This window comes from Poecilia formosa, unplaced genomic scaffold, assembly GCF_000485575.1.
Source record: "Poecilia formosa unplaced genomic scaffold, Poecilia_formosa-5.1.2 Scaffold129, whole genome shotgun sequence".
In the NCBI taxonomy this organism is placed as follows: Eukaryota; Metazoa; Chordata; class Actinopteri; order Cyprinodontiformes; family Poeciliidae; genus Poecilia; species Poecilia formosa.
The window spans coordinates 1,577,590-1,649,678 of NW_006800068.1; the positions used below are offsets into that span (position 1 = coordinate 1,577,590).

The 72,089-nt window shown below is 37.8% G+C and overlaps 2 protein-coding genes and 1 long non-coding RNA gene across 4 annotated transcripts in view; 2 read left to right on the forward strand and 1 right to left on the reverse strand.

Annotated features, from left to right (window-relative positions):
* The first annotated feature begins 15,861 nt into the window (after window positions 1-15,861).
* Window positions 15,862-52,171, forward strand: lpar1 (lysophosphatidic acid receptor 1). The gene is made up of 3 exons (XM_007561637.2): window positions 15,862-16,267; window positions 34,161-34,916; window positions 47,372-52,171. The coding sequence occupies exons 2-3, from the start codon at window positions 34,178-34,180 to the stop codon at window positions 47,686-47,688; spliced, it is 1,056 nt and encodes a 351-aa protein (XP_007561699.1). The 5' UTR covers window positions 15,862-16,267; window positions 34,161-34,177; the 3' UTR covers window positions 47,689-52,171.
* A 3,926-nt stretch (window positions 52,172-56,097) lies between these two features.
* The window catches only part of musk (muscle, skeletal, receptor tyrosine kinase), a 22,597-nt gene continuing 6,605 nt past the window's right edge, over window positions 56,098-72,089 (reverse strand). For both annotated transcript variants that reach the window (XM_016676172.1, XM_016676173.1), the window contains 11 exons: window positions 71,545-71,704; window positions 71,094-71,100; window positions 68,737-69,024; window positions 68,431-68,624; window positions 67,985-68,008; window positions 67,808-67,896; window positions 63,573-63,747; window positions 62,698-62,884; window positions 62,406-62,600; window positions 60,642-60,790; window positions 56,098-57,930 (listed from right to left, as the gene is read on the reverse strand). In XM_016676172.1, the coding sequence (XP_016531658.1) occupies window positions 57,230-57,930; window positions 60,642-60,790; window positions 62,406-62,600; window positions 62,698-62,884; window positions 63,573-63,747; window positions 67,808-67,896; window positions 67,985-68,008; window positions 68,431-68,624; window positions 68,737-69,024; window positions 71,094-71,100; window positions 71,545-71,704 (2,169 nt within the window). In that variant the 3' untranslated portion in view covers window positions 56,098-57,229. The remainder of the gene's footprint in view (window positions 57,931-60,641; window positions 60,791-62,405; window positions 62,601-62,697; window positions 62,885-63,572; window positions 63,748-67,807; window positions 67,897-67,984; window positions 68,009-68,430; window positions 68,625-68,736; window positions 69,025-71,093; window positions 71,101-71,544; window positions 71,705-72,089) is intronic.
* Window positions 71,305-72,089, forward strand: part of LOC107837275 (uncharacterized) — a 19,431-nt gene continuing 18,646 nt past the window's right edge. The window contains exon 1 of the long non-coding RNA XR_001663295.1: window positions 71,305-71,315. This is a non-coding gene — a long non-coding RNA (uncharacterized LOC107837275). The remainder of the gene's footprint in view (window positions 71,316-72,089) is intronic.

Here is a 72,089-nt window from a genome sequence, read left to right on the forward strand (position 1 = left end):
AGCACGCTCAGATTAATTGCATTGTGAAACATTCCTCCACAAACACTCTAATAAAGTCTCCAACAATAAAACAAGGCTGTATACAGCTCAGCTGAAGGCTATGTTAATGACATTAACAGAGTGTTTGCTAGAAGAAGCTGATTTATACAGACAATGCCCGTGTGTTTGCACATGCTTGAGTGCATGAGAGAATGAAAAGTAGATTACCGTGACATCACTGTTTTCCACAGGAAATCATGTTTCCAAAACCCTGGTTTTTCACTCATGGTCTACCTCATACGCGACCTTTTTCTCTGACTATACTCTCTTCCCTGTGAATATTGTTGCACAGTAGATCATGTATCTCAGATTTCTTAGGCTCGGTCAGCAGAGAAGAGGACGGAAAGTTTTCTTTTTTTTTATGTGCATAAATAACACGACCCCCGTCAGACTTATTCCTATCCCCAGTAAAGATGTGTAAATACTTCATACTGATAAAGCTTTTTTTTTTTTTTTTTTGAAGTGTTAGAATTGAACATCAAATACAAAAAAAAATTATTAATTAAAAAAAAACAACTTTTAAGTCCTTAAAAGAATTTGGACTCTAATAAAATACTTTCTGTGAAATAAATGTTGCGTAAAACATTTCAAGTTTATTATGTAATACTTGATGTGCTTATCATACAAAGTACTTCTCAGTCCAACTTTCCTCATTATGGAAAGTTATTGTTGTCATGACGTTTTGAAGGCGGGGTCTCGGGAAAGAGCAGGAGTTTCTTAAAGCAACAATTTCAATGCATCAAATTGCAACATCAAATTTCTAAGTAATGTTTGACATATATTTCTCATTTTTATAACAACTAAAGGTAACCTAGTTACTTAATTGTGCTATAAAATGACACTACGTGCCTGGAAAATACATAACGCTGCCCCTTTAACATCTGCCAGATGGCTGAAAATAGGTTTCTAATAGGTCTTTCAGTACAACATGGTCCTCTGGTTCATCGGACATAAAACCAATATCTTTCTGTGGTCAGGCAAATCCTCAAGTTCCTAACCCTAAAAGATTCCTCCCCTTGTCTGTCTTTTCTTGAAACATGTAAAATCGTACAGGTAACGCCTATTACTGTTATATGGGTGAAAGAAACTTTGTTTTTGCACATAAACTCTTTTGCTACACTCATCAGGACTCCTGCTTGGACAAGGAAAAGCACACCAATAATATAGTTCACAACATATTACGTTCATATCCAACAGCAATTTGAAAACAAATGAGTTTTATGTTTTGTATTTTTTTTACATTTTCACCAGGGGCATCAATGAGTGTGGAAGGGACATTAATAGAGGAATTTAGCATTTATTTTTCTCTTTTTTTGTTATTTTCGCAGAAGTGATGGGAGAAAATGTAGAGGATATGCATTTCATATTCCTGACATTGTTTTTGTAACTCTTACACAAACAGCAGAGACATGAAAACATCAAAGTGATCTGTGACTGATGGTCCAATAACGTCTAGTTGAAACAAACCCTGGATATCGGTCATTTGTGTATGAAGCTCATGTGTGAAATGGAACCTGCAATCACCTGACCATGTAATGAATGCTTAGTTCATCCTAGTAACACTTGAATAATATCTGGTTACTTTGTGCAGCTGATTCAGGGGTTTTCTTCTCTGTGAAAGATGAGCTCTGGGTGAGACATGGCAGATGGTGGTGGAAAGTAAAACAGAGGGGAAGGGAGGGTGGAGCAAATTCAGCTAAACGAGTGGCGTCCTGTCCTGTAGTTCCTGACACAGCAACTGATTGAACAGTTAAGTGTCTCCAGAGTGGCAACTGAGGAGAATCCCAAAGGAAAACCAGATGTATCCTCTAAAATAGTGGGGTGGAAAAAAACAACCAAATAACAAACAGTGGGAACAAGGAAAATAATGTTACAGTGGGATTGCTACATGATTACTGATGTTATTTTAATCAAATCCATTTTATTTTATTGCACTTTCTTAGTTTTGTCCATACTTTTTTGATTTATGGACTTTTTTTTCCTTTGTGATAAAAAAAAGATAAAAGATTACAAGATGTAGACAGTTTCCTTTAGACTGTATTGCATTTTAACTACACAATATCAATAAATCTCAACAAAACTTGCATATTCATATTTTAACCCTTTATCTTTGTATTGCATTTGATAATCTAAAGATTTTACACAAAAATCTTTTGCATACTGTATAAAATGTTATAAGTTGGTGAAAAAAAACCCATTAAATGCTTTACAATCTTTCCATATTTGTCTGCAACTCATTGTTATAGCACTTCCTCCATTAATGACAGATTTTTTTTAATATATGCATTTGCATCTTCTCAATACAATATTAGTAGCAGAGATTATTTAGAAAGGACAGTTTTTATATGCCAGGGGTTGCCTGCTGTGTGCAGCTCCCTCACTGTGAGCAGAGTTAGGCTGTAAAACAGTATTCCTGTAATTATCCTTGGGTTTGCTGTGTGTGCGTGTGGTCTTCTTGCTGTTAGATAAAATAGCTAAATCAAAAGCAACACAGCACTCTGCCTGAAATAATGTACTGCTTCGTGAGAGTAACTTGCAAATTTTTCTTGCTGACCATGATTTGCAGTGAGGGAGGACAGTTGATCGATAAATAAGTTTTTATATAAAGTAGTCTTTTGGAGTGTTTTTTCTAGAATAAGGGGTTATTCTCAGTCTCAGTCATTTCCGGTGTGATGATGACTTCATAAGTTATCGTGGCTGTTACATTTGTTCTGATAAAATCTTCTACCTTCATTCTTTTGTCTCTCTTTCTATTAGCTGGTGAGCACATCTTCATTAAATTTTATTCAGACCGTCTATGTCAGGTTCACTTTTATTCTATGTTTATGGAATCCATATTGGTACAACACCGTAGTTCTTATCTTAAAAGGCAGTCAGTCACACTCCCATGTTCCCAAATCTTGAGAAAGCTCGTACAAGGCCGGATGAATAAATTTAGATGGAAAGTCAGGTTTCTGTCTGTCTGGACTCTCAGAAACCAAATGCGCATACGGGAAACTAAGCTAGGAAGGATGCATGAGTTTTTCTCTGTAAATATTTACAGTTCTGCTATATAACACGATTGTTGTAGCCAAAAAGAGTTGTTTGGGTCAAACAGACTTCCAAGCCAAACCCCAAACTCGGCTAACCTAATCAGATTTCCTTTCTAATTAAATCTACGTTTGCTATGAGTTGCTCTGGGACAAAGGTTTGCCTTGCTTGGATGCTTCAGTAAGATGTGCAACAATATGATCTGGTTCCTGGGGAATCTAAAGTGGTTTAGCACAATCCAAAGGATAAATTACAACAACATTTCATTTGTGTCCCTTAAGTGGGACGGAACACATATTTAGAACCATATTTTGGGCTTTCTGGAGGTTGTATAAAGGTTTTTCGGTGTGATTGACTGTCTCAGAGGTATGGGTTTTGTTGGCTTAGCCTCTTAAGACCGAGTTGTGAGATACTGAAAAGGAGCAGTGCTGCTGCAATGAAAATAAAGAAGGGCGACGAGACAAAAGGTACAGTCTCAAAGGTATTCCTTATTGAAATGACTGTTGGAACAGGAACAACACTGTAACCCCATGTTTACCTCTTTAGTCTGTGTGTGTAAATGGAAATAAATCGGTCAGTTGCTACAATATTGATGGAAAACTTTACATGTACCATTGAAAGCTAATTTTAACAGAGAACTATGAAGACATACTCCTACTTCCTTCCTCTTTTCTAATAAAGACCTCACACGTGCAAACACACATGCAAAAGAATGAGTGACATTCTCATCTTCACTTTGTCAGTGGGTGTTCTGACTTGGTTGACCTCTTATTGAAGCAAAGAGCAAAATGTCACTACTTTGATGTATCGGCAAAGCCCCTCCTCTGCTTGCGCATGTCTGTGTGTAAAAATTTATGTCTGCCAAACTATTGAACTACTTGTAGATATTCTTACCAATTTTGGGATACCACAGAAAAACATGACTACATGACTCCTGAGTCAACCCCCAGACTGACTAGTCTAGACTTGGTCTCTATAGAATCAATCTGTTTGAACAATAGAGATCAAGGATGCTACAAACAGACTGTACTCATATGTCCATGCTTCAAAAGAAGATAGAAGAAGATTCTTCTGCATTCTAATAAGTTGTTGGCCCAAGCAAGAACCTACAAGCCAGAAACTCCCAAATCCTTAAAAAAAGCAAGAAGGCCTTCTGTTCAGGCACGTGAGATTAGTTGTGATACCATTTTAGGTACTGCTGGCAGTCAACCCGGGTTAGTGCAATTGACTGGACCGCCCTGGAGCATTTTTATCCCGTCTGAAACACTGCAGGGAAGGAAAATCTCTCAGCGGCTGTTTGATCAAGCAATCTTATACAAGTAATACGTTTCTTGAATCCTCAAATATGTTCTATTTTGTTTACTTTTCTATGCATCAGTTTGACTTTTGCATATTATTTTACCCAATATATTGCATTTAGGTGGGATTTTAATTAAAACATTGCTGAATGCTACACATCTAAAGCAACGCAACACTTACTTGCAGGGCTTGGTTAATAGGTTTAAACTGTATGTTTAGCTGGGTAAGATTATTTATGTAGTTCACTGATCAACTCAAGTGACATCAGATATCAAATATTTATTTTTCAGCCGGGCCAATTCATTCTGCCATCTTACATAGAACTTGTCAAATTTGACTTTTGGAGAATAAGAACAACAATATCTTGTTGTATATAGTGATGCTGAAACAAATATGAAACACTGGGGAAAGTGGAATAAGTGAAAACCTGTAATAAAGTGACTGAATTAGAAGAGAGCTGAAATGTTGCTTTGTTGAAACAGACAAGGGTTTCTTTTACCTCTTTGGGGAGGGATCATTTCCTCTTCCTCATCTCCCTCCTCCTCCCTTCTTCTCACACTCCCATAATTTCTCTTTTATATCTGTCGGCTCCTTAAACCTTGTTTTTTGTGCCATCTGCCATCTATTGACTTCAAGTCTTCCTGTGTCTGTCAGCATTTTGATAGGCTGACTCCATTTAGTTTGCTGGCATGCATGCAGACAATCTAAACTTAAGTCAATGGGCTCTCTGTCAGATTTGTGTGGGTCGGTTAGATGTTCTGAGGTCGGTTCAACTTCAAAGCTGAAACTGGAGTCTTTCCACCGTCTGCGACTTCTCTCTTCATCTCATTAACTGTACGGCAGGGGACACATATATTTACCTGTCCACAGCCACTACAAAGAAGCAGGGGAGGACTTGGTGAAAAATATATTGAAATGCAAACAAATACTGTAGGAAGATGCAAAGAGGTGGAGGATAAACCAAAATTTAAATCCAAGAGAGGGTCAGACTAGAATTAAATAGAGAAGATGAAAGAGTAGTGTAACATGAGAAAAAAAGCCAGCCTTTCATTAAATTTCCCATAGAATAAACAGGGTGTTGCCAGTCAAGCCCTAAGTAATTTTATTTTTGCAGCAAGAATCTCACTACTTCTATGTTGCTATGCAGCCAAATGAAACATATCTTGTGGGACATAAAGGCAAAATCATTTCTCCTGATGGGAGACGAAGCAAAATGATGGATAGTATTTGAATCATTCATCCTGAGCATCTGTGGCAGAACTAACCTTAATGTTTACACATATTCTTAATCCAATTTGACCGGGTTTGAACAATTTTGCAAAAAAAAAAAAAAAAATGTCCAAAAACGTTATTCTTTAATGTGAAGATCTAGCAGGGACATACCCTCAAAGGATTAGCAGCCACACTTTTTAGATTGTTTTTTTTTTTCTTGTAAAAAGAAAAATTGAACGGCTCTACCATTTTCCTTCCTTATCGTAACCCTGCAGTCCTTTGTGACGGCGTGTCGCAGTGAAATACATGTTTTCGCTGCAATTTTACAACGTGTGAAAAAGTTCAAGACGTGTGACTACTTTTTTCCAGCTGTTTCTGCGCAGTGTACGCGGAGTCGAGTGTCTGCAAAGTACATTTTTAAGGGCCAATTTTCGACACACATTATCAGAGAACTGCAGAAGTCAGCAGACAAACACAATGGGAGGCAGATACACATCCACCCGTCTGCTAGTAAAACAGCTGCTCTTTGTCCAAGCTTGTGTGTGTTTTCGTGAGCGCTTTTTTTTTTTTTTTCTGAAGGAAAGGTTTATAAAATAGTACTTGGTCTGTACTTGAAATATAGAGTGCTTTTAGTCTTTCAGTATGTCTCTTAAAGCACACAGATCTGTTTTTATTTTTGAATTTATTTACTCTGACACAAACCAAAGAGAAGAGAGTGAAATGAAAGGCTGAAAACTGGAGGATTAGAGCCTCATCCAACCGCAGTGCCTAAACCTTTTCTCTTCATCGCAAAAAATGTTTAGAGGAAAAATAAATAAATAAGAAATACATTTAAACAGAACAAAATGTGGAGCTCCTTGTTAAGTCTTTTTTATTATCCTTTTAAGTGACAAATACATATTTCAAATTTTAAGCTGCGTCTTCACTATCAGAGCTGGTAGGAAATGTTCACATCAAATGACAAAAACAAAATAGAGCCACTTTGCCAATTAAAGCAAAAGAAAGACAAAGTGAAAAAGAAACACAGACAGAACAGTAAGTACCATGTGGAGTGTGAGAATTGCCACAACTATACCACAGAGCGGTACGCTCGTTGCTCACATGCTACCAAACCACAAGGCTTTTTGCCACAGATTGCCACAGAACTGCTCCGTGTGTCTTGGTGTGCAGTCTATCCAGTTTTACTGAAACAGTGACCACATGTAAACCCTTTGATTTTATTGCTAAAACCCTGTTTTGGCTAAGTTAGGGGCTAATTTTCTTTCCCAGGCAGGTGAAGTCTGGGCCACAAGGCCTCCCAGTCGTGTGTCAATCATTAGTGATGCTGCTAAAAGCCTGTGTGTTTGGAAGTTTCACCAGAAATAGAAGTATAATTGTGTGCTTTTGCAAGTGAGCCGATGTGACGTTTTGAAGTATTTTATTTTTAAGTAAATAGCTTAAAAGTATAACGTAAGTTCAAATTTCTTGTAAAGATTTGTGCAAAAGTATAAAAATAATTTATACTTTTCCTGATTTAGTGATGCGAAGATGCAAAAATCCTTCGTCTTTTCCCATAGAGCAGGCTTCTCCTCAGTTTTTTGGCACATTAGCTTTATATGGCATAAAATATTCTGTGAAGTCTTTCCTTGGTTTTGAAAAAGTATTTCATAACCTTCTATTTTGGCGAGATTTCCCTTCTAAATGTGTCCGTCTGAAAAGAATTTATGACCCAAACTGATGTTTTCCTGGGTTTTCTGGGCTCTCCAGCATGTGCTAGTTGGACATCACTAAGATGACACTTGAAAAGGCTCATCCAATCAGTTTTTTAGATTTTGCGACTCCACATATCCTCACAAAAAGAAATTATCAGCAGACGGGAAGAGCTTACACAATATTTCCAAGAAGTGACTAATCCCATGTTCTGACAAAGCATGGTGACCTTCATAAGGGATCTGAAGAATGTTGTGTGAAAGTCTGCGTTAGACTGAAACAGCTGAGTTGCATTAAACCAAATGTTCAGCAGAGAACAATTTATCTCCTTTTGGGAGTGCAGGTGGAAGCTGCACTCCCAATACAGAAAAGTTAGGAATACCATCAATATTTATTTATTTATTAATTTATTTATTTATTGAAGCTTGGGAAAAAGGAAACATTTAGTAAGAAAATAAAAAAAATCTGTTGCATATCGAGTTATTCACTCAGAGCAACATTCATGCAAAAACCACAAATTAGATGTTATAACATAGAAATCTAAAGCAGTGTAAAAAATGTCCAGTTTGGTGGAACGGGAGAAAATTGGGAAAGTCTGGAACTACTTCCATTTTTTTTTTTTAATTACTGAAAAATTAAGGGAAACATACAGTGTAAGGTGAGCTAGCAGGATAGGGTGGGGTAGAAAAGAGTGGAAGCACATTTTAGGGAGAGACAGGAAGGAAAAAGGAGGGTTTGCTTAAAAAAAAAGTAGAGCCAGCAGGACAGAAGGCAACAGACAGGGAAGAAGACAGGAAGGAAAAGAAGGAAAAGACCTTTAAAAGATGGGAACACTGCTGAGAGACAGAGAAAAGGTGGGGGGAGGGATGCAGAAGAAGGTGGGTGGGGGAAGGGGTCTGCATCTGCTCTCTGAAGACGGCAGTTGTAGGTAATTGATTCCTGATGTGAACCTGAGCTCAGCTCTCCAAATAAAAGGCCTTTCTATCAGCTGTAATGGCTTTTCCATGCCACACTGCTCTAGTGGGGGCTACGTAAGAACCTGTGCCTGGCAATAAGGAGAAAGACAGAAAAAAACAAAACAGCCGCTCTCATTGGCATGATTAGCATCTTGCTCTGATGACGTTATCGAACACGGTGGTAACTAAGTAAACGGTCGAAGCGTTACTTCAGATACGGCTGTGCAACAACATACAGCTGCTACGACGCAGCACTGATGAATTCTGCAGGTTTTGTTGCTATGTTTGGTGTTTTGTAGCAAAGTATTGTTTGGGAAAGTTTATTATGTCATCAGAAAAGATGGATGGGAGGAATGTCAAGTTTGTTTGTTTGCGGATGGCCTGTGGGAATGATCCAAAGGAAAAACAAGTCACAAAAACTAACAAACCTGCAGTTTTTTTCTGTCCTGATTTATCAGTATCTCTATAGGAATATGCCTGTACTGTGATGCCTCTGCATTACACCAATAATTATATATTTTCATGTTGACAAAATTTGTAATCATGTTATATTTTGATAGCATTCTTGTTTTATGCTTCGCATGTAAAATCTGTTAGGATAAATAAAATAAAATATTTGAATTGAAGTCTAGCTTACCGTTTTGATTCCGGCAAGGGCTGGGAAGGCTATATTCTGAAATAGTTAAAAAGGAAATGGCTAAGCGTGTGTGAACATTACACACACACTAAAGTGAAGTGACCCCGAAGCCACAATGAAAGTTTGAGCCACAAACACCAGACCCCACTGACCTTACTGACTCAATAACAAACAGCTGTCATGCCAGCAGCCTGTGTGTGTGTCTCAGTGTGTGCAGCAGTGTGCATTCACACGTGGTTAAGTGCTTGGGTTCTTCGCTGTGAACGCAAATTGATTAATGAATAAGATGCACATATACGCACATTTATGTTTTTGGATTGAAGAAAGTCGAAAAAAAAATGATGTGAAAAAGATGCTATCAGAATAAATGATACAGTTGTTATAACCATTTTTTGTGATGAAAAATGTCCGAAAGAAATCATTTTAAAACATTCAACGTTTGGTGTGACATTTAATTTAGTGTTATACAATGACATTTATGCAAGTGGAGATCCTGAATCTTCCAAATAATAATGCTGATACAAAACTGATAGACTGTGCCTGTCATGATCCGTGTTTCTGTGTATTTATTTTAAGGTTTTTCTGTGTTCAGTGTCTGTCCTGAGTCTTTGTTGTTTCTGCTTCCCAGGTGTATCTCATTCCTTGATTACCCTCCCTGTGTATTTAGTCCCACCTGTTGTCTTTGCCTCTTGTCGGATCCTCGTCGTGTGTCATTTGTCGTCTGTCTGTCTGCCATCACAGTCGTACTGTAAAGTCCTGTGCTGGTATAGCTCTCGTTATCAGTCTTCAGTTTTTTTTTTTTTCAGTTGCTACCGGTATTTAGCTGTGTGCTATTCTCTCTGCCTTGCTGCCTGATCTGGACTGTTTTGAGCATCTTCATTAAATTCATCATTTTCTTCTACAACCTGGGTCTCTGCGTCTCTCCTCACCACATCTGACAGTCCCGTTTATTTTATGTTTTTAGAATATAATGTGCTCATGTAAAATAAAAATGTAAAGTCTAAAGAGAAAGATAAGCTTTGAGTCAGTAGTGAAATCTATAAGATGAAAAACAGAGAACATTAGAAAGACAGCACATATTTTAAAGCACAGCTAGCACTTGGACATTTTTCTAACTCTTTGGCGTTGCCATGGCACTCTTGGCAAACTGTAACTGGTTTCAGGCTCATCTTTACTTGGTTTTAGGGAAATACTTGATATTTTTACAGGGCTTCATTTTAGCAGGGGTGTGAACACATTGGGGAGCCGTGGTAGGTTTATGATAACAATGCAATAAAATTAACTGAGTTGGAAAAACCAAAAGGGCTTTCATGTAAATTTTTTTATCCGTTTTGTGGTTCATAGATTCCAGTCCACAACAGCTTTAGTTGGCCTTTTTTTCTTTCACAGTGACACAAAGGAGATGAAAATAATAAAGGAAAACCGTTACACCATCTAAATTTTCAGTACAACACGAGAAGTAGGTTCACTGACGGCCATTTGAGCTGCCACCTAAATCTTGAATAAAATAAAATAAAATAAAATAAAATAAAATAAAATAGTTCCTAAGGCAAACACAGAAAGATGGAAAAGATTAGCCAACAGATAAATCACGCCACAACAAATCAGCTATGGCAAAAGGAAATTATTAATGTCATGTTTGCATTGCTTCCAAGTCCTTTGAGAGCAGAGCTTCTACCCACAAGTCCTCTCCGTCAAGAACTGTAAATTATTTATTCTGTTGCTTAGAATAAAAAATATGAAGAACAATAAAAGACTCCCGATATGCGTGTTGCTCAATAAACCTTCATTTGGAATCAAGCATGAGGTCATAAACCACATTAGACATAATGATGATGACATTGGCTCTTTGTTCTTCTGGACTTATTACCCACCGCTTTCCATAACCAAACACATGCATGATAGCTCAAATTCACAATTTTTTTTCAGTTCTGGCGCAGCGTTTTGTTTACATTGTGATGTCATCCACCCCGCTGCTCCTGAGTTGTTTATGTACCCCCACACCCCTCCTCCTTTTTCCCTCCATTTCACCCAAACTAACCCCCTCTGCTCTTTGAGACAGAAACTCAACTCTCTTTCCAAACCTCTGAGCCTCTGTCTTTTTTCATCTCTCGCTGGTCTAGACTTATTTATACTCTGTATGCTTTTGCTTTGAGTTATCTCACAGTCAGTACGGTGTCAGTGTGTCATGTTAATTAATACCTGCCTTTTAAAGCACACAGTTACGACCTTACTTATCTCTGAGAACTGCAGTGGGGTTATGATGATCAGAACTGTAGCTAAATGCAAGGAAGAGACCTTTATCTAATATAAACCCACTGAAAATGTCAACTGCTCATGTGTGTAGCTAAATGTCACAAAGAGAGAGGAAGACAGAGAATGAGTACCTTTTTAAGACATTATGTTTATGTGAGCAACACACAGTGAGCTAAAAAAATTTATTAATAATCACAAATGTCTCTCTATTTTACTATACTGGGACTTTATTTAAAAAGCCAATGCAAAGGGGTGCAAAAAACAATTCCTTTGACAGAAGAAAAATCTGAAAACTGTGGTGTGGCTTAATATTTAGCCCAGCTAGGCTAATACTTTTGAAACAATGTTTTTCTGTGATAAAATTAAGTCTGTTCCATCTCAAAATATTGTCTGTTCTCCTGCTATAAGGTAAACCTTGAACCTGTCCCAAGTCATTTTTGGCTTTTCTTCCAGGATTGTCCCATATTTAGTTCCATCCATCTTCCTGTTAACTTTGATTAAATTAAAAAAATAAATTAAAAGTTGTGCCATTGTGTCATCCTCTCTATGTTTGGGTGATGAAATAAATTTGAGATTTTCAGGATTAGCAATGAAATCAACTGGCTGCACTGGATTTTGTTTTGTTTTTTAGGGACATCTTTAAAACATTTTTAAAGCCAGTGGATTATTAAAAATATGGTTCAAAAGTAGGAGCTGAACAAACATTTCCTTAAAAGCACCTGCACCTCTACACTAGACCGGGAAATTGTTTAAGAAGAGCTTTTTGACTGAAAATTTGCAAGACTAGGACAAAAGGAAAGCTTGAAATACCCCCACCACCCCCAAATAAAAAATAAAAAAAAAACATAGGGTAAATGTCCATACACAAAAGTAGCATTTTGTAATACAAAATGATGCAACAAGACATAACTCAGTAAAAAAATAAATAAAAAAGCCGCCGAGCTCCAGTCAAGAAGAGACAGCAAAGTTCCTGCAGTGCTGAGGCAACGGGACTACATTTCCAACAGTCTTTATTCCTGGTCTAGTGTTTACTAGGTGATTTAGTGAACCTTACATAATGGCTTGTTTTTCCACCATCTGCTCAAACTGAGGGTTTATGCCCAATGGCCCTTACTATTTATCACGAGCTGCAATAGGAAGCTAAAGACAAGAAAACTGTATCTTCTCGATAAAAAAACATGTTTTAGCTATTTTGTTTTTTTAGACCTACAGTATTGGCAGTATTTCACAAAGTGCAGTTGGTGGTTTTGAGTAACAAATAGCACAGAGTCATTCATAAACATCGTCTATCTCAATTGACGTCCACTGGAGCTCCTAGTGGAGTAAAAGAGGCTATGTGGGGATATTTTTTTCATGTTGAGATTTATATCAGCAAGTCAAACTGAATCAAATAAGGATCTGGACTCTACCTTGATTTTTTTTGACTCTACCTTGATTTTTTTTGTAGAAAACTATCACAGACAAATCATCTCAAACAAACTACAGTGTATGTATTATTGGGCTTGTATAAAAACTCCAGTTTCCTTTTTTTTTTTGGCGTAACAGGGATCATTTTCTTCAAGGAAATGAATCTCCTTCTTCAAGGCGTACAACTGTTCTCTTAGATTCTTGAAATTAGGGTGGTTTTATTTACTACCAACACCTCTATAAATGTTACCAGATGCTGCAAATGTCAGTGGGTGTGCCGCCTTAGAAACAATGCATGTAGTTGGGGCTACTGATTCATGTGTCTGCAGAAGAATGCCCGGCTTCCTCGATAACTATTTTAACCACAGTCTAATGTAAACGGTCTTCATTACTGACGCTGTCCTCGCACAAAACTCGGTGTCCATCAAATTTTACACAGTGTGGCGTCTTTTAGGTCTAGACTAGCAGTCGTTGTAGGAGTGGCTAATTTTAAAGATCTCAAAATGGTGGAAGGAAGTAACATAAGCCTTCCATGTCCTCAGCTGTAGAGCTTATGTTCCAGAAACCAAGACGGCATGTTAGTTCACTCCCAGCGCAGGCATGACAGAAGGCCAGCAGCAGTTTCTCGTTCAGATCGTTTTTCCTCAGGACACGCAGAAAATGTATCACTTGCTGGACTTCAACAAAGGCCTTGGTGTTGTAGGACCGGTAGAGGCTGGCCGAGACGAGAGTGCCCGGGAATCTGAGGTTATGACAGTTTCCAAATGCTCTCCGGTTTCAAGGAAGGGTTGTGGTGTTGTCTCTTCTTTCTGAAGTCTGTGGTAAATTATTTTGTTGTATGAATTTAAAAGATTCAGGTTGTTTTCTGGTCGCCAGACGAAAGGTTTTTCCTCCTTAAGCCCTTGGACCATCTAATCTCAGAGATGAAGCTAAACCCTGTGGTATCTGTTGATGGCTGTGTTTGTGTGTGTTGAACATCAACGATAGCCAAAGTAAATACAAGATTTCAAATGATGATTTTATTGATAAAAACTACCAAAACTCCAATGTAAAAAAAAAAAAAAAGTTATGTATTAGGAAACCCAGCCAAGTGAATTGAGTGACAGACTTTTTAGAAATCCCCACCCCAATCAGTTAGCGACAGTAATCGGTGGATTTCATCAGGTGATTAACTTTGAGAAATTTCCTCATTCTAAGCAAACACTGCAGTATGAATTTCAAGCTTCCTGTGTGAGATTAGTATTCTGCAAAAAAGATTCATCTGATTTCAAGACAATGTTTATATTTATAACGAGTACAAACTATAGGATGTGTAATGCAACTGTTATTTGTGTAGTCTAACGTTATTTTGTTTTATTTGTATCTTTCAGGAACCAAATTTAAAATGTTCTAAATGTTGATGTCCTAATGTTTAATTTTTTCTCACAATGTATTTCTATAAATTTTGCAGAACACATTTACCATGCATACGCAAACTCGACATTCCTCATTTAAAAGAAGTCATTAATAATCAACTTCTGCTTCACAGTACTTCTGGGAGGTAGCTGGGTCATAATAATTTCAGATAAAAAAAAAAAAAAAGTAACATTTGTACAGGAGCACAGCTTAGCATACATAGGCCTGCAGCAGTGTGAGCATGGGCTTCCACTAGCACAGTAGGTGGGATTATTCTGTGGCCAACACATAGATGTTTGCCTTTCATTGTGGGACACCATGGTTTAAATTTGGTCTGTTAGGCTCGTGTGAAATAGAGGAGCTTCTGTAACAACACAAGCCCAAATGCAGCACAGTGGTTATGGAAGTATTTCTACAAATCACTCAAAGCAAACAAATCCCCCCGCCGCCTCCCCTCCTGAAAGCCCCATCATCACTGACTTCTTTGTGGTTGCTGTCATTCCTCTGCAAACCTTGGCTGCACTTCACTACTCTTAAAGTGACTTTGCAGGGGATGCCATCCAATTTTTGGTGTTCACGTTTGATGAAATGTATTGTGATGTATCTTTTCATAAACCGCATTTTGCCATTTTCACTATGCAAACTTCTCTAGGTTTTGAGCCAAAACCACGAAGGAATACAAGAGAAGATGAAGGCCACAAACTGAAGTCACACTGAGCTTTGGGCCGAGTTCAGAGAGATTTAGATTCTAACAATAGCATTTCTGTCAAATGGAGTGATCTCTGTACTTTTATACCTCACTCAGAAGGCTTACAAAATGAATACTATGGTATTCAATAAAGTCCTGAGAAAAACAAAGTACACCCTACTTATTACATCAAACTTAAGACTGAAAGAAGCAGCCAGGTGCTGTTAAATAAATGCACTTTCATTACCTACCATCAGAAGATGTGACTAGGTTCGTGCGAACACAATGCTATGCAGGAAAGACATCAGCAATGACTTTTGAGAAGCAATGATAAACTTACCAGTATATAGACAGTAGCCGTGTTTGTAGGTGGAGTTAGAAAAAAACTAATTAAGAGACATTCTCACATATAATATTAAATACCAAATATGTGTTTCCCATTTCTCTGTTAAGGTGCAGTCTTGTTGCCTGAAACTGTATAAAATGTAAATATTATGAAAGCAATTTAAATGCAATGTCTTCCAATACAGAGAGCTTCTCACAAGGTTTGACTGCTGATTGCCATGTTGTCAAGAAAAAAAAATGCAACAAATCAACACTTCATACTAAATATTTAGCGCAGTGGAGGATGTATGGTCATCCTCTGATAGTAATACTCATGCAAAAACGTTGGTTGGTTTAGTCCTAACACCTCACTAAGTGTTCACAGATGGTGTGAATTGTGCAGACATAGCTGTTCTTTTGCCAAACACTCTGAGATCTCCACATGTGAAAGTTTTACTTTCAGAGACAGCAGCACCAAGTCCAGGCTGAAGGACACTTTATAAAACAATAATAACAATGTTAATTTGTCAGTTTGTCCCTGTGTAAGTCTCATGGTTGCTTTTCATCTCTTCCTCACTCCACCCCTCTTAGCCCTCTTCCTGTCTTTTTTTCTTTTTTTCTTTACAAGTTGCTGACAAAATGTGTTTCCAATTAGGCAGGGAGAAGAGAACGACTCAGATATTCTCTTGGTAGCCGGGCTTTTACATATTTGACAACGTCTATGCACTTGTTGCTTATGTCTTCACTTGTGTTAACTTGAAACAGATTTACAACAAACTCTCTCTTTTGTCGACCTGAAAAGGGCAAACGAAAAGATGTTTTACACAAAATAAAGGTGCGCAACGATCCTCAGCTGTGGCATCTTTTAATACCCTGTGCAAGTGCGTGTATGTGACGTCACACCCCTTCTCGTGCTCTGTGTATCAGTGTGTATGTCATGTGCGTGTGCTGGTGTGCGTGTGTTTGTGTGTGGCAGTCGTTCAGTGAGGAAAGGAGAGAGACGCGCCAGCACAGAGAGGCACGGAGCCGGAGCGGAGAGCATCAAGTCGACTGCATTTGGGGAAAATCCTAAGCCAGCGTAGGAATCAAGAAAAGTAACAACAAAAAAATACTAACACCTCTAATGTACCGATAGGACGCGTTAGACTGGGGACTGTGTTGGTATTTGGACATAAAATGAAAGGTTTACCTGTCTCTTTATTGGATTTGGAGTCCTATTTGCGGCGGCTTTGACAGAGGAGTTGCGCATGCAGAGTGGGCTTTCGAATCGAACTTGACTTGGACATCCAGGATCCCTAAAACGACCTTAGAAAACCCACTGGACATCATCAAACTGTAAGCATTAATGTTCAGTATCTTCACTTCTGATGAATTTACAGTTGATGCATAAAGTGCGGAAAACTGTTTTTATTTTTTTCTCTTTCTGCATTTGAAACTATTCCATCTTCTTTCGCACACCCCGCATGAATAATGTAGGCATCTGTAGATAATCAAAGCATACCTGCCACGTAGACGCAGCAAGGCTGTGTGCGGTTCAGATAAGGGTTTTTAATGCCGCCGGCAGGTACTTGATGGGCGAACCGTTATTTTAGCATGGGATATGGTGTGCCACAGCGAGTGAGGCACTTTTGAGGACTTGTTGCGCCAGAACATGGTTCTTCCTCAAGCCTCTGGGAGTAGAACAGCACTTGAATGAGGGAGAAAGCTGAGGGAGGAAAAGAAAAACGAGTTCTGGGACTTTAAAAAAAAAAGTTTACATCTGTCTGTGTTTTTTTTTTTTTTTTTTTGTGCAGACAGGAATTTCTTTTAAACATATTTTCTCAGTTTCCTCCTCTGCTAAATGCACGAGCCATCCCGGAGTTGTAAAAATATTTTGCTCCCCCCTCAACATTCAGCATTAGTTAGCCAAGAGGAAACCCTTAGTGGTGGGCTGAAAAAAATCACAGAAACACAATAGCCATGCCAGAAACATCGCTAAACTCTTTCTTGTGGTGCTGGGACCCTCTTTAATGCTGTCAACTGTTTGTGGGAGTTAGAAAACCCCCAACCGAGCCGTGAAATTTAACCATTTTATGAACTGTTTTTCATTACAGTCAGTTGGAATTGCATCACAGCTAAAACTGACAGACATTTCTTTGAAGTCGAGATAAAGAACTCAAGATGTATGAGCCGGCAAGGAAAGCTGCCCAGGATGTAGATAACTAGAGCTTCTTTCTAGATCAGTCATAGTGTAGTAATGAAACCCTTTATTTAGGAAAGAAAGAAAGGCTGTGCTGGATCCCGTTTCCCCTGCCTCAATAAAGGTGATGGATACATTATGGACAGCAACAACAATCATGCAGGCTGTGGTGTTTGAACAATGCTTTGTTGGTACCAAGAGGCTCAGAGTGCCAACAAAGTATCTATTACACCACCACGCCCTCTACCACTGATGCAACTCAAGGTGGAATACAATTATTTATTTTTTTTTAAATTAAATTTTTTCTGTTGTTCTGATGAGCCTGTGCCACTGTAGCCTTAGTTTCCTGTTCTTATCTGTCAGGAGTGGCACTCGGTGTGGTCTCCGGCTGCTGTCGGTCATCTGCTTCCGAGTACGACATGTAGTGCATTCTGAGGTGGTGGTCTGCATACCTCGGTTGTGACAAGTGGTTATTTGAAACTTTTTTTTTCTTTCTTTTTAAACCAATCTCCCCAATTCTCTTTGATCTCTGATTTTAATGAGGTATTTTAGTAAACACAACTGTTAGCAAATTTACCATTTTTGGACCATTCTGTAAAACCGAGAGATGGTTGCGTGTGGAAAGTCCCAGTAAATAAATAATTTCTAAACTTCTCAGATCACCAACAACCAACCCTCATTCAAAGTAAATTTATTCCCTTTTTTTCATAATTCTGATGCTCGTTTTTTTATTTTCTTTTCCCTTCTTTTTACTTTAGCAAATCATCTATACTATGTGTAGATGTACCAAGTTGGATTCACGTGTCTGACTAATTGGGTATTTTTTCTAAGAAGCCATTGAACAAACCCAATAAATACACTGTTGAGTGAATATCATTGACCTTCTTCTTACATTAGAGTGGAAAAAGGTTTAAAAAAAAAAAACATGGTTACTCGGAAGCCAGTATGGGTTTAGATGTGATCAGTAAATGTGGTGCTTTAAATATGAGTTTAAAGCACTACATCATACACGTCATATATTATGATGATAACATCAGTAGCATGAAAACACACTAGAAACTTATGCTTGATTGTGAAGTTTGATTGCATATTGGTGAGGAAAATAAAATAAAAAAAAATAAAAAACAGTTGTCAAACTATGAGAATTCAGGTCAATATAAATGTGCATTTTCCACACAAGAGACTGAACATTTTTGTGTAACACAGAAAAACAAAGGCTAGATGAATGAAAAACAGTTCTGTAGAAAAAAAATCTGCAGGCAATTGTTTTCCCAGCAGGAGTTTGTCTTGCTTTTGTGGAGTTGTCATATATCATTTTAAATTAGCACGCACGGAATGCACAGATGTTTGCAGAACTATCCATGACTAAATGTCCGAATTAATAAAGCTATGGGAGCATCTGCAAAACTCTGTAAGTCCACATAGAGGGATGCAAGAAATGTGTTTGTATGTGATATCCCATTGTTTGATATTTCAAGATGTGATGTGAATTACAACCATGTCTCACCTTTGGTTAACAATTTGCCTGGTCATGCATTCCAGAAACAACCAATTGCCATATGTTCTTGCTGGAAACCTGAGGATTCTCAACCTTGATGCAACAGAAACATGTCTTCCTTATTGTGAAGAGTTAGTTTCCAATAGCGTCAGTAACTTCTGATCTCTCAGTTACCAGCATCTTGTTAATTTTTCAACAAATGAATATTTTTGCTCATAAAAAAACAAACAACAAATGGTGTGGTTTATCTCCCAACATGTTGCTTTCTGTAGGTAAATCATGTTAAATATGATAACAGCAGAAAAATATCTGTAATGCTCTGTTTCAGCTGTAAGTATTAGCATGCAACAAATTTCATAACATAGTGAATTCCCAGTATTGTCAGCTTAAGCTGACTGTTTACCATAGTCGTTATTTTTGATGTAACCTAATGAGTGTTATCTCTTCATGACCTCAAGCAGGACTTGTTCAAATAGCTGAGTGTGTTTATTAGTTTGTTCACAAGAGAACGCGAGGACACTGTTTTCCGCCACCCACTGCTAAGGACTGCAGGGGGTCTTTGATGCCACAGGCATCTGTGAGGGTCATTTGCACTTTGGCAGATAAAGTAGGTCAGTCACTTTCAAGCCAGTTTAATTGGAGGTTACATGATTTATTTCTAAAATTATCCACATTTGTTCACATTGGTTTTGAAGTTAAAGTGAGTGAGGTACAAGGACATTTTGAGTTAAAATACTTGCAGTTTGAGGTGGGATCATTTCTTCAGCTTTTTGTACATTAAAAAGCATTTCACCTTTTTGACAGTTTTGACCTATTGGGACATTCCTAAGATATAATTAATGCTACTGGCCAATTGATGACCAGGTCTGTTACTAAACAGACATTTACAGTACCTTGCTGAATCCACAGGCACAAATTACACTGTATTTTACTGAATTTTTCTGTGATTGGCCAGTACAAAGTACTTTTGAAGTGAAAATAAATAATGCATGTTTGTTAGTTTTTTGTTTGTTTGTTTGTTTGCCATTTGGACATCTAGGGACCAAATTGTTTCCCATATCTTTTTTTTTCTAAAAATTCATGTCATGCCTTTTAGATTTTTATTTGTGAAAAAAGGACCTCAATCCATTTCCTTTATTTTCAGAATTAGTTTTCCTTTTTATTGTATCTGTCTCATAAAATAACAGGTACATAAATTGAATTTGTGATTAGCACACGACAAAAAAGTAACAAGTGTTAATTACTGGTGCATTTGCCCTTTACTACCATCTCAGCCATTGTGGAGGTTCATAAAAAGTAGAACATTGAGTAGGTGAGAGGTAGAGTTCATAAGGCATGTTTTTAGAAGTTCACATGGCACAAGGTCTTTCTTAATATGTCTTGGTAATGTTATATTTTTTTCACTTATGTTAATTTTAACGTAAACAATTAGGTGTCTTTTATTCCACATGTGAGAAAAAAAAAAAAAAAAAACATTAAATGGCCAATGCACATAGGGTCCAAATACTACTCAGCAGCTCATTGGTTTCCTGATTTGCTATTGAGCAATACAGGCAGCGAGTCCTTAACATTCTCACCGGAAGACCTGAAAGGATTACAAATGCATGCTCATCTGGGAGTTATTCTGCAACTTGCACGAGGCTTTAAAAGGAAAACAAAATTCGAAGAGTGAAGTTGATGCTTCTGACTTTTGACCTTCTTACCGAGGCTAAGCAAAACTCCTGTTGCAAAGATGCGGTATCTCCCCTACAGACAACTGCTTTATGTTTCCCTACATGAGCCCTGACATTCGTCAAGCAAAAGGGTCCTTGAAACATCTGTGTTGCGATTGCTGAAGAGCTTGATCTTTCCTCCCCCTTGTCTAAAGACTTGCATTCCACCCATTCTTATGCCAGAGGTCCAGATTACTTCAGCGCTCATGCAGGTAAGAGTGCCATTTGTGAGCTAGTGTTGCAAAATTAGATTTCCCTCAAGAGCAGGGGGATGACTCAGGGAAAGTGCTTCCTTTGCAAGTGAAATCCATTTAAGGCATGCCAGATAGTTTCACTTCCACGTGCATATTCTCATTGGAATACTGACATTTACAATACAGCAAAATTGACAGATACTGATATTGTTGAATAACTTCAGTTTAGTTTTAGTAGACTATAAAAAGTGTTTTCCATCTACAATTAAATACATACACTAATGATAAAATAAATTCTATACTGATTTCATTCATTTATCTTTATGCTGCTGACAGAGTTCTCTACTCTACTGCTCATTCACCAGCTGTAGGTGTTGAACAACTTCAGCTTAGTATCAGAAGACTACAACAAGCTTTCTCCAAAGTGTATCTACAGGTGAAGTCATGTGGTTTGGTGAGAATGACTCAAAACTCCCAAGTGTCTCCATTCATGACGGGATTCCTCTGTGCTAGATTGCTGGGTTATACACCCTTCTGTCCATTTCAGAGCAGACTGACAAATTATAAAATAAAGGTTAAATCAAGATCAAACTAAAAATTTAACTTTCTCTATGGAAGCTACGCCTTTTCCACTTCTTCTAGTAAAAAACAAAACATTTATTCAAATGACCGTCCTCTCCATTTTTAGATTATGGTGGTGACATGTACAAAGCAGCATGTAAACACTCTGAAAACACAACCTCCTTGAACACTCTGCCATTTGGGTTTTAGCTTTTAGCTCTCTTCGAAACTTGCTACTGCACTCTATATTCCTTCCTTAGCTGGTTAGTAAGACCTTCTGGAACATTATGAAACTTTTCATGGACAAACATGGTTGTTCAGACTGCTAGCCCACTGTTTCTTGGTCTGTTTGGTTGACTGTATGTATGTTTTTATTGCCTTTGGTAATGATTGCTTTGTGTAATGTTTATATTCTTTTTGTGTGCTGTTGTTTACATTTTGTCTGCTCTTACAGTGTATAGCCATTTCCTTACATTTTCTGCTTTTTGCCTGGCTGCAATTGCAAATACCAAATTGTTCTGAATATGTCCTGCCTGCATGTACGCATACATTATGTGACATCAGTCCTTAGTTGTCTTTTGCATAATTTCAAAGCTAAACACCTGATGTTAACTGAGTCTTTGCTGCCAAACTATATTGCACCTAAATTTAACATTACATAAATTCCTATGTAGGCATTAGTATTCTAGAAGATGGACGAATTGGTCTACCCGTGTAAACATATAAATAGACGTCGCAACAGTTAAACATTTGGTCACAGGTACACAAATTCACATCTTGAAGACAGAAATCGCAAATAGTAAACAAGTACATTTCATGCAGACAAAATGACTATATTGCACTGCATTAAGAGCACAATTGCTGTGGCGTGATGTTGGCAAGCACTGGAACGAATCAGCTGCTTAGTTCAATGCCTCAAGTCTTGTGCTCTTGTGGTTTGACATACAAACCTCAAAATCACCCATTATTTCTCCGATAGCCATCCATTACCTTCTCTTATTCCAATTTCTACGTCTTCAAGTTGTTTTGATTTTATCTGAAGGATTCAAATCACAAAATCCAGCTGATGTCAGTCATGAGAGAGAAAAAATAGGAACCAGAATTTGTCAAAAGGAAACTGTCTTTCAGTACAGCAAAATCACAAATATGTATTAGATTATTGTGTGGTCATTATTCTGTTTTTTGCTTCTGTATTTGAGCAATTTTGAGTTAGGGAGCTGTGGCAGTGTTTTTTTTAAATGAATTATAGAGTATCTAATCAAAAGGTACCTTTTTGTAAATAAGGGCATATTTTATCAGATTCTTTCATCTTTAAACAAAACAAAACAAAATATCTGACATCCAAAAAGTTTAAATCCCAGCGGTTGCTTTGGCACAGGAAGCTGACCATCTACAATTTGGAATGTTGATGGTTTTGTCTTCCATGTGTTGAAGTGTGCATCCGCGAGATACTGACTTCCCTGCTGCCCCTTCATGCTTGAGCATGTTTGTGAAAACAACTTGTTTTTTAGAGGGTTATTGTTCTGCTGCATTGGTGCTCAAAGAAAGATCCTGACTGTGCAAAAACACATTGATAGCTTATCAAACCTTGTTTTGTAGGATGGTTTATGCAGGTAAACAAGGTAGAACTGCAACAGAGCAACCGCAGTCTTGTGAATGGTGTCATTTTGTGTCTTTGTCATGTGAAGTAATTTTACACTTTAAGTAATTTTATAGTGGACCACATGATGTCATTCAGTCAAATGCTGTAAATGAGATTATAGATTATAAATATCCTGGTAGTTAAGTTTATAATAGGTAAATTTTATGAATAAATTCATGCTAAGAATGGGTAAAATTTTGGGAGATTGAAATTTGATCAGAATGTGACAACTGTGTTGCAAACAATCTTTTGTTATACTGTAGTTGCAGAGACATCATTGTGTGAGCGCTCTTAGCAAACAAACTATCTTTAACACATTTCTCTTTTAACATTGTCAACAGGAAATTAGACAGTCAGGGGAAGTGAACAGCTCATTAACACAAACTGTACTTCATAAGCTTTGTACCATGGAGAACTTTTGTCTTTGTAAGTATTTGTGTTTGGAAGACACTTTGGCCTGTGTTGTTATTTTTTCTTTGGTTGATAAAATGTAGAGTATGTGTACGTAATTTTTTGAGTGTACCATTAAGGTATGTGTATCAGCTAGTGATGTATTTTTCTATACACTATGTTTCGGTTGCAACGGTACTTTGAGTGTTGCATTAAGATGTGTATGTTAGCTAGACAGTAAAATATGTTTCCCCTGTTGTATTTCAGGTTCAAAAGTCCATTTATAAAAGATATTCAGCTAAGAAAAGGAATCCTTGTGTAAAGAGACCTTTTATTAGCTGTTTGCTAGCTGCCTACCTACACAGTCACGTGTTGTGACAGACCCAGACTCCAAAATCACACAGTTTGAGATTATGACTACTTTATTCTGTTTGTGAAAACACAAAAGGGAGAATTCTTCTTATTTTCTGGCAATTTGACTACCTTGAAATTAGATAAGTATTATCATATATAGACAGAAATAGATTGGAATATAGTACTTTAATTAGACTCGGGTTATGATTTGTCAAGCCTTTACTCTGTGAAAATCAGGCTTGTTTAGTTGACTCTAAGATATTCCTAGAATGTTTTCAAGTCTTGTGAACTTAACATTGTGTATTGTCTTGTCTCTTGAGTTAAATGTTGCGCAATTGAAAATAGTAAGTAGCTTTTTGTCTAACATTTAGGAATGTCAGACACACTTATCAATTCTTATCATGAAATACTATGTTTCTCTTTTACATAAAAATTCCTCTTGTAAGCCAGCCTTACCAAACCTAACCTTTTGAATCTCAGCCCTATTGCAGACACTTATGGTCTCCTTCACTTTTTTTACTTGCTGAAAAGCAGTAGTACTTCTGAAAAGCTGGAGCATTACATGAGTGATGAATATGAATACTTCTGAGTCAAACATTTTGTGGGATAGATCACTGATGCAATGCTTTATTGCATCCAGGCCCATGTGATGTAATCTGTGGAATCTGTGTCAAAGAGTGTGATTTCAATACAAGATGGCTGAGCACACCCTACAATAAACTGAGGTTGAACATGACACATATGGCAAAAGCTGTTTATTAGAAGAGTTGCGGTTGTAACCTAGTAGCTGAAATGACCTGAAATTCTTGGTCAAACTGGTTGGAGAAAATTGCATTTACACACCTTTGTGTTGCTTAAACTGCCTGCACAGGTGTTGTGATTTAGTGTATAGTGTGCTAAAAAAAAAGTCCTGCATTGTTCTGCTTATGTATCGTGTGGCTGGCAAAGGGTTCTTCTGAAAACTTCCCAGTGAACATGTGCATTTCTGCAAGGTGTTTCATGTGTTTCATTTCTCAGTTCCCTGCTTTTAGGGTTTTTCCATAGTGATGAATGATAATTTTTTTCATGCGAGCTGACCAAACAGAGCTAGCTCAAGAGTCAAATGTAAGCACTTTTTGTACTTTGTCCATAATTTAATATGAAATAGTGTTTAAAATATAAGGCAAAAGCAAACAAGTACACATTAACCAATGACAGAGAAAATCTTCAATAAACAAACAAAAAAACTTTTAGATATTGATTGATGAGGTCATTAGATATTATTATTTGGCATTTATTGGCATTTGCCATTTTCCCTGTTGTGTAAATTATATGGTTTTCCCACAACACAGAAAAGTTTAAAATTTTGTCCTCTAGTAGGACTATGTAATAATGTTATTCCCTCATCAAAAACATACCTAGAGTGCCATTTGATTCTTTCATGCATATTTGGAAAAATTAGGTCATTGTGACTGATATTAGTACTGCATCTCACTCACTGCTGGTATTTATGTGAGGTAAATGGGGGGAAAAAAACAGATTTTGGAAATAGCCGCAATGGGGTTAACACATGAGGGGACGCTTATATTGCTGTTTGTCACCATTGTCAGTCAAACGCTGCATAAATGTCACAATATTCAACCAAACTGGAGATCTTTTTCAGGGAATAAGTTCGTTTTCCCCTCGCTGGCTGCCTTTCAGCCTTAAAGCCTGCTTGACACAAACATTTGAAACAGATGGGCCTGAAACATGTTTTAAACTCCACTCTACGCGGCTGATAATAACCCACAAACTGCAAGTTTTGTTATCACTTTCCCAAGTGATGATATTTGAGAGAATATATGACCCAAATGAAACTGCTATGCCTTTTTAAAAGGAATTATTATTATTATTATTATTATTATTAATTTTAAGTAACTCACTCTCTCTGTGACCTTGGACAAACCAATGCTACACTGAATCTAACAAACCTCATCTATGTGCAGCTACAAGGTAACTCCTCTTCCTTTGGGAGTAACATTTTATCTTGCCAGAATGCGTCCCAGGAATGCTCCCAATGAGCTACTGTTTTTGAAGGGTGACAATATTCTGATTTAATGGCCTGCAGTGAGATTCCGCATGATCAAACAGGACCTAATTTTTCAGAGCTACAAAACAGGTCTTGTCACTTCATAATGGTAATTATTTATGGCTTTGGCTCCATCACCTCTCACAAACCAATAGTGCTTAAAATAGATCTAGCCTTTTCCCAACAATAAGTCACTTTGTGTTCCATTTGAAGTAGTCAAATTTAATGACAGTTTCAGGCTTTCTGTATGGAAATACTCAAGTGTTTGCAAGATATCATCCACAGACATGCAGTGAATCAGCAGCCGCTACATGACTCTGCGCCAACTCTCTATCCATTCCTTGTCCCGGGCTTTTCGGTGCTCTCCAAGTGTATGACAGTGTATGCTGGTGTGAGATGGTTGGGTGCATGTTGTTAAAGAGAAAGTTGTAGAATGAAAGCGTCTATGTGAGCGTTTGTGAGTTATGTGCTTGCAGACATCCTTTTTTCTTTGCTTTCTGGGGAACGACCGAGGGAACAATGGGCACATTGTGTGGACTGCTGGCAAAAGGCAGGAAGAGAGGGGGAGACGTCGGGGGAGACGTGTAGAAGAGCAGTGAAAACTGTAGGAGTGAAATGACATGAGATTTTATAGGCCATGAAGGAGACACATGAAAAGACACTTGAAAAGAGATGAAAACAGAAGACAGAGGAAAAATAAATGTTCACTTTTACCTCACTTACCGCAGTCAGGTTGCCATTACTGTACCAGGTTAAAATAATGTCAAATGAAATTGCTTGTCCATAAATGGTTTACATACATGTTTAGAGCAGTTAACATCATTTTTCTCCTTAAATTATGCATATGAGCTATGATGTTTGAAACATCTTGAGTTCATTTCAAAAACTAAAATCTGGTGTAAAAAAATTAAGCTGTTCACATTTATACTGATGGGCTTAAATTATAACATACAGTGCCACTACTGTTTAAAAAAAAAAAAAAAAATCAGTAATAATTTCAGCAGGCACAAATTCAACTTTTATCAGTCTCAACTACATAATCAGTCCAGTAATAATCAGTTCTTTCCTTAACAATTTCAAAACCGGTTTTGATCTATTTGTCTTGTTGGGATGCCCTCAGTTACAAAAATGTGTCTGTTTTACCTACCATCAACTACCATCACTAGATGGTAGTTAATTATGCCATCCATTGACAAATGAACCAGTATCCCTGGCAGTAAAACAGCCCCACAGCATGATACTCCCATCACCATGCTTGACAGGTCGTACAATATTTTAAAATTTAAGCGCCTCACCTGAGTTTCTAAAAACGTATGGCTTCTTAGTGTCACACTAATATGATACATATGTGTTGTGATAATATTCTCTTAAAACAGTGAAATAAATTAAAATTTCAATAATATTCAGATTTATTAAGATGTTTTACAACTTTTATGGTATGACTGAGGTAAAGGTTATATAGTAGCAGGGCAACAACAGAGATATAGAGACATACCCCAATACCAATAATTCAAAATGCTTTGATCACGATCAAGATCCAATATTTTGGAAAAAATTGTTGCAGCTATTCATACATGTTAACTTGTGGTTATAGCTGTAGCTTTAAAGCATTGAGTCTGAAATGTTGTCATTTCCAGGCTGTTTTTTGGAGCTCATTGTGACCTTATTTGGTTTGGGTTTTTTGTTTTGTTTTGTTTGTTTTCCCCTCTAGCCATCCGGACATCTTATTTACTTCTTTGCCATCATAATTTTTATTCTCAACGGACTTTAAAAGAGGAAGGAGTTTTTTCCCCCCTTACTTTATAATTAATATGACTTATTTTTGTTATTTAATAAAGTCTAGACCTATTTTTTTTCTCCAAGCGTCCAAACAACCGTCCACATAATCAGAAGTTGTGTTTACCCATTTTAGATGAATTAAGCTTCTTGTCACAGGAAAAAGACATAAAGCTTAAAATGATATTTTCTTATGAGTAGAAGAATTCATAATTCTTTATATTTTCTGAAGTTGTTTTGAGAGGCATAGTCTCAGACATTTCTATGGAGTTGGTTTTAAACAGCATAGCTGCAGACTTAGTTGGAGACTTATTACCAACTGACTGTGGATGAAGTTCCTGTTGTTTTGTTTTTATTGTTTTTACATGCGTTATAGAACGGCTATAACTTTTTGTATGTTGAATTTTACAGCATGGCTCCCAATTTCCAAGTACGTATAACATGCATGGATGTTGCACAGATTGTACTGCGAAAAAGCAGCAAATATAAGAATTGATGATTCTAACTACTTTTTGTGTAAAAAACAAATATTTCTGTGAGCAGCTTGTCTACACTAAGCAGTTAGGTGTTTTGAATTGAAGGTATTTTAGATAGCTCCCATGTGCATTAATTTGGAATATGTTTTACTTGTTCCAAAATATAGCTAATTGCAAATCTAAACATATCTTCAGAACAGTTTAGAGCTCTACAAATGAGCTATAGAGGTGGTGTGAATAAAAAATATTAAGAAACATGACTACTGACTTCTTTAATTTGCAAGTTGCACTTGTGTAATAATTTTACCCTTGGCATAGTATTGAAATGAATCATCACCAGCTTATCTGTAAGAGCACTTTGTGACCCAAGGCTTCTAAAAGTTAAGATATCAAGAGGTCTAAGTCTAAGATTAAAAGGTTATTGAAATGCCAAAACTATTTCAGGAGTGTCTGAAACACCAGCTAGCACGTTGTTCCCCCTTCATCACCTGCTGCTATATCCAAACTAAGTCTGAATAGAAACACTAGAAATGCTTGATTAGCTTATTTGATCTTTCCTTATAGATTGTCAGCATAATATAGAACATCAGTAGACATTATACCGGGGCAATAGGGATAATAAAACAATGTCATACTTCTTACCTGTTGAACGAGTTTGATAGTCATCTCAATATGGTTCCTAAGACAGACAGTGTCTGTTTCAACACAAACTGAAACAACAAGCTAAGCTAAGGTAATAAAACATTAATAATAACTAATGATAAACATGAGGGGTTTCATTGTCAAAATCTAGACATTATGACACTGGTGATGTGTGAATTTTAGATTAATGCCATGTATTCAAGTAACAATTTACTGGTGTTTAAAACCCAATAAAATCCAGCATTTTTACAGAATTCATAAAAATGCAAATATGCGTCAGTAAAACCAGAAAATAATTCTAACATGGTTTCTTACTATGCCACCAATTCTATATCATGTAAAAATGCTTAATAAACGCCACATAATGCCTTTTTGGTCACATGTATTGTTGGCAGTTTTGTCTTTTTTGTGTCTTACCAATAAATATTTGCTTTTACTTTACAATAAAAACTTGACAGACCATAACTGACATCCTCAGTATGATATTCTATTTCAGCCAGATAGATAATTGTTACATTTATTTTTTGAATGAGATGAAAGTAGATCGTGTATATTTTGTTTTATGTTTTAATGCAGTGCCATGTGTATTCTGCAAATCAGAAACATCCACAAGAACAACAGGATGTCTTTTTTGTTGTTGTTTTTCAGTGGATAATGATTACAAACAGCTAATGTGAACTACCAGGTAAACAAGATTTTGGTTTCCTCTTTCATACGCAGCCTTTAGAATAGCACAAGCATAAAAATTCACACTGTGAAACGGCTTTGAATTTGTGTGACGTGTGTGTGAGTGTGAATTGTCCTTAATGTTCAGATGCAGCCTTGCTGTCAGTGCTTGAGTAATGACCTCACTCATATGGATTCCAGGGTGGTCCTTTCATAGCCCGCTGGACACACTTCCACACACAAAACACACTTACCCCTTTTCTCCCCATCTAGCCAGAGATTAGTAGACCTCACTAACAAGTATGAAGTGTGTACACACAATACAACGTTGTCGTCTATCTAATAACACTGATTCTCTCACTTCTACAAAATTCCTTCTTTCATTTCCACAAGAAAACCCGTCAGGTTACACCTAAATATGTCTCTCATGTTTTCATTTTTTTTAAAACATGTACATGCACACACCCAGGTCGGAGAAAGTTGGAGAAACCCAAAATCCCCTTTCTTGCTATGTCCCGTGTCTTGCACAATCACTCTCTCTTTTACAAGACACACTCCCCAGCTGTTGGACACAAACACAATGACATGATCTGCTTTTGCAGGCTCCAAGAGGCTGATGAAAGTGTCGGGAATGTGCACCAAAAGGCCACTGACACTTCATCCACTTTGTACTGCTGGCTTTTGACCTGTATCAAACGTCTAATACCTCCCTGACTCCTCCCAGATGTTTAGTGGCCTTACACCACACAAGACAAGCAGAATAGATTAGCTTTTATCTGCTCTGGTAGTTGTCACTGAGGCTCCCATGTTCTGGATTTATAGTGGGTAGCCGTTGCTCATATCATTCAGATGCTGGTTGTGCCGTCTTCTAATTGCTGATGCTGCTTCATCAAGATATAACGGTTGTTTGAAAAGCTCAAAATTACTTGCAGGTTAAAAAATTCCTTGTATGAAAAAACATGATTAAATAAAGATTACTACAGTCTCTACAAAGAGACAAAATTAAAGAACATAGATAGGAGAAAGATTCATTAATCTACATATTGTAAATCATACTTAGATAAATTAAGAGTTTGGAGGTTTTTGATATTATGTGCAGTAGCTTCAGCTACATCTAAATCTGTATTTTTGTTCATCTCTGTTTATGTACACAATTAATATATCCCTAGTAAGAGAACGTGAATCTTGAGACTATGGAGCTTGTTCCCTATATCTCTAGAATCTCTAGAAATGCATGTGGAAAAAAATCTGTATTACTGTATTAGCAAGTACTAACCTGAGAAAAGACAAAAACTAAATGAATTTTCAGTGCTGCCAGGCTTCCTGGAAACGGCTCAAGAGTGGGGCTGGGCGATGTATCGAGTACACTCAATGTATCGCGATGTTTTCAATTTACAGTAGTTAAAATGGCTATATCACAACCATTGAGTATGAATTGTCGTTCAAATAATAAACTTTCGCCGTCAAATTCACTGTCAGCATGGTTTATCAAACACCCTATGAATGCATCACTACTTCCTCCCCCTTTCCAACCTGAAAATTTTCTACCAATCACGTTGCGCAGAGAAAACAACCAACAGGCATGTTGTAACCATGGCTACAGCGAGAGTTTGAGGCGATCCGTGAATGAGACGGTAGCTGAAGAAGAATCAACCTAGCTCCGAAAAGAAACAGCGCTGGATCAATAATTTGGCAGTGGTTTACATTTTACATGGAAGATGTCGAACAAAATGAGGTAACTTGCGAAAAATGAAACTATTACCACAAATTTATTTCACCGCCCAGGTTCAGATATTCTTTTACATGTCGTTCCCGCACTGCTGGGGTAGAACGATTCCGTTACAGTGAAACCTGGAGACGTAGGTATGATTCAATTAATGATATGCAATGGGAAAAATAACTCAAAACCACTCTTTCTCTCACTCTCCGTGTCGGCTTTACACGTAGACACGTTACCATAGCAACTAACAACGTAACTTTATGTATCAGGATTCAGGACCAAAAACACTCAGAACAGAACATTCAGTTCGTTACAGTTTTATGCTTGTAGACTTGATGTGTATTTTGCGATTATTAAACACTGTGGTAGATTAGCCACCGCTGCTATTAGCCACACTAACACAGCGGTGGTTGATTAGCTAATTCAAGCACCTGCTTTAATGATGCTCTTGTCAGTTTGTGTGTAGGTCACCTTTTATATTTTTAAGCTGAACCAAAACACACCTTATTCCACAACACACCTGTTAAGTTAGTCAAAGTCAAGCATAACTGACCTACTTCCTTCTCCCTCGCTATTCTTTTCTTAGTTAAATCTTATTTCTCACCTTGTTATCTCATAGTGTAGACATAGTGTAGACAGTTCATAGCAAAGCACTGCATCCCTTTTTATATCAGCTTACATTTAAGTCTAGCAGGGAAATGGCGGGAACTTGCGTGGATGACATGCTGCAAGGAGTCTAGTTTAAAATAACATTGGAGCTCATTTAAGAACATTGTGATATTGTGCATCATGATATGGCAAAAATATAACCCACATCGTAATAATTTAACCTCAGTGTAGTGTAGCATGAACACAACTTCCTAAACAGCTAAGGACAAGCTATTTAAAGATGCACTCAAGAGGCCCTTTGTTTCTCTAGAGAAGTTGTAAAAATCAGTGGGAGAATCTGTCAACATAAGTATTTGATCTACATATTTTGAAAGAATGGCGCATCACTGTTGAAAAAATAATGTAATATAAAAACAATATATTATAGAATAAATATTTATTATTTTGCAATAAGACATGTTAAAATGGTAAAACAAAACAAACAAACAAACAAAAAAATCCAATCATTTATACAGTAAAACCAATTCCCATACTCTGAAGGTTCCTCTCTCGCCTTGTGACCTATGGAGATAACAGCTACAGATGACTGATAGGTGGAATTCCAACACGTTTGCATATATCTGAATGTACCATATAAATTATATAGTACTACGCTGACTTCCTAATCAAATGCATCTGCAGATGTTTCATATAAGCCAGCACCAGGAAATATGAGACCTGACCTGCATCTGCAAAGCTCTGTATTTGACTTACTTGGACTTCCTTCATACTACCATTGGGGCACTTGAGTGCCGAAACCCTTGTTACAGTTCAGCAGAGTAAGCATTTTTTCCACAATGTCAATATGCTGAGGAAGTTTATAGCTCATGCAGCACTGATTTCAAACTGTATCAGATTTTGTTCATGTAGCACTGACCCCTGAGGAGGAGGTCGTGACCTCTATTGTGGATTAAAGTCACTTTTCTGAACTATGTGACAATTCCCCTTCAAAACATTTCCTACAAATGACATTTCCACCTAAGGTTAAGGATAATTATCGGCACACTTCAGCTTGTGTTCCCTGTTGTTTTTGTAATGCTTTACGTGTTTTCGTTTTACAACAGCAAGCAATGCAGCCTTTGTAGATTTTCATATCCAACAAAAGGAAACTTATGTTTAAATACAAACACTGGCCTTTGAACCAAAAACCTTTAAATCTAATCTTCTTATCTTGCTTTTCTATTCCCCTTCATTTTTTGCAATGCCGTCCTCGCTGCTGCGCTCTTTGTCTAATTTACACACAAACAAACCAACCCTCTTCCAACCCTGAGGTCTTGGTTCCGGTTTGGGGTGTGTGAGAGAGAGCAGCCTACGTCTGTGTAGGACTGGAGCTCATTACACCGCCACACACACGTTTCTGCGTGCTGTGTTTGTTTACGTGCGTGAGCTGACACTAAGCAGTAGGCTCCTGGTTCTGCTTAGTTTCCTTGGGGTCCTGAGAAGCATCTTACAAGACTAGATGCTCACAGTCTTTGATGAGAAAAAACATTTCTAGCTCAATTTTACACAAATGTTTATTGACACAGTTCAAACACACACACACACGCACGTAGCCACAAATTTATGGCTTGTCACACATAGTGGGGATGCATGCATGCACAAAAACACACCAGTCCTGTGCAGCGTCGCTGTAAACTTTGACTTTCAGACAGCAGCCGTTTTGTCTTAGACAATCATTTCAGACGCCTTGCTCTTATAAAGCTACTGCTTCTGACTTAATGGTAGCTGTTTTCCACATGTGAAGCAGTCAGGGTACCACACACACACACACACACACACACACACACACACACACGCACGCACGCACACACACACACACATTCGCTCACATAAACAGCAAGCAAATAAACTGAGTGTAATGCCAGAAGGATTTTTTTTTCATGCTTAAGGTCTTGCTTACCAATATATACATAAAACTGTACCTAATGAAGAAGGAATGTCTCTTCCTGAAAAGAGACAAAATCATAGTTTAAGAAAGGATAGAAGGTTACTCAGTGGAAAACGGAGACATTTTGACAGCTTTACTTGATTTAAAATATTTAGTCTGAATGCACTTTTTAACCATATGATAAACATGGACTGAAATTAATGGGATAAAGGGAGATTCACACGATTATTCTGGTAAATTTGTATCAGACTAGTATGGACTCAGAAATTGAGATGCTCAATTACTTTGTCACTAATAGGAGACTGGTTTCTAGTATTATTTAGATAGCCCTGCTCAAACTAATCATCATCATCATCAACGTCTGTGACTAACTACTTCGGATTTATGCTAAATCAAGGCGTGTCACTCAACTATTTTTCCAAGATGCCAAAAATCTGCAATGAACTTAGCCCACCTATCATTCGCCATTATCTAGATACTAGTCTGAATTAGGACAGTGCCCATTTGCTTAATCGAAATTGAAATCCATCCATCGATTCATTGTCATCCACTTATTTGGGGTTGGGTCGCAGCCTGAGCAGGGAGACCCAGACTTCCCTCTGCCCAGGCATTTGGGCCAGCTCCTCCAGGGGATTCCCAATGTGACAAAACTTGACTTGCTTGATGAAGACAATATGTATTTATTGCTAAGTAAAACACAAAAAATGAAATTTTGCTTCGTACTAAAGTGAATGAAAACTTTTCTCTTTTTGAAGATTTCAAATGTTGAAACGTAAAAGCACTACCTATTTTAATCAAATCTCAATGAACCTCTTTTTTTTTTTTATCCTTTCAGCAACGATCGCCACCACCATGGACGAAGGGCAGTGCTACTACAACGAGACCATTGCCTTCTTCTACAACCGCAGTGGAAAGGACCTGGCTACCACCTGGAACACCGTGAGCAGGCTGGTGATGGGGCTGGGCGTCACTGTGTGCATCTTCATCATGCTCGCCAACCTTCTGGTAATGGTCGCCATCTACGTCAACAGGAGATTCCACTTCCCAATCTACTACCTGATGGCCAACCTAGCGGCTGCTGACTTTTTTGCTGGACTGGCTTACTTGTACTTAATGTTCAACACAGGACCAAACACAAGGTGGCTCAGTGTTTCAACGTGGTTGTTGCGTCAAGGCTTGATCGACACCAGTCTTACAGCTTCAGTGGCCAACCTGCTGGCCATCGCCATAGAGCGTCACATCACTGTCTTCCGCATGCAGCTACATACGCGTATGAGCAACCGACGTGTAGTGGTGGTGATCGTCATAATCTGGACTCTGTCCATATTGATGGGGGCAATCCCCAGTTTGGGCTGGAACTGTATCTGCGCCCTGCAAAGTTGCTCCAATATGGCACCGCTTTACAGCAACTCCTACTTGATCTTCTGGGCGGTGTTTAACCTGGTGACGTTTGTCGTGATGGTGACGCTTTACGCCCACATTTTTGTCTATGTGCGACAGAGGACCATGAGGATGTCGCGGCACAGCTCTGGGCCACGGCGCAACCGAGATACAATGTTGTCTCTGCTCAAAACTGTGGTCATCGTGTTGGGTAAGAATGATCTCTTAGCATTTACCTGTTTCCTTTCCTGTTTCTCTTCATCTACCCATAGTGCCGTCCAAGAGTTTTTATGCTTCCCAAGTTGTTTTACCTTATCACATATTACACCACAATGATCACTAACCAAGTTTCCATCCAATTTTTTGACTTTGTTGCTGGACTGTCATAAGATTATGGAGGGAACTTTTAAAATGTCTCAAAAATAGGAAAAAAGAAAAACTTTCAAATTAGTCATGTTTTCATCTACTGCTTTGGAACAAAGGTGAGCTCTATTCAATAACTTTGAAAGCATACATTTTAAATGGTTTTGACGAAAAGGTACACATATAAGGTTTGAATACATAACTCCACATTTCTCAAATTTGTGTTAAAATCAAGCAACATTTTTACAATTATGGAAAACTTTGTGTTTGTCTCTTCCATAAAATCTTAGTAATACACTTAAGTGTGGATTTGCCATTAAAATGTCAAAAGGTCTAAATGTCATGTAAACCTTTTCAAGCTAACACAGTGGTCTGTCCTTGTGTATTTTAATTGTATACCTTAATTTCTATTGGGGTTTTTTTGGAGGGGTTTCAAAGAAAGGATCATTTTAAGACCTACATCCTTTAGTGAAACATTTTCTGAGATGAGGGTGCTATGTCCCTGCTCAAAATATGTTTATGAAACTGATTACATAGAATGTCAGACAGCATTTTCAGCCAATATTGAGACATCAAATGTAGTGCACAATTAAGGCCCTCAATCTGTTTCAGATTGCAGTAATGTTTCTTTTTTCACAACAATAATGAGACAGCCCCTACTCCATTTTCTGTTGATTCCCAGTGATATTGAAAGATCCATGTTTATATGTTGATCTTCATTTAGCAGTAAATGTCTGTATCTCTGTCCTGTTAGACATTTTGTTTATCATTCTAGCACTGAGTGCAACTACTGTCATCAGTCATCAGTTTCACCAAAACAATGAAAGTGTTGAATGGTTCATCTGCAAAGCTTCGCATTCAGACCAAACACAGTGTCTGCCTAGTACGAATGCAGGCGTCGCATACAGTGATCTCATTCTGTGCTGTCTTTTCTCAAATGTGTCACAGAGTTGGGATTCAGCATGAGCGGTTAACAATGAATGTGCTCTCGGTGTGTTGGGGTTTTCGTAAGAACACTTTTCATTGCTATTCATCAGTGTAAGTCCAGTTACAGTCTCAAGTAAACTATTTTAGACACATGTGAAGTGGGACAGATTGGTGGTCGAGACCTCCTCTATCCAAAATACTAGTGTTTTAGTACAAAACTGATCAAATAATTAGTTCCACCTGTGACATGTGAAGCCATGGACCAAGTTGGCAGCCCCAACATACACATTATTTGGTGTTGGAAAAAGGCGCGACTAGAAAATGTCATAATACAGTCCTATCTTGGTATTTCAGTCAATTTGCAACGGTTACAAAAACACATTAAAACCTGTACAGTTTCTCATCATAACACACACACAAAAACCTTTCTTTCCTCCATTTTAACAGCATACCGACCAAACATAAAAGAACAGCAAAATGAAACCAACTGTTCAGGGCTGTATTGTACAGAACTCCTCCAGGCCGTAAAGATGTCACACACTTTCTTCAGCATGTGCAGCAGAGTTCCTCCAGCTTATCCAAAACAGACACACCCCTCCTCCCCCCTTCAGAAGGCCAAAACCATTACTTCAGCATAACCACTGTTCAAATGTGTGAATCCCTGCTCTCCCACTGAGAGATCTCAGGACACACACTTCAGTGTGGAAAATTTCTGCACTACTTGTAGCACTGAACGTTCAGAGTTCCTTCCTTTAAATGCAGTTCTAGATTTTAGTGTATGACCGTTATATGTTTTGAAAGACTAAAGAACTGATAACCCCGTCAGGTTTTCTGGTGAGAAATCGCCAGCACTTGTTAAATTGCCTTACATGCAGGTCATGACCTTGTTGCTTGGTGTGTTTAAATGGTCTAATTCAGAGGCGACACAGATCAAATAAATTACATGGCTTTAAGTAAACAGTGATTCTCAGGAGTCCTGAGCTCAGTCACTAAAAATAATTCAGAAAGGAGGAACTTTAGTTTGTTTAGTTTACTTGTGTTTGTTTGTTTCTCTTTCCTTTGGAAATCCACAATTTTATTTTTCTTTTTTGAGCTCAGATCTACTGAGATGGCCTAGATTTGTATTAATTATTGAACATTTCTGCAACTGGAGAAAAAAAAAAGAATGGAAATCATTAATCAAACATGACGTACAAAACACGCTTTGTGGAATAGGAATATGGTCTTAAAGCTCAATATACTTGTGTTTAAAGTGATCAATTTCAGTTTCTTTGTAAAATTGACATTTTTTCTGGTTGATAAATGACTGCTATTGTGCCTTAGCTTTAGACAAACTAAATATTCATATAGTTACGTCATCACCATATCCATTGTGAAGTTCATCATTTTGGATAAAAAAATAACTTCTCTAGCTGTTGGATGTGATTAAGCATATTACAATATGCTTTATGTAATAACCTCCCAGGCTTATGAATTCTGCTATAAAGAAGTAGGACATTTTATCTAATACTGTTGTGTCTAAGTTGATTTTGTGCCTGCCAGCGCACGAGTTAGACAGCATCCATTTCTAATAAACATGCTCTGTTTTGTATTTAAGTTCAGAAGTGAGCAGAGCCTGACATTTTCATGTCTGAACATTTACCAGAGCAAAAGGCCCCAGGACTCTTCAGTGTATAAAATTGCTTTTTGTCTTATTTTATTCATTTATATTTTACGTAGGTTCACTCAAACCTCATAGTCGACCAGCTCAGTGGCTGCAAAGAAAGTTAGTGCAAGATTTGTGGGGGAAAAAGGGCTCCGGAGTGCCTGAAAACAGGATATGTTGGTCCCAGACAAAACATACCAAAGGATTCCACACGATTTGTCTCCGGTGTTCCATGTTATCTCATCCTGATGCATTTGTTGTCTTTGCACCCAGTTTTAATACAAAACAGTGGAGAGCAGAATGTTCTCTCAGTAGAAGCAGAAAACATATATTCTCAGCTGCTTGAGAGATGCTTGGTTTTATTTTTGCTTGCTTAACCCAAGAGGAAAGGGGTTTCGCTTTCTGCCTGATGGTGTGTTCTCTTTAAGTTTGTGGGGTCCAGATGTGGCAAAATGTTAAATATGAAACATATGAGTGCTTTATTTTTGCACTGCACTTTGAAAATGTGAGCGGATGGTGAGAGGAAATATACCATAGTCTGCGTTAAGGCACTAAGAGTTACCGCTTTCTCTGTTGTCGTATCTTCTTTTGAAATTATTTCAGCAAAACTTTACAAAAACTCACGAGAAACATTACACATGGGGTAAATGGAAATCTAAACTCATCCCAGCGTAACTCCAGCTGCTTCTGCCTTCAGCGTTCCAAATGCCTATGTGAATTGGTTACCCTTGAAGCAATTGTAAAAATTTCCTGATAAATTATTGCACACATGTTTCAGATTCAGAGCAAACAGCTGTTGATTCCTGAGAATAGAACTTTTGGTTCATGAGATAATTTTTTGTCTTATTAGACACACTAAGTCGTAATATAAAACAGACTTGAAATAATTTGGTAGGATCTGATTACGCTTTTACATTTAGGCAAGGACCGTTTCCTTTATACATGGATTGATTATTTCCCACTGCTACTTGAAACTGTTGTACCAAAAAATATGTGTTTTACTTAATCAAATTTCCCACAGTAAGGTGAATTAAAAACCCCTCCTGGGTTGAGATTGAACAACTAAATTTAGATAAAAAAATAATCAGATTTTAACCAGTTTGTTTAATTTTGCAAACTTGTGGCAATCACAATTTATGCTTGATTAATAAAATGAAATATAGCTTTAAGACTTAACTATATCCTATCTCAAACTCATTTGCAAATTTGCTGCATTTTATGACTTTTAGATGTTATTGTCTAAAATGATTACACAGATAATTTACAGAAAATGTTTCTGTAGCTTTTTGGATCTCTGACTCTAAAGCATCATTTTTCTATAGTAGTGTGTGTAGTATATTACTGTGTTTGGAGAATATCAAACATCACAAGTAACAAGACTTTGTATATATATATATATATATATATATATATATATATATATATATATATATAAAAAAAATGGACCAGTGTTACTTTATTGTTTGATTTAAAGCAAGTTTCTACAAAGTCACACTAAGTAAAATATTAGTGGCAAATTAAAGCTTCCCAGAGGGTGTGATCCGTTTTTGTTCAGCCAGGAATCCTCTCCAGGTTCTGAGTGAGCTCATTTGGAAATACCACAGGGGATGCTGAATATTACGTCTCCTGCTCTATCTATCACTTTCCTCTGCCAACTTTGACTATGAGTAGTGAGTCACATCTGTATTAACATTGCTCCTGGACTCTTTGACAGGCTTTAGAGGATTTATTAAACCAAAAAAAAAAAAAAATCACATGATGTCAAATCTCATATGACGTAACAACCTTATGTTACTGGTTTTGATAAATTGCTTCTCAGAGAAGAACTGCTGTAACTTCTCCCATAATCGTTGCTGCCCTCCTGACTTTTGTCCTTCCTTCAGTTGTCCCTTGGGGAAACTGAGGGAAAAAAGGGAAAAAAAAAAATTTTGGTTACACAAATGCGCACATCTGCATAAACAGAGGTAGAAAAAAAGCTTGCAAATACAAAGTCTCCCACAGTCACATAAACCTCTGAGCTTAATAGAGAACACTCCAAAACCAGATTGGCTTCATTCACATAAAACTGACGAAGAAAAAAAAAACCAACAACCACAATGTAGGTTGTTTATGTGTGTTGTTTACTTATCAGATGAAAACACATCTGGAAATAAAACAGAAACACACGTTAAAATAAATACATGAAGAAAATGGAAAAAAAAAAATCTTGGACTTGTGAAAATACTTGCGAGTTATAAAGATCTAAATGGTCGAGTTATCTAGTCATGCAGTATTTTTTGAAGAAAGATTGTAAAATCACATTGTGAACAGAATTACATGGTAGTGGAAGGTATTGCAGCTCATGTTGACTCATTAAGATGAAAGTAATTCATCTAGCAGAGAGGACACATCAACAATATCTTTTCAGAGGACAGATGAGAAGGGCACATAATTGGATCAGGAGGTTGAGCTTCATCTGTAAAATCTATTTCTACCTTTGTAAGATGATTCAAGTTGTTTACAAAAGCTTTGCAAACAGAATAAAGAAGGATAGTGGAGCAAACAGTGACGTTAAAGAGGTGGATGAGAGGGATGGTTGCAATAAAGAGGGTTCGTAAAAAAGGCCTGGGCAGATGAAAGTGGGATGAAGAAGGATCGTAAAGAGGAATGATGATAATGAGTAAAACAAAAGGAGAAGTGAAAAAGAGCGGTCTTACAAAGAGAGAACAAGAATGAGTACAAAGAAAGCGGGTCAGATGGAATATAGACAGGTCACACAGGTCATATTCAGCTTTCTTTCTCTTCTTTTTCTTAGCCATCACAAGATCTATGCTAAACATAGTCCAGGCGTACTTTCTATTAATGTCTAAGCAGAGTATATTTTTTACAACTTTATATCTTCACAGAATCACATTAACATTTGGACTACAGTTAGCTAATTTAAAGGCGCTGCATATTAAGGCTATCTATGCTAGTAACATATTTTGTACTTTGATTAATGTAGGAAATGTTTTAGGTGGACGTGAAGATGTTCTCATGCAGTAATTAATAAATGGCAAGTAAGCTATATTATTGCTAAAACTGCAGATGCAACCATATATAGGGCTTATGTACAATGAACAAACAATGATACTATAGTTGACTTAAAACTGACAGTTTAGTGTCTGTTTCTCTAAACCTAAGTCTCTGCTTGCAGCTTTAGTTTTGACAAAGAATATTGCTTTGCGTGAAAACGCAAAACGCTCCAATATGACAAATCTGTATCACAAGAAAACCAAAGTTCAGAAATGCCAAACGCCTGGTAAATCTGACTACAGTTGAAGTGGATTAGTTGATGGCGACATTGTTACAGTAGCACACTTTTGTTTGTAGAATCATCCAATGAGGCCACCCCATATGCGAGGGAACAGTTACACATCCTACTGCTACAATTTGGCAATCCATCAGGAGAACATTTTGTTTGAATGACCTGAACAGATACACTTTACATTCATCTCCACTGACCCAACAGCCCTTTCTAATTAGCCATGGCAATTCCTGGATGTGTGGGCGTCTGTGTGTCAGTTGTTGGTCGTTGCAAGGGTCTTTTTGTGAATGATTTGATTATCTTAAAGCTTATGTTGCAGTATAAAGTCGCAGTATCAGCCAATGTGGCGTGCCAAGTCATACCATCCCCAAACACATGCATCCAGATGGCATATCACTAACTTACATTTGTTTCAAAATCTCTCAGTTCGAGTGAACAGAAACAAACCAAGAACTCTTTTATGTCTGGATTTCAAAGGGAGAACTGAAAGAAATTGTTAGATGTTCCCAAATGTGTCTTCCAGACCCGGGCAATTATGTGATTTCTTTGCTACAGTTGCATATGTGGTTTCTGGCAAACTGAGACCTGAACCAATCAGGGCTGCTTGTGAGCCAAACTCTACAACCCAGCATAGGCGTTCAAACGTGCCTGGTATGTTGATCATAATGTCACCTGTTTCCGTGTGCTTCTGTGAATGTTTGGGTGTTGCCAAGAAGTCTTTTTTTTTTTTTTTTTTTGCACAGTGAGACTTTTCTAATCTCTAACAATGGCTGCATCTGTCTGTTAGAGTCCTGTTTCAGCAGCATCAGTCGCTCATTTTACCAAACTCCAAGTGCTGCCTGAACATTGTGGTTCTTAAAGTTTTCATGGAAAATCCAGTGTGTTTTGGGTCAAACCTTGAACCAACGTGAGGTTTCTTAATAATTCAGGAATACGTATTTGGTTTACAATCAATCTCCCCAGTCTGGTGTTTTTACTGTTGACCTCTTCTAATATCAGTTTTTTTTTTCTTAGATTCATTTTGACAGCCTGTTTTACAGATATTTTGGTGAAATGTATACTTTTTTTATACAGTTGTTGAAAACAGCTGGCCACTTACTTTAAGAATAATATGTTTAACTCAGTAAATAATATGTTAACTTTGATAACCGATGGTATTGGTTGAGTTAATCAAGTTAAAGTTATTTAAAGAGACGGATAATTTCTGATTGGTATAAGCTTTGAACATCCTGAATTGATTAGGTTTTAAAGGCAGACTGCGTGATCTTCTGAACTTTGTTGGGTTATTTTCATTATGTTGTTCCATCTTATGTTGCTTTTTATTTCTGTTCCTGATTACTAATTATACTTTTACATTAGTGCCCCAGTTTCCTGCCCTTGTACACCTGTTTTCCATCTGCTCATTTACTCACCTGTGTTGCATCCAGTAATCAAGTCTTTATATATACGCTCCACAGTTTGTTCACTTGATGTATGATCCTCCTGTTTTCCTCATTCTGTCCTACATGATCTGTTATTAAAATATTTAAATATTCTTTACCATCTATACCATCACCCCCTGGGTTTTTTGGGGGTTCTCCACAACCTGAAATTGTGAGACCAATGTTTGAAACTGGGCGTCTTTGCTGTCTGAATACAAAAGCCAAGTATGTTCGGAGTAAGGCACTTATGGTTGCATTGCATAGACTCGGAGTAGAAACCACAAGTGTAGACATAAAACTACCCACAGAAGCGAGGAGTTACAGCAATGTGTTTTGATATGTAGGCAAAAATCTATGCTTCAAATCACCTTTGGAAAAATAGTTGCAATTTGGAAGCTATATTTGTCGAACGCAAAAGATGCCATTACTCTGGATTTGTTTTTGTTTGCTTGCTTTGAACAAGAAGGCAGAAGTCGGGTTCAAAAACCAGAAGCTTCACTTACAAATGAGTCACTGCTGAGCAGCAACTCTGCAGATAAATTATGGACTGAGAGGAAGAACAAAATATTACTGTAAAGGAAGTCGGTGTACTTGGAGCCAAAAAAGAGTTTGACACTTTGTTCACTGATGAAACCACTACAGGAACCCCCACTCACAGCACACCATAATCCTCCTTATCATGAACTAAACACCCAGTGACTAAATATACGAACTCTTATTTAAGCTTCATTTTATTTGATACAGAAAAGAGTAGGAAAGAGAGAAAAAAAAAGCACTTCTGCAGAGAAGCCACTGAGCTATAAAGAGATGATGGTCACAACCACAGAGGATAGCTTGGTTTTTTAAAAAAATGAGTTAAATTGAGAGTGAGATATAGACAAAAAAAATGACAGGATGTGCCAAAAGATTATGGACAGAGAAGTAACTTGAGTAGGCAGGGGATGACATGAAAAGCTGAAAATAAAAAAAGCAAGCAGTAGATAAAACACAGGAAACCAAAGCAGCTGTGGAAAAGAGAAAACGGCAAACAAAAAGATAAGTGGAAGGAGAGCAACAAGGGAGCAGTAATGCCATAATGAGTTCTTATGAATTTAAAAGCACAAAGGAGTAATCACTTAGATGAAACCTTAGCTAACACGATGACACATGAGGAATAATTGGAAAGCTTCATTAAAGTAAAATATTGCCAAAAGCTCTTCTTTGACTCAAACTTGTTTTATGTTTCACATGAACTTATTCGATTTTTGAGTTAGAAATTCAAATTAATTATTTGTATATCGACAATACGCATTAGCTTTGGAAAACATGGAGGTTTAGATTCTAGATCTTTTCATAATTCTATAAGAACACTTGCTATCAGCACATATCTTTGTATATAACAGGAGCAAAGGGAGTTTAGCTCACTGGACCCACCAGAACACTGACAGATCCGATTAGCCGTCAGCATTAATGTCCTGTGCCGGGACCACGATGTTTTCCAGTTATTTACAGGGTAATATGTGTCTGGTTCAGGCTGTTAGCTGCAGGGCACTGACAATGGGAGAGGAGATGGATGTTTGTCACACAATGGATGCAACATCTGCACTGCCTTATAGTGATTATCATGGAGTTTGCTTCAGACAAATACTGTCAGATATTTCCCTGTAATGCCTCGGAACAAATGCAGTACTGCGTTACTTGACAGATGTTGCTGTATTTTCTTTTATCACAACCACAGCACAAATAACTTGTAAGTGAATTTCTGCAACTGTTGGCATCAGTGTTTAGTCTGAGTTCAACACTTGATGCTTAGCCATGTTGAAAGCCTCTTGGTATTAAGGAAGCTAAAAACTACTATATTTATCCCAACATAAGGTTAAATATTGTCGTAGCTCACATCATCCAAGTAGCTAGAAAATGATTTTTATGGATGGTGATTTTGTGGGCAGAAAGATTTTCCAGTAACGGTCAGTCTTGCGCTGTTGTTGGCAAACACTGCTACTCCACCTCATTTGCTTTTGCAGCTCTTCTCTGTTTCTGTGCATCTCTCTTTGGTCATGTGGTCATTAGGCCGGGCAGAGAGACACTGTAGTCAGGGAAATGAACCTCACCCATGTTCGATGAAAATAATAGCTTGTACTTCGTCCTTCTCTATCTGATACTGCTCTGCATGCAAGAATAATTGTTTTCAACTCTTATTGCCACTGTTGCACATCATAACAATTTTCTGAATCAAATCTGACTGATGCAAAAATCAGCTGAACCCCCGTGCATGCGTTACCTTCCCAACTTAGAACTTTCTAAAAGTGCACGATCAGGACCAACATATATTGACTTGCAGAACTAATCACGTCCCTTAAACCGTTTTCACATTTTGCCTCAACCACAAATTTCTATGTATTTCATTGTAATTTTACACTGCATTATAGACCAAGACAGTAAGTAGTAGTACTAAGCAATGGGTTATTTTATCTTTAATCTGTTTTAAAGGCTAACAAGGTGTTTTTTTTTTAAAGTACCTACAGTCATAGCAAAGAGTATGTGACTGTAAATCAAGAGATGAACAATTTTTTTGCTAAATAGCTACAGTGTCTGGTAGCAGCAGTTATTAGGTCTAACAATGGATTGTCTATTGGATTTTAAGCCACACTTTGAGTTGTCTGTTCTCTCTGGACCGTTTCTTAAAATCCCAATAAAACACTTGGAAACCACGTGTAGTCATGTGGCATAGCATGTAAAGGTTGAAAGTGTATAGACAGCTTAGCACTCAAACATTCTTGAAGCTTCGCCAAACTGATATATTCCATATTCTTAGGGTATTTCAGGAAACAAAAGACTGTGATGTCTCGTAAAAGAAAAGCAAATGCATTCCTGAAATGTGAGCAGTCGCTGTGACTGAACAGAACCACATTTCGGTAACAGATAAGACATCCCAACGATGAAAAGCAGAAGAAACACAATGCTCCGGCCGTTAGAGGAAAAACTGTTGCGATCAGCGCCAAAACAGATCTCCTTTTACCAGCAGCAGCAATAACTGCTTAGTGATTAATTTTCCAATGAAACAAAGGCTTATCTGATATCTGTACGACTTGCAGATGTTCTTCCATCTCTGTGTGTGTCATGTTTTTGCATCACTTTGCTTCCCTCAGTTCAGAAAGTGCTGCTGTATTTCAGTAGGTTTTGACTGCCTGGTGTTGTCACCCTGGTCTCTATTATTTCTGTAACATCGTGCCAACGTCTGCTAAATATATATTTGTTTTGAGTTTTCTTCCATCAGTGTTGCTTTCAAAGTAGTTCAGGTCTTTCTAAGAAGCTCTAAAGGTTCTTTCCAGACACTAACAGCATGCAAAGTAGATTACCATACATTTCAACATTTTCCACGCCAGCTTCAGTATGTTTATTTACTTTTCTCCAGTGACTTTCCACTCAGCCTGCCCCTTTTCCCTCCTTGTGGCATTTTCAAGAGGTAACTAGGCAAAAGGAGAAAAAAAAGTTTGTTTTTTTCTTTAGACTCTATGAGCAAAGGTACTTTTTTTTAAATATATACTACATGGTGAACAAACTCATCGCAAATATTTGATTAAAAGTCATCTTTTATTTTATTCCAAAAGATAAACGTGCTTCATTCATTCGCAGTGCAAGAGTACAGTATTAGGATTCTTCTCCTTTCCTTATTCATTTCTTTATTTTTGACCATATTGTGTTCAAACACAAGATGTTTCCTTGGTGATAGGGCTTTGGATATTTTGTATGCTGGGTTGTGAAGCATTTAGGAAATGCAACCAGTTCTGCAGAATCCGGAGAGTCTGCTTGCATAGCTGGGAAGTGAGATCAAGCCTTTTGCTGCAGCTGCTGCCTGAACAGCGCAAACAGATAACAGGCAGGCCTGTCAGCTCTCTCTTTCCCAACTCTTTCTCCACTTGCACAATTCCTAATTGAGTTTTTCTTTAATAGACTCAAGAGACTAAAGTCCTGCAGTTGTATTGAGAAAATGACAAAGTACCAAAGCTTGACAGATCTAAAAAAAAAAAGAATTGGAACAAAAGATGCAACAGTAAAAAAGTGTTTGAAAATTGTTTGGAAACAACATACATTTGAATATTAGTAGAACGAGGTAGAAACCCAGATTCATTATGTCTTAAAGTGCTAGAAGTGGCTATTATTTAAAATGTTTCATCTCAGTGGGTTATGAGGACTCAAAGGTTTAAAAGGCTGGTAACATTCAAGCAGTTTGTGGGAAAAAAGCGATCAAGACAATAAAATGACACACTCAGTATTATACTATCCTCAATCAGCTTCAGTGGACACAGGTTGCACATATGTAAACAAGTTCACAGAATTATCCCAAAAGAAAACAACTGGGCCGTCCCAAACATGAGAAACGATGGGCTAAATGCCTAGAAGTGAGGAGCATGGGGTACGTTGGGATTCTGGTTTTAAGTTCCTCAAAGCTTTGTTCTGATCAAATCAGTGGAAAACAAACCTCCTTCCATCAAAATCATACTGCCAACCTCGGGATTGCTTCTTGTTGACATCCGCCTGGTCAAAGTTGTTTTGCTGGCCAAAAAAACAAAAAGAAAGAAAAGATTGTAAAACATGGGCTGTGTGCCCATATTTTACGAGTTAAAGAAAAGCTGTTTTTCACTTGTGGCGCATTGTAAATACCCACTAATGTACTGCAGCCATAATTCAAAACATGTCAAAGGCACTTTGAAACAAAAACACTTTCCTTTCATCCTACGTTATTAGATAGAAGTGACTCAGATGTGGTCAGAGAGTGTCGCAGATTCCTTTTATTGTCAATTAATAACAATGTGGTTATTAAGTGGTGGAGATGTGCTAACAGCAATCTTGCTTCTTAGCAACAGACCAAAAAAATAATTTCCTTAGACGATACTGTGGCTTCCTGTTGATCGACACCTAAGTAGTTGTTTGGAAGAATGTTCTCAATTTCTTCAAATGAATCCAATCTATTGCCTATTAGCAACTCCTAATGACAGCTTTAACACTTGCACACACATCTAATACATGTTTTGTGTCTTTAGGTGCCTTTATAATCTGTTGGACCCCAGGCTTGGTCCTCATACTTCTCGATGTCTTCTGCTCCAGCTGCACCGTCCTCAACTATGAGAAGTTCTTCCTGCTCCTCGCCGAGTTCAACTCGGCTATGAATCCTATCATCTACTCATACCGGGACAAGGAGATGAGCGCCACCTTCAAGCAGATCTTGTGCTGCCAGCGGCAGGAGAACGTCAACGGGACGGTGGCGGACGGATCCGACCGCTCGGCGTCTTCGGTCAACCATACGGTGCTGGGCGCCGGCGGCGTCCATCACCATCACAATGAGCACTCGGTGGTTTGAAATGATTGCAAAAAAGGAAGTCTGAAAGTTGTAGTTGTTCTGCCTGAGACTAGGTAGATGCTAAACGAGGGATGTGAATGTGACGGATCATAGACTGCTGTTTGAATTTACAAACAGGTGACACAAACTGATGACCAGCATGATGGCGAGATCAATGAAGAAACGGCAGAAGAAGAATGGAAGTAAAAGGAATGATGGAAAGACCATATGAAGGAAGAGGGGAAGTCTAACGTTCGGGGACTCTGACAGGGTGTTTGTATTTTTGTTTAGCTGTATGTTGGGTTGTTTTGTGTTAAATGTGTTTTTTTTTGTTGGTTTTTTTTTTACAAGCAAAGATGATATGAATTATTTAAGTAATCTGTGAAATGGTAATGCCAGTATAACCATTCTCTTTCTCCATTCAGTCTGTTTAACCTTGGAACTACTACACTTCAAGACACACCAAGACAAAACTGTTGAGAAACATTTCCATGTTACCTTTCCCCATAACTGAGGCATAAAAAACTCCTCATAGATTCACCACCATTCTACTATCTGAACAGAAGCTGCTTCATGATTATGTCAAGCGATGGAGCAGATGGACTGTGCTGTGAATAATCAAAACAGTATCAACTTTGCACATCATCAGTTTAAATCTTTGATCATTTTCAGAAAGTCTTGAAAAAGTCTAGCATCTGTGAGAGTTTACCTAAAGAAACCTAGGTTTTTTGGGGGTTTTTTTTAGATCTGTTACAGAGTTTTGACATATTTGTTGCATTGATCAGCTCAAGACTCCAGAGGAAAAATAGTCTTTTCGTTTGCAGAACCAGCAGAGTGAATTTAGAGGCATTTGGATCCATTTGCTGCCGTTTTGCTCCTTTCTTCTTTCATTTTGAGATGATAACCTATTTCATTTCTATGCTCATAAGCCGCTGCATAATATTTTATTTCTTTGCAAATAAGTCAAAAGCAAATATTTCCATACAGAGTATAAACACTAGCATATTTTTCTCCACTGTCTGGCAATAAACCAGACTTTAATTTTTCCTACCAATGTCAGAATTACCAAAATTATTTCTTATTCCGGCATTTCGCAAATGGTAAAAATGTTATGATTATTTCAGATTTATCACAGTTCTTCTTCAGACAGTGTCAAAATATATATATTTTTTCTTTTTACTCTGCTGGCCTTATAACCACAGTGTATAAAGATTCAGTTGTGTGTGTTTCTTTATGCTAGTTATGAAGACATTAAGGGATTGTTTAAGGGATTCCACTGCATTGCAGTAAAACGCAGTGACAACTTAATATCTTAGAACGCAACAAATTGGTAAATGTGCTACATCATTAGACCTGGTCTTTTATCTGTAGAGATAAAACATGGCTACGCTCCTACTGTTTTTTAATCTGATTTAACCCACTGGTCTGCATATTTTAAAGAAATATTGGTTATTCCAATACCTGTAACTTGGTTATTCCAACTTATAGGTAGGATTATACTTTACCAAAGCGTTTACATTACATTTTTTATCATCCGTTTCGAAACAAACTGAAGGTGATGCTGAGATGAAGCTCTGCTCAAACCATTTGTCCTAAGATGACAGCAGGTTGAGTGAAATAAATAAGCGCAAACAAATTTGCACTCAGACAAAAATTTTGACAAAATTCTCCAAAAATGGAGGGCTTATAAAGTCACCTACTGGCAGAGCAGAAGCATGACTAAGACTCTGCAGTCATGCTTGGAGCTGTGTCACACTCACTTCAGACAGAGTGGTGCTGTGAGTGTGCCACTAGCAGAGCCAATAAAACTCCAGTCACACATAGTTCTGATGAGCAATTTCCTCAAAGGTCTGCTATTTCAAGATAGCAGTCCGTTGGTGTCGCAGACATTATGCCAGGCTTAAACAAAAACCATTTCACCTTTCTGTGAAAATGTATGTTTTCTAATAAACTGTTCCTTTAGGGAACCACAAGCTTGTGTTAAAAACACCCAGTTGAAAGTCATTAAGTTACAAGAAAGGGAGTTCCCTAAACTTTTGCTGCAACAGTGTTACTGATCACATAAGCAAGGTTACATGTACATAAAAGTATGTAGTTTGGTGACGTAGCAGCAGATGAGACGAGCTGACAAACTCTGCTTGACATCCTCTTCTAGTATCCGTCAAACTAATTTGTTAAATTTGTTGAAATACACTAATTATTATCAAAGTTCTGACTTTACTTTGATGTCCTGTGCTAGACTCTCTTGGATTGAGAAAATAGTAATTTGTTAGTCTTTTAGCAAAACCTAAAATAGACCATGAGAACATTTGTTTTTGAAAGGCACATAGACTGAATCAAAAGAGGGTCCAGTGAAAATAAATCAGTGAATAGATGTTTTATTTTTTCTTCATTTTTTTTTTGCAACTGTTCTGCATCAGGTACATTCTGGAGCATTGATATGATTCATAAATAGAGTCAGCTATGCCACACTTTGTATAGTAAAAACTCATGTATGAATAAAGTATGTCTGTTTCAAAAAGAAGGGGTTTATTTGCCCCTTCACCAATCTGATAAATTATGGAGCATAACATGTTTTTGCTACTTTCAAGACTTCTTTTGGTTTTGCTATTTCTCAAGCCTAAATGATTCAGATCATTCATTTCAAACAAAGATAACCCGAGTAAATACAAAAAAAATATGTTCATGTAATAATTTAAGGTGTTGTTAATTGCATCTAAACCAATCTGACCCTAAATGTAATTACCAACATTGTGGATGAACTTTTTTGTAGTTGTTTTTTTTCATCTCACTGGAGACTGAAAGAAGCATTTTAGAGCATAAACATGTTAGGTAATGCTAAAAGATTATGTACATGAAAACTTAACATAGCTTGTCTAACTAAATGATGGATTTGGTGGTTTTAAATGGAATCTAAACTTCTATATAAATTAAATAATCAATAGAAGCATGCAGTACCAACACAAAGTATTATACAGCTGATACTAATGCCTAAATGTGGTTTCATGGAAATGCTTAAATTTCAGTTAAACATGTCCATGAAACCAACATGAATTTTAATTTCCTTTACTAAGCTAAACAGTAACACGGTCAGTTGAAGTTTCCCGTATTTAGTCAACATGTGATGTTTAAAGACTTCAAATCCATGTTGCCAATTTATTTCAGCTTAGATTCTTTTCTTTCAGGTAAATGAAAGATGAAGCACTGTTATGAACTGCACCTTACTCAAAGCTGTCAAGTTGTTTTTTTCTTTCACCGTGTCATGTCAAGAGGGCTGTTTTGGTGCTTTTTTTTTTTTGTCTGGTTGTTTTTACACATTTAAAAGGGAGATTTATAAAATGCCTTGTCTTTTTAAATACAAATGAATGATCAAATTTGCCCCTACCTGTTCATCTGGACACTGGTTTGTGCTCTCCACTTCGGTAACTGAAAACCTAAAGACCTTTTCTGTACCGTCATTCTTCACATTCACAACTTTTTTTTTTTTCTGACTAATGAATTATTCAGCTAATTATAGCAAACCAAATAAACTGCCAATGCTTGTCTGTTTACTATGGTGTCACCCTTTGCATACCCTTGTAAGTATAATTGTACAGTTTTCTTAAATATATCTGAAATATGTTATTCCAAAGTTAATCGCGAAAAAGTGAAACATGTTTGTTGGATTTCAATGTCATATTTTTGCCCAAATGTACTGTAGGAACGCCTTTGTGGTTTGATGTCATCTATTTTCTGCTGTGAATGAAGTGAATTTTCTGATGGCCATATAAAAATTCTGAACTTTTTTTTTTTCACTTGCTTAAAGCTAGCTTTGTGAGTGCAGTGCATTCCAGTTTGTTTAGAAAAGTAACCCTACACTAGACTTAGTTGGTTGGAAGTCTCACGCTTGTTTCACCTTCACACAAGTCCAGCAGTGTTTCCATGTAAATACGTCCAACAGCGGTTTCACAGAGCAGAGAGGTGAGAAGTGAAACCCCCTGGAGTTGAACAAGAGCAGCAGGCGGAGTTAAGTTATCTTTACTGAGTCTGCTAGTAGTCTGGCGTTTTACTGGAGCGAGGAGTGTTACTCTTAAGGGCAATGCATTTGTCTCAACACTTATTTTCTTCTGTAAATCTCATATTTCGTTTCATGATCTGTCCATTTCTGTTCAGATTAGCATGATGTGCCTCATTTGTAGTTTTGTGGTGAATCAGTGTTTATTGTGGCCTTCTACTGCTGTTGTTTGGCACAGCTAGCTTGCCAAACAAGCTAGCTGTGCCAAGCGCAATTCCCATATGCAGGTCTCTTTTTTTTTTTTCTTTTTTTTTTACAAAAAAACACTACTTTAAACCCTTAAAAATGCCAAACCTTTCTGTACCAGTAGTTTTAGTGTGTAAATGTGACACAGAAATTGATTTTCAATCATATCAATACATCAGACGTCAATGCCAATGAATATACACCCAAAGCAATTGTGTTGATATTTCAAAACCAATTAAAAAAAAAAAAACATTAGAAACATTCTAATTTGTGTGTGAGTGAAATTTGTGGTTTGATAAATGTGTTGAACAGAATTAAATGAACAAAAAACATTGTGTTTGATCTTGCCAGGGCTGTTCCTCTGTTATCTGCTTCTGTTTCCATGACATCTAGGAAGCTCAGACAGGGAACACTGAGGGTGGCTGATAGACAGACGCAATAATGCATGAACCTTGTGCCAGTTCACACATTTTCGACAGCCTTGGTCTTCAGCAGGTGTCTCTGCACCAGCCTGCTTTCCATTTAAACACCTTGCAGCTTCAGGAGGGATGTGCTACAAAAAGCTTCTGAAACAATTATTGGCTGGCATTTTAGACTTGATTCACAATATGTAGCTAGCAAATAAATAATATAATGTGCTACTCTTGTGCAAACAGAATGTGGTTATCAAAGTGATAGCATAACATTCTGACTAGCATGGCAACATAGTGCCATTTTACTGCACAGTCAATTAACTTTTAACTTCAGTTGTTATAAAAATTATACATGCATATATATATATATATAATATATATATATATATATATATATATATATATATATATATATATAATAAAACATAAGACACTTTTGATTGTAAATGAATGCCTCAAATTAGGTCTCTGTCTCTCTAAGAAACGCTTGCTTTTTCTGATGCTCCACCTTCAGGAAGTCATCACAACACCACTCCGCTATTAACCATTTAGCAACATTTTTTTCACCAGTGTTTCACTCAGAAGTAGCTTGCATATTGAGATAAGCAGATTTGAAATTCCATCAAGTGTTTGCTAACTGCTGGCGGCTAGTCTGAAGGAGCTGAGTGGGAGAGTCGCAGGAGAGGGGAGCTCTGTAATGCGGAAACTTGGAACAATGGAATCTGCATCTCCGAGGGGGAGCTTCATCCTCGAAGTCGGTGCTAGATAAGAAATGGGATTCACCGGCAGTAATAGTGAAAAATATCTCTCTTTTTTTAAGAAAAGGCAAAGATCAGTCAGAGTTTTGTTGCCTACAGCAAGCAAAATCATGTTTAGCCGACTGTCTGTGTCCCATGAAGGCAGAAGAGAGAGACAAGGTTCTTACTTATTATTCTAGGTGTACCTTGAGATGAATAAATGTTTATTTATGACCAATTTGAGACTTGAAACCAAATCTGCATGGTACTGACAAGGACTAGACTGCTTGAGTGATTAACTGCAATGTTTAGATAGAAATGGTCAGGGTCAGTTCTGTGTCCAGTGGCGCAAAGCGAAATGCATCGGAGACCTTACCGCAGTCGGCAAATATTTTTTTTGGAAAGAGTGACATGTTTTTGCGTGGGTGTCAGCTATCTACTGTTTATTGTTCCACAGTTTTGGAGTGTTTGCCTCCAGCTGACTGATATATGCCTCTTTACTTCCTGTTGCTCCTGAACGGACCAATGAAAGCCAACATGGCCAAGCAGGAAATACCGCCGGTCGCTGACTGAAGGGGATGTCACATCACTGTCAGGTCAACATGGACACTTTCCATGATTCTTATTATGGTCTGCTGAAAAGCAAAATTGCTCCCCCTGCTCAAAGATTCACAAGTTGAAAGGACAGAATTCCATATTTTCTTGCAACCTGCGCCACTCAGAAAGTCAGCGGGTTTATAACAACTGAACTTCAAAGATCCACTCGCCCAAAGGAGAATATTATTACGGCGAAACAGGAAGGGATTCTTAACTCTAATAATGTGGAGATGCCAAACTCCAAGAGCTGCTTTATCCAGCTGTGAGAAAGGTTAGAGCTTCCATTTAAATAAACCTTTTTGCTTGGAGGAGGGATGACTGTGAATGAAGACCGTTTAACCGTCTTATGTGGCCGTCCTTGTGACACATTTTTGACAAAAACACTTTGAAGACAGAGAAGTAATGAGGACACAAAATGATCTGCAGCTAGACCAAAAACACTTATTTATGAGAGCGAAGGCAAGGCAAGAAAAAAACCTGAAATAAGGTCCAGATGTTGAGGAGGTGAAAAGCGAGGCGACATAGGAGGAAGTGGGAGAGGGAGAGAATGAGCTGCAGTTTATGTCGAAAAGAAGAGGGATGACCGGTCCAAGGCCAAACTCCTTGCTGCCTTGTCCAAACAGTTTACACTGGGCATCCCCAATCTAGACACACACACACACACAAGCATGCAAACAAACACACAAACACACAGAGTGCCCTGAATCCATGAAGCTTTCACAGGCACACCCATGCAGTGACAAAACATGTTGGCAAAGATGTAAAATAAAAATAAAAAAACAGAACGTTATGCAAGACATCTCATTTATTTGCGCTTCGTTGTGCAAACAGAAATTTAATTTACAAAGACGTTGAATTGCACAGACTTTAATTACTAAAGGCCGCCCTTACAATCCCTCTTGTGGAGAAAAATATTACTGCACCATGCGCATGTTAAAATGCTGGGCTTTTTTGAAGGAAGGCCTGTGGATTAATAAACAAGGACATCTGAAATAATGTCTTAATGACTAAAAGGGCTTTTTTTTCCACAATGTTGTATTTTTGAGATGTACCTGCATGTATTCAGTTAAGCTCAAAAGTCTTCATACTGCTGGCTACTCCTATTTAGATCTTAAATTATTTTCTTTGATGAGCTGCAACTTCTCACATCACACCAATCATTAGAGTTGATGACTTGGGCCGGGGCTGTCCAAGATGGGACATGACAGCTTGTCGGTAAAATTATATTATTATTTTATACCTAAATCGATTTTCCAGGGGTATAAATAAGAAGTGAAGGCTAAATAAATGTCAGTATCTCATGTAGTAAATTATATATGGAATATGTGTTTATTCATAGGCCACACAGGTATACACACATATACTGTATATTATTTCATAGAAATCAAAAAATATATAAAAATAACAGACTTAAAACAGTTTATGAATTGTAACAAATAAAAATAGCACACCGCAAATAAAAAGAAATTAAGCGTGTTGGTTTTCCTGGTGCATTTGGAACTGAGAATTTAGAATAATTGCTTTTAAATTATGAGAATCTCTATTCAATTCATCCACAATGTATGTAAGAAAAAAATATGACATACAAAGTCTTATCAGTTAGATATGAATTTATTTAAAAAAAAATTTTCAAAAGAAAATATAACATCTAACCTGCATAAGAACAATTTCAGTTGCCCCCTACAGACAAATGTTGGCTTATTCTCAGTCAACTCATTTTAAAGGAACCTTAACTAATGGATCTTGACAAGTGGTTTTGCAGAACAATCACTAAACAAGTATTGAGACATTTTATGAACAAAACTCACTGAATTTTGTTGTTCTTGCGAACTTGAAAGACCATCAAAAACCAACAATGAAAACAAAAAAACCTCACAAAAATGCCTCAAACTGGAATAAAAACGTATATACTTTAACGATCAGTGTCGATTAAAAGTGATTGTGTGCCACTGTGGAATAAACTGTTTCTTTCGTGTTTTTAAATGATGTTCTCGACCTACTGCCCTTTGTCTTTTAAATGACATCAGTCTGTTTCATGCTTCAAAATTCAGAACAAAGAGGAAAAAAACCTGTTAAAAACCAGATTGATAAAAAAAAACAAGATTTAAACAAATCTTGTTGAAATTATTAAAAATGGCCATACTTTTGTGATTCAAGTCTTTATAATACATGACAAGGGACTACAACTAAGGACATGGTATTAGATAAGAACTATTAAAAAAACACAAACATACATTTCCCAAAAGCTGTAAAAAAAAACACTAACAAAAAAAAGGTTAATTCAGCTGCATTCAAACCTTGACTTTTTTTTTATCCAATGCAGATAACCTCCTAGCTTTTTTAAAATAATTAATAGAAATTGACTAACTAAATTGAGGATAATCACATTAGTATAAATATAAATCCGAAAGTATTGGAGTGTTGTTTCTATTAATACTTTTTCAAATGATCTGTGGAGTACTTGATGAAATGAGACTAGACGCATGCTGCTGGTGTAACACATGGGGGTTACCATCCCCAGTCTGACTGGTCTGAGTCCCTCCTGACACTGCACAGTGCTCAGATATCCTCAGGTAGCTCTTGGTGTAGAAGAGAGCCGCTGAAACATCAGTCATTCAAGCTTATAATGATCAAAGCACCAAGTTATAGGATCCAGAGAAAAACCTTTCTTAAAAATTAGATTTTACACATGTAGAAATAAGTTGCAAGCTGAAAAATATCAGAGTCGCATCAGAAAGGACGGCTTGGCTAATATGCTAACTTTAGCCTATGAGCATGGCTCCTTAAGAAAACCTTGTCAACAGGAGCAAATATCAGATTGTAGCAGTAGAATGTCTGGGCAAAGAAACAAATGATAAAGATAGACACAATCTGACGACGTTTAATCAGAGCATTAGAGGGAGTTTTCCAAATCATGAAACCACTGTGGAGTAGCTCAGTTTATCCTGTAAATTGTCACTGGGAGGAATGGTAGTTTTGTGTTTTGTCATCAGAAAAAATGCATGCAGATGCTGCTGCATCGTCCTCCAATCAGACTGGTCTTTTTGTCTGTGATCTGCTCTGTAACATACACATGCAGATGGGTGTGGACATCTGGTGCACATGTACTCTAATGTAACCCTGTATCTGTTCTCTATCTCAGAAATAACTCCAATCCTGGGAGGTTTAGATGTCCCACTACTACAACACATTTAAAAAAAAAAAAAGTCATGAACCATCTCTTAAGCTTTACACCCAGTTGTGCAACTGGCTGCTAATATGCAATTAATTCAAATCAGGTGGTTCAAGCAGAGAGACATTTTCTTATTTTAATATTTATCCTATATAAGGCTGGTTCATCTATGATTTCAGGCTCAAAAATGAAAAAAACATCAAACAAAATAGAATGAATAAAACATAGTTTGTCATTAAAACAGGATATGGATTAAAGATATGATGCCCCCAGAACAAAAATAGGACTAGCAAAGTCAACAGTATCAAGTGTTGCGTTTATCCTTGTTCTCAGTGAGAAATTCTGACTACAATCCCAGTTTCCTTGATGCTTTCCCTTATGCAAGAATCACTTAAATAAAAAATTATGAGTCAGCTTCAGGCTCTGCATTTGCACTCAGGCTGTTTAGATGCATTCGCTCCAGTATCCGGTGTATGCTGCTAAAGCTCGGCCTGTCTGATGGGTGTGTGCTCCAGCACAGACGCATCAGATTATACAGCTCCAGGGGACAGTCCTCAGGACAGGAAAGGATGTGACCATCCCTCACGTAGTAAATGACCTCCTCGTGACCCATCCCGTAATACGGCTGCATCCCGTGGGAGAAGATCTCCCATAGCACCACACCGTAGGCCCACACATCTGATTCGGTTGTATAGCGATTGTAGAAAATCGACTCCGGGGGCATCCAGCGGATGGGGATTGCATCGTTCTCGTTGGCTTTGTAGTAATCGGCTGAATAGATGTTTCTGGAGAGGCCAAAGTCTGCAATCTTCACAATCATTTCTTCTCCAACCAGGCAGTTGCGTGTCGCCAGGTCCCGGTGGACAAACTTGCGCTCTGACAGATAGGCCATTCCCGCGGCGATCTGCTTCGAAACAGAGAGTTGCTCGGGACAGGTGAGGGACGCCGCCTCCCCGTCGGAGGAGAAGCTGCGAGCTGATAGGCTGGCCCGGCTGATGGTGCGCACAGACTGGGTCGGAGATCGGCGCCGTAGGAACTCATTGAGGTCCCCTTGGGCCATATATTCAAACAGCAGACACATGGGCTTACCCACAGCACAGACACCTGAGGAGAGAACAAACAACATCTTTATAATCACAAAATAAGCATAGCGGAACCAAATATCAACAAAATAAACTTTTAACCTAAAAAAACCACTTTGTTATATTTTTAGTATTTGGAACCTGGTATTTAAAAGGACAACATGCCAATTAATCTTTTATTTCCTGTTGTGCTGTTGAACCAGATTTGTCCTAAAGAGGGTTGAAAATACCCAACAGGGCCTTGAACTGTAGCTCTATTTTCTCTGGTCTTAAGATATTCCATAAACTAATAAAGTTTTGTCGGTTGTTGCCTTAAGTGAACTGTGTCAAGAGTATCTATGATTGATTCTGTTTCTGTTTTTGCTTTTGAAATCAAAGGCTCAATGACCTGCTGGTCGCAAAGTTATTTGAAATGCTTTCAAATGTTGTTTTAACCCACAGAGGTTTACTTTCATTTCTTGTTGAGATTCCAAACTCCTTCAGAATAAAATAATATCTGTCAGGAATCCACCGAGGAATCGGGATTAGATGAGCAATACCATGCAGTCTGAGTTTATGAAATTGTCAGTGTAAAAATTATTTCTGCTTTTATTTTAGGCTATTGTTGCAAGTTTGATGTAGTATGTGAGTCATGGATAAAGATGGATGAAGTTCTCTGCATTATCTAGTTATCTAGTCGACAGAGCAACAGGAAAAGTGAAAGAATCACATTTTATTGGTTCTTCAGAGACCTACTTTTAGTTCAGAGCCAATATTGTAAACAGGCTTGAAGAAAGCTTCGCATAAACCAAACTCTTTAAAACTATAAACTACAGGAAGCCAAAAGGAGGCTGAACAACTCTGGGCGAAAATATGACACAAAAACAGGGTCATATAGAGGACCTCAACCTTTACTATTTCCTGTTCAGGATAGTTAAACATACTAAATCATCTTTATCTGAAATGTAGTCTTTTGTATATAAACAAAAGATTCCAAAAATCACCTCTATTATATTTAACAGTTGCCATTACATCTCAGCTTTGTTCTGATACATTATTTACTTGATTACATCTCATACCAAGGTTTACTGATTCTGTCGACAAAGCCACAATTTCCATGTGTTGTTACAGCGCGTTTGGAAAGTATCCACAGCACTTCACTTTTTTCACTTTTGTCGTGTTGCAGCTTTACTTTAAAGGTTATTACATCAATTCTTACCCTTAGCAGTTTTGGAGTTGTTGGTTTTTTTTTATTCATTAAAAATAGAAAACCAAGAACCATACTCATGTAAATGTGATTCCTTTGTTTTCTATTTTTAATAACTTACAAAGAAACCCCCCAAATATTGTTTTTGACAATTAGGTCTTGCTCTAAGAAAAATATCCCAAAGGTAAGAACACTTTTGCAAAGCAAAGTTTTTACGCTAGGGAGGGTGATGTTAGTAGACAGTAGTAATCTTGGTTGAATGTCAGTAGCTTAAATGCTTCACTCCGTAGCTAAATATATGAAACTTAAACTGCACACCTTCATGCATCAAAGCAAAGAGATGCCATCATATGTCGTCTCTCTAAATTTGAGTCGTTCGTCTTATGGAGACGTATTTTTACACAACAGTTGCTGTGTATTATTAGCTGTGAGGGTAGCTAGAGGTTAAGGAAATAATCTAGTCATCCAGGATTCTAATTTCTTGCTTAATCTACAGGAGACCTATTGAACATCAGTCAGTCAAAGCTGAAGCGAAAGAACACATCAGACACCGCAGGTCTCTGACATGGGTGGGGGGGGGACGAGTGAATGTTGTTTTAAAAATATTTCACAACCAGAGGAACCGTGGAACTAACCTTCTCTGAGCAGTCAATGACCGATGGCTCTGTTTATCCTATGCAAGTACCAAAATGAGCATGCTGTGCCTCTAAATGTCTTCCTGAAAGTATGTTTGGATTTGAGCTGTTTGCCTTAGATAAGATAGACTGAATTAGTGGAGATAATGCTTAATGGAGGCCATTTGTTTTACACAGGTCAATAAAAGCACATCGGTTGTCGAGCTGCTTCATGGCAAACACGAAGCAGCTGTCTGAAGTGCATTTATGCCGAAGTGCTAACAATGTGGAAAAAGTGACTTAATTCAAACGAATCACTGTATCTGAGAGGACGCTGGAAACTAAACCACTTTCAAGTGTTTCTAATCTTTTAGACGGTATCAAATATAAAAAATAAAAAAAAATAAAAAATAGGGATATGGTTTATATTACTGCCTGGTTAGTATTCAAATTCAAATTTGAATTTGCATTGGTATCAAATATTTTTTCTTGTATATAATGGTTTCAAGTCTGTTCTTAAGCCAGTTAGAAAGTACAGGACTGTCTCGGTGTTTTGGCACTTTTGTGTGGTATAACTAGCCACATTTTTCAGTTCTAATTCAATTCATTTGAGAAAAGTACTAGTCCTCATAACATAAAAATCATTTTTCCTGAACACACAGTAGCCGTGTGTACAGAAATGTAAGTATTTTTGTTTAACTTGTCATGTTCCCTGACCTTGTACTTGTTCTTTTATTTGCTCCATTCTTTCTGTCTCTTCTCTGTCCAACTGTTTCTGCTTCTCCGTTTCGTTATTTTTGTATTTTGTGCCGTGTTTTTACTCGAAGCATACCCGCTGCTTTAACAGATATCCAATGTAAATTCCAGCTGTGACCGCAGTCCGTTTGGAACACGCTCTTCCCATCTCACCATTTTCCACACAGACCTACTCACCCAAGAGTCGAACGATGTTTGGATGGTCGAATTCGGCCATGAGCGCCGCCTCCCTCTGGAAGTCGTTCTGCATGTCGGCTGAGGCTTCCTCTTTCAGCATCTTCACAGCCACCATGGTGAAAGGCTCTGTGGGCAGGAGGCCCGGCGCTCTGCAAGTATTATAATGCATTACAACATTCATTAATGATTCTCACAGATTGCTGCAGAATTTAGTGTTTTCTGTTTCTACAAAATAAATTACCTAACCTATACCCATTTTGCATGTTCTGTTTTAGCATTTTCATAGTTGCAAAATCTGCTCTAGGCACATACACTACTCTACAAATTAGCTTGAAAAAGCCTAATTCACTGCTTCATCAGTTCATCCGTCCGTACGACTCCCTCGTTTAATAACCACACATTTTCACCTTCTTTTAATGTGCTTAAAATAAATATTTGTGAGTGCTAAAATCATACATTTAATTGAATGTATTGCAAGGATTCAAGATGCTCCCCTATTTGAATTAACTCTATTTCTCATACCCGATTTCACCAGTTGACCAGTTGATCAAATCATCAGACTGACCTGCTCATTGCTCGTTTCTAATAGACCTGATCACCAGGTTTGCTCTTCCATCTGATTTATGAATCCAGATCAGAAAAGAAAAGAAGAAAAATTGTTCCAAAGAATAAAGGTAATTGCACCACTTGGTAAAATCTTCCTATGGGTAAATTACAGAATTGGAAACACATTTGCTGTGATTCATACAATCACCAACACTGAAAACATCCTTTTTAGGCTCTTGGCCCAGTGTACATGCTGTGCACACTCTGCCCACTCTATTTGATTTCCAGTGTGGGTGTTTAGGTGATTCTCCAATACTCTGTATGTAAAAAAAATAAACTAATATAATGAAACATTAGAGTTACCAAGTTTCAGAGAAAGGATGTGGTTTTCGATTAAAGACGTTTTAGGCCTTTTCCATTTCCTGGCAGTGGTTTTGAATTGCTCTGACGTGTGCTTGGTTTTGTTTTGTTTCAACACAGCCGAATCATATGATCGAATTACCTCTTTAGCAAGTCTGGCATAGGCATTGAGTTTGTAAAAGGAGTTTGCAATAAGCCATTCATTTGATTCAGGTGTGTTGGAGCAGGATGCATCTAAAATCTGCAGGACATGTAGCTTTCAAGCACTGGATTTAGAAACTCCAGTGGGAGCTTCATAGGTAGGGGTTTTTTTTCTAGTTCTATTTTGTATATAATAGGTTTAATTTCCAGCCACTCTGCTTCACTAAGTTTTCAATAAAAAATAAGTTTCTGGAGTAATGAAGATGGCATCCACTGCCCTGCAAGAAGAGAAATGCAGCTAAATATATTTCAGGTTTTAAATACACCCAGGTACAGCTTGAACATTGTTGACAAATCAGTTGCTGACAGATTTATGATACTGCAGGAATAAAACTGTGACTCAGGTTTGCTGTTTGTTTTGATGAAGGAGATCAAGTGTGAGACTATGGTGTCCTGCTCTGGGTTCAAGGTAAAGTGGAGGTGACTCCTATAACAGCTCCCCTTGTGACTTTGTGAATGACGCATTTGGTTCTCAAAATGACCAGAGCTAAGACAACCTCTTATCTGTCTTAATCCTTCGCTCTTTTCCTCTGTGTGAGAAATGTAAACATTATTACATAGACCCTTTTTCTGCTGTTGGAATATTGATTTATTACGTTGTTGTCATTGTAGAAAGCGCATGTTGCTGTCTTTATTGCTTCGATCATTCTGTCTCACCTGGCCTGAAAAACACGTCCAAACGCTCCCTCCCCGATGTCCCTGACATATTGGATATTGTTGCGGGGGTACTCGAGGGCCAGCAGCTTTGAGTTCAGCAGCAAAGGAACCCTCTGGTACATGGGATTAGGATGGAGTCGATCCAGCAGGAGCTCAGATGGAAGAGCGCTCAGTGTTGGCGTCCCAATCTCTCTTCTGACAGCGAGGGCATATGGGAAAAAAAATCAAATAAAATCAGAAAACATAAAAACACATTTCAAGTTCCTTGTCTCTTCCTTTAATTTTTTCTTACCTCTTTTTGTTCCTCCACTGCTTTCTCCTCCTGTGACAGCCAATGATGATGATTGTGAGGAAGACAGCGGTTCCCATTGAGGTTAGGACAATAACGATGACAGACATGGAGTAGGCTGGCGATGATGACGTCGAGGTGGGAGGGGGACGAGGAATCTGATCGGGCGCTGTGAGCTCTGGCTTCTTCACTGGAGAAAACAGTAGAAGGAAAGTCACCAGCCTATTGATGTGCACAGAAGACGCTCATTCAAAACCCTTAGCAGGACGTCAAGTCGGAATTATGTGCAAAGGCTTGTGAAGATTACCTATTCAATCATGGCATGCTAAGATGAACAAAAAGGGGATGACAGACAAATCCAGATGTGTGAAACAATATCTGCACATAAATCCATGCAGATTTTTTTTTTATCCTTCATAATCAACATGGAAATTAGTCCAATTTTCAAATTGGACTAATTTGAAGGTATTTCAAATTCCTGGAAGGCAATTTGAAATTCCTTCCAGGAAGGTCACAGCCATTGTTGTAAAAGGTATTTTCTACATTTTCCCAGTGTTGACTCGTATAGACAACATTTCTTCATCATGAGTTAATGGTGAATGAAATTCGCTTTCCCATCAGGAACAGTTTCCCAGCATAAGTTTCATATGCCAGCCAGTATTTCCTGAAATGTGTTTGCGCCAGTCAGTAAGACAGCATAGGAGTTCAAACATTTTAGGGTCAAAACATTATTGATGCAATCCAAGACTGGAGCAGGAAAATCAGACATGATGCAATATTTCTGTGCCAGTGAAGCCCCTGGTGTGATTTAAAGGGAAGGGTAAGAGAAGGTTAGAATATCAATTAATTAAGTAAATCACAATTAAAAGCAAAAGAACCTGGTGCTGTGATTATTTCCCCACACCGAGGCACTGCGCAGTATTCCCAGCGTATATTAGGATCTGAGGTGTAACACCAAGGCTTGTCACTGATTCCTCCAGGATTCCTACAGTGGTTATTAGAATTCATCAGCTCTGGAACGACATCCACCGATAGGCGGTGCTGGTGGGGAACCTACAGGAAAAATAAAAAAGAAAAACAACATTTTGTAAGTAGAAAAAGATATAACTAATGACATATTCCTAAACTTTTCAGTGTAATACAGATTATACAACCTTGTCTTTTCAGAAAATAGCAAATGCTGGGGTAAATGCTTAATGTGCAATATAGTTATAGCTCAGCAACCACTTGGCATAATGTTTTCTGTTGAGGATTTTGGGAGCTTCTTTACTGAGCCTGCAGTTTGTTCCCTCTGGCAATAACCATCAGACAGCAACAGTCACATCAAAGTCTGACTCTACAGGCCTAGGGGGCTTGCTCTACACTGTAGAGGCAAAGTACCAATATGGCAGTGACTCCTAGTAGAGAATAGGACTTGGTTTTCTGAATACATCCACGTCTAACCATCTTTACACTCCAGATGTCTTGTAGCAATTTGGGAAACTTAAAACTCTTTCTTAAGGTGAACTTTTTTTAAAATGATTTCCACTGAGCACAGCAGGTGGCTTTTCAGAGGAATAAAAAAGTGATACTACAATGATTTATCAGGTTTTTTTCTGCTCAGGTCAGTTTAATCATGCACCATGATGTCATAAACAACTTTAACTAGTAGTGTAATCTCACCACATTGGCCAGCTTGTATTGCCTCATAATAGCTGTAACTTAATCTGCTGAATAACTCTAAACACTTAAACTGTTCATCTTGTGCAAGAGGAGAAATGTGCAGCTGAATGCGTCAGCCTCTTTGAAGATGCAATTAGTGACCGTACACTGCGTTTTATTGGCTTGTTGAGTGCAGCAATCGTCTGGGTGACTCATTAGATCTAACGGCAGAATGAGGAGAAATTTGTCAGATTTTCCACTTCTGCGCAGTGACATAGATTCGACCCCATGCTGGTTTTTAACTTTATGATTCAGGCCAAAAAGATTGTATCCCACTGTACATGAAACACATGCCTCAACAGGAGCCGATTTTGACTTGATTTTACTTTGGAGGGTAAGAACTGTCCCTCGGTAACATTAGCACGCTGGATGGTGTTTATGTGTGGCTTGATGAAAGATAGATTCATGGAAAGACTTGCGCACAATGTAAAACAAAATGAAAACAAAGGGTGACATGATTATGACTTACAAGATTTGCATACAGGACACCGTAGCTATCACACAAACTGATGGACTGACAGTTTTCTTCACCTCTCAAGGAAATTTTGAATCACTGATATAAAATGGGGAGCAAGCATGAGGCAGGCATTTTCTGTTTCACATTAGCAAGAGTGGGAAATCAGAGCATAATCTGTTCATGCTGGTTTACAATTTACATACACCCAGCAAAAAAAAAAGCCAGTATTTTCTTTTCAGCATGAGAAAGTTCTAATCTTTGCTCAGTTAAAACAAATGAAATGAAACTATTCATTTCATTCAAATTCTATTATTTTTTTAATAAAGTACAAAAGATTCATCCATTCATTCCTCCATCCATGGAGCCAGCTGTTTTTATTATGCTTTTTTTCCCCCACATCTCCCAGTTATATCCTCCAGGTGTTGTTTTGCAAACTTTGATTACTCCGGCAGGTTGACATGCAAGAAAATAAATAAGTGGTTAAGAGGTGAACAGTGATGAGATCTTTCTTTTGTTTGTCTTTTTTTGCTGTTTGCAATTACATGAAGCACTTTATATATGGTAAAATTAAAGAGCACAAAATAGCGATTAAGGAATGATCAGATCAATTAATGTCCTTTGGAAAACTATTCCAGTAAAAATCAGCCCTCTGATGAGATTACAAGGAGGAGATGAAAGCTTGGTGCTTGCCAAAAACATAGGGCTTGTAGTTAATATGCATCAGTCAAGTTTTAAAGCCTTTGTTTTCATTAACGCTACAATATCACATCATATAAATGAAATTAGTTTTTCCTAAGCAGGAGAGCCTTAAACGTTTAAAATCACAAAATGGGTCATTTCATCGAAAACGCCGTTAAAGCATGAGGTGTTCCCAGATCATTTTAAGCAGAAAACAGATCATTGTAGATCTGCTGTCGACTTCAGTTGTCTACAGCAGATTATTCATTTATTTTAAATTAAAAATAAATTACTGCCTATTTTAATCAAGTCACATTTATGTGCTCAAAATGAGTTTTACAGTTTAGTGACACATCAAAACTATGTTTTGCTCTGGTTTTACGTCACACTTGGCATTTTGAAAACTTTCCCCCAAAAGTTACATTTTGGTCCTTTATGATCACTGTGTCCCGTAGGCTTGCCGTGTTTGACCTTTGGCAAACGGAGACTTTCAGCGCTACTCTTTCATAAAAGCCGGAGTTTTAGAGTGTATTACTAACAGAGACTCATTTTAATTCACTGCGTCCCTCTTGTGTTGAATCTACACATAAAAGAACGTTTTAGGTGTGTGTAAAGGAAGGAAAATTAGAGTAATATGTGAACAAAAGGTTACAGAGAATACACCAACATCTGGGTCATATTGGACAGCAATTGTTTCCTCAATTGGGCAAACGTATATAAGTATATGCCTGCGTGTGTGTGTGTAGGAGAGAGAGGTTGTCCTGGAGTCTGTTTACCATATGCGTGTGAAAGCTAATTGCTTCCAGAGGCAGGATGTGACATGTGAAGCTCCTCCCTCTCTGCTGACCTGGCACCAACACACACTCCCTCACACACAACAGCGCACAGGAGAGTAGTAACGGCTCACCCAAAAAGACCCTATAAGTGAGGAAAGCCGTAAAAAACATAAAGAGGCTTTTGGGCAGCAGAGTGTGTGTTTGTGTTTTAACCCATGCACACCTATTCATGCGCACTCGTGCTTGCACTTGTCAGCGTTTTGTGTCCGTGTCAGTTTTTGGGTAGATGTCTTGCATAACTGATATAAAACTGATCAAAACATCTGGGAAAATCTTTTGGCTTTGTAATCTTGGAATCTCAGATATCATTATCCCAACAGTTTATCCACGCTCTTGTGAAAGCACCCAGCAGGTTTGGGGATTTCGAGAGGTTTAAGAGTTACCCAAATAAGAAGGGAAGGGGACAAGCTGAAAGTTGTTTTTTATTCTTGTGCTTTTCTGAAGTAAAATATAATTTAGCTACCTTAGATGTCGCTGACCAGCTTAATTCCTGTTAAGCTACAACTTTGTCATGTAATGTTTTATGTATTTTTCAACCACTGCATGATTGCTCTATGATCCAAAACGATTCAGTTTAAGAGCTGCGGATGTCCTGAGGGGGTGATTGTCCAGTGACACATGTTTTGTGGATCTTGAGAAAGCTTACAACCTTTTCTCCCAAGGCATTTTGTAACTGTGAGAGCAAAGGATGCTGGGAATGCTCCTAAAGTGTTGGTTCAGATTTTGTGGAGTTAGATTCTGTGAAATTAACTATTTACTGAACACAGTGAAAACATTTCACATCGGTGTGACTTTGTTAAAAGTGAAAATAAACCATAAGTGTTGGAAGCTAAGAGCTTTTCAGAAATAGACTGCTTTCACTGATTAGCATTTTAAAACAATTTAAACAGAAACTGTACATATCAGTTTTATATAAGACTTTGTTGGCAAATACTATACGTCCAACATTTCACAAGGAATAATTATTACATAATGCTGCTGTTTTGTTTATCTGAACAGCCATGTCTCTGTATGGAGTCACCCTCGGTGTGTCCAAACTCTTTTGACCAATCCGACTGACCCAGTAGATGTAGGCCGCGGCCTTCACAGACATCAAAATGAGAAGCTAATGACTGAATGATCTAGCCTTTGAATTTATTACCACCCATTCCCTACGTATGTCCTGTCACCTAACAATCATAAGGCTGCTAAAACTAAGCTGCCAAAAATCAAGCCTGAAGTCTGGCTGAGTGGTTTTATTACACGTTTAGTCCATTAAATTAATTGAACGATTAATTAAATGAACGTGTCCTTTAAAAGCACTCCTTGAATTTGGACACACCCCTTGATTAGACCCTTTCTGCCTTTCTGAAAACCTTAAACATGAGCACACACTGATAATAACACCAGAGCCGCCAATTGCAGTAATAGCAGATTTGCTAAGTTGTTCATGTTTGCTTACCTGTTTGTTCCACGGTTGACACTGTATTCCAGATCTTGTGATATTCACACGGCCTTGGTAGAAGCGACCTCTGCCATCGTAACATGTTGCTGTTGACAACAAAGAAAACACTGGGATTAGGACACTGGGTGTTTTATTGTCAAGTTTCTCTCTTCTGGTTTGTCTTTTCACACTTACTTGTTATCTGATCTTTTTGGAGATCTGAAATAAAATGGGGGAAAAAACAATAAAACGTCAAAGGGAAACAGCACTGGTAACTCATTTTGACAACATAAACAATTATATTAAATTGTGGTATGACACTAAGTGGTATACAACCAGAAATAGAATAGGATGTTGGAAATGATCTGCTTGAAATGTTTTGGGTTTTATTTTTTCAAAAACGCTATGAAAAAGACATCTATGCTTAAGCTGTGTTGTCTATTACTATTATATGCAGATGATACTAAAATGTATATTTAAAGCTCACAGCCTATGCCATCCTGGCCTTTGAGAAATTTAAATCCACCCACAGTTACAACCACTACTAATATACTTACATACAGAAAAAAACTATGAACTATACCTTGAGCTAAAGTGTCACGAAGGAACACTCATCACAGTTTTGAGATGTCATATCTTACCTACAAAGGGGATATATGTACAGCCATGTGGGTCAGTGTGCAGACTTGGTAAGGCCTGACAGTTGGGTAGCAGTGAAGTAAAAATTTGGGACCCAGTGACTGAGCTCAAGAGTCCAGCCTGAACTGAACCAGTCCCCTCCAGTGTCAACCACTCCTTATGGCAATAGAGCTCCTTCACTGCCAGGCAGTGCTCTCTGTTCCAAAAGTGAAGACATGAATTTAGATGATTAAATGGCTTAAATGTATTTCCTGCTCTCCGCTTCTAACGCAGAATCAGCCCAAAGGGAAATGTAGACCGCTCAGTACCTGCAGACCGGTTTAGGGGCTGAGCCACCAGATGGGTTGCAGTCGGGGAAGGCGGAGTGGCAGAGCAGCGAGAGGGCGACTGGGTTGCACAGTCCGCTGAGGCCTTCCAGCTCAGCCAACCAGCTCTGAACCAGGTATTCCTGCATCGCTTCAGGATCCGACAGGGAGGAGTTGAAGAAAACCAGAGAGTCGTCTCGAAGATTTGTTCGACACGCATCTCCACGATATGCACTGCAGTAGCCTGTGATGCCCTTATGACTGCCTGGTATCTGTTGCTGCTGATGATGTCTGTTGGAGAGAAAGAGTGTGTGAACAAATACTTGGCCTCTTGTGTCTCTTTCTCTGTTATTTGTTGTGTTTGGACAGTTTATGAGCTATAAGATAATCATCAAAATTTCATTGGTTTTAAGTTTGCACTTTAACTAACAAATAGTGTTTGTTTTAACTTTATAGAGGTAGACTTGTTGTATCAGATTGTTGTTCAAGTACTAATGTCCCAATTTATAGCGTAGCATTCTCCTTACGGTTTTCTATTGGCAACATGTAAGAAGGAGAACATTTTTACATTCTCTGTCTCACCTAATGATGAACAAAAAACTTAAATAAAAAATAAAAAACTGGGGCAGCCCCTCTTTTACTGCTTTGGTAGACAGTAAGTGAAAATATGAGATGTTTTTCACCTGAAATATCTCAACATGATCCAGATGTTGATGATGAGAGAAGCTGTGGAAGGTTTACATGGATTGCATGCCGTCTGCTGGACTTCCTCGCTGCCTCGTGAATGAACATCTGTCACATTTTATGTAAAAACCTGTCTGTGTGCCAGACTCCCTCTATTCCTGTTTTTCTCCTAGTTTGATGTTTGCTATTACTTCTCCGTTGCCTGTCAAGCCTTCAGGCATGGAAACACGTTCATCCCTGTTTGTCATTTTGACTCCTCTAAACGCCTACATGTAGAGCTAATGGCTTCTTTTCAGACCCAGGCTTTTTGTTGTCGTTCTGTTTTACGGCATTCACAAGTTCCAGATTGATGATTGTGCAAAGTTAAAATCAAAGTCCATTTATCCTTGTTTTTTTTTTTCCTTTTTGATCTTCAATTTCTATGTCCAGATGTGGCGATACAGTTTACCCTGTGTATGGCCTGCAGTCATATCCATTTTTTGTCTTCAAGCAGTCACTTTCTAATGCATTTTTTTTTTTACTAAGTCTGTGACTTTTTTATGCGTGTTAATGCAGCTACGATTGTCTCCATAGTAACGTATTTAAACTCCAAAAAGTTAAAAGTTTGGCATGGGGGTTCATAAAGTAAAGTAAAGACTGTTTGGCACAGTAAAAAAAAAAAAAGCAGTGTGGTGGAAATCCCAATTTAAGAATGAACAAACTCTAAAAATAATCTAACAATAAAAATAATCTACTGTTCCCTCAACATTTACTGACCCCTTCTGGAAAAACGTGTAAAAGGTCTTAAAATATGTAAGTGATGAAACGGCGACCCACTGTTCAAAATGGGAAAGAAAAGAGAACACATGGTCCAAGTGAGGATGATCTCGCTTGCATGGCTTGTTGATCTTAATAAGTTAGAAAATAGCAACATGACCCAAATTACTTACTCAACCTTTCACATACTTAGTCAAAGGAATCATTAAAAGTTTGAAAACAACTGCAACAGTGACAGGCAAGTCTAGACGAAGACTTTAAATGAGTTTGGTGGAATTTGATCAAATTTACCTGAGCTATAACTAGAATGCCAACTGATCTTAAAATTGGCTGTAACATAAGACAAGGACTAAATATGAACTAAATATGTACAAAAGCACCTTACTCACACTCTTCAGTAGTTACTGGATCTGTGATACATGGCATCACGAACTATTTAAAACACCAGATGGTCTTAAAAATCAGTTGTGCTGCACGAGTGAATTTAAAATGGGTTCTCATTGTTCCTCAGAACCAAAATCAACCTTTTTTTTCCGACTTACACCTCAACTCTCAGACTTAAATTAGGACACACACTGGCCACTTTACTAGGTGCATTTGTTCAATTGCATATTAAGAAAAGCAGCAAATCAGAAAATCACCCAGGTGCAGCTCGATGCATTTAGTCATCTAAACGTGGGGTAGAAATACTTAAGTTCAGCAAAAAGTGAAAAGCTACTAAGTTGTAATGTGTTGTACCCAAAATTAAAGGTTGTTTTTTTTAATGTTCAGTCCAAAAATAACATATAAAGTCTTTTAAAAAGCTTATTAAACATCTCTACTTGGGCACATATACAAGGCTGTGCACAAAAAACATTCAACACATTAAGAAAAGACCATAAACTGAAAGATAAAAAAAAGAAAAAAGGCATCTTTCTTACCTCCAGTCTATAAAGAGGCAGTATCCAGAAGACACCAGTTGAATGAACCCAAGTTGAACAGCGAGAACAAAGACACAAGACAAATGGAGAAGACAAAGTTGATTCGTATGTTTCAGTCTGGGAGAGCCAAGAGCAGCCATGGTGCTTTTCTCTTCAAGTCGTGGTAATCTGTGAGGGGACTGAAGGACAACCAGGTGGAAGCGGAGTGTGTATGCAGGTGTGGTCACTGTCATTTGAGGACGACTGTGAGCAGGGTGTGTTTTAAAGCAAGAAACAGCTGAAGCAACATAAAGCACGACCATCTGGCAGCTAGAACAACACAAATAAGCAGCTGGTCACAACAACCACTCATCAATAAAACAGTTCAAACTTCGAACTAATAAAAACACTTCTTTAAGTCTTTTTTTTTATGAGAGTTTGATGGCGATGAAAACTATTTTCTCTACATTACCTATAACAGTGACTCTGGCACTTTTTTTAACATTGTTCGCTCCACCGCTGTGTCTGTTGGAGGCCACACATGTGTATAATGCCGACTTAGTCACCGTTACTTTAAGGACGGAGAGGATTACATTTCCCACCAGAGTCTCCTCCACAGAGGCACCGGACACCTGGAAAGAAAATCACAGACGAGAGAAAGGTGTACTAGACACAGATCAGATAAGAAGTCTACATCAAGTCATAAATCTGGTTCTTTTTCAGTTTTTAGTAATTCATGTGAACAGCATTTTGAAGTGAGTTTAAAAAAAAATCAAAGCATGAGTATGTAAGTGGGTTCCCATCTTCATATAAAAGATGACGTATGCAATGATCTGCAATGCGGGAACCTGTGAACGAATGAGGCTAGGCTAGCTGCTGACATGTGGCTGTGTCTATGTTTGAAGTCGCTTTTCACACTGTCTGTTTTGGGACCCGGCCTCGTTGACATTAACGGCCTTAACAAGCTGCCAAAAAATCACCTCCCAAAGTCATTTTAATCAGCACGCGCACACACAG

Coding starts and splice junctions, on each gene's coding strand:
- lpar1 (XM_007561637.2), top strand. CDS start 34,178: ATGGACGAAGGGCAGTGCTACTACAACGAGACCATTGCCTTCTTCTAC. Junction 34,917..47,371: donor AACTGTGGTCATCGTGTTGG/GTAAGAATGATC, acceptor TTGTGTCTTTAG/GTGCCTTTATAATCTGTTGG.